This window comes from Salvelinus namaycush, chromosome 26 (genome assembly GCF_016432855.1).
Source record: "Salvelinus namaycush isolate Seneca chromosome 26, SaNama_1.0, whole genome shotgun sequence".
Taxonomy (NCBI): domain Eukaryota; kingdom Metazoa; phylum Chordata; class Actinopteri; order Salmoniformes; family Salmonidae; genus Salvelinus; species Salvelinus namaycush.
In genome coordinates this window covers 18,419,543-18,491,631 of record NC_052332.1, presented here as the reverse complement: position 1 = coordinate 18,491,631, position 72,089 = coordinate 18,419,543, and the positions used below count along the sequence as shown (strand labels likewise).

At 42.9% G+C, this 72,089-nt stretch overlaps 1 protein-coding gene and 1 pseudogene across 1 annotated transcript; both read right to left on the bottom strand.

Moving 5' to 3' along the window:
• Positions 1-17,590: 17,590 nt before the first annotated feature.
• si:dkey-1d7.3 (transmembrane protein 132D) lies at positions 17,591-61,055 on the bottom strand. The gene is made up of 10 exons (XM_038964647.1): positions 61,031-61,055; positions 60,540-60,737; positions 54,597-55,479; positions 35,910-36,053; positions 30,339-30,519; positions 28,782-28,925; positions 24,672-24,880; positions 23,390-23,687; positions 20,211-20,402; positions 17,591-19,048 (listed from the first exon to the last, which is right to left on the bottom strand). The coding sequence occupies exons 1-10, from the start codon at positions 61,053-61,055 to the stop codon at positions 17,591-17,593; spliced, it is 3,732 nt and encodes a 1,243-aa protein (XP_038820575.1).
• A 484-nt stretch (positions 61,056-61,539) lies between these two features.
• Positions 61,540-66,742, bottom strand: LOC120020974 (annotated as a pseudogene).
• Between the last annotated feature and the right edge of the window lie 5,347 nt (positions 66,743-72,089).

Sequence of the window (72,089 nt, the reverse complement as noted above, 5' to 3'; positions counted from 1 at the left end):
GGCAGAGAGACAAGCTAGCTGCAATCAGGTATCAGGTCAGTGTGGGACAAGTGGGTGGACCGCCTTTCCCTGTTGTTTAACCCTGGGCCCAACGCTACTGTTGATTAGCGGCTTATGCCATTTAAGGGACGCTGCCCGTTCAGGCAGTACATACCATCTAAACCCGCAAAATAATCAAGATCTGGGCTGCCTGTGATGCTGCTTCATCATATACGTGGAACTTGCAAGTGTATACGGGGAAGCCAGATGGAGGAGCCCCTGAGAAGAACCAAGGGATGCGGGTTGTCCTGGACTTGACACAGGGACTACGTGGCCACAACATCACATGCAATAACTTTTTTACTTTGCACAAGCTGGGACAGGAGCTCCTCAAGAGGAAGCTGACGATGGTAGGAACAGTACGAAAATACAAGCCAGAGGTCCCACCTCAGCTGTTGAATACACATAACAGGCCTATCAATTCCTCTATGTTTGTGTTCAAGGCCGACGCGTCCCTAGTGTCCTACGTGCCAAAGAAAGGCAAAAATGTGGTACTCATGAGTACTCTGCATAGAGATAGGAAAATCTTTGGCCAGAAACATCAAAAACCAAAAATCATAATGGATTACAATGCCACAAAAGGAGGGATGGATAATTTAGAGAAGCTGGTGACTGGCTACAGCTGCAAAAGAAGAACCCTACACTGGCCACTTGTGATATTCTTCAACATCTTGGACATCACGGCGTACAATGCGATTGTCATCTGGATGGAGTTGAAACCAGATTGGAACAGAGGGAAGCTCCAGATGAGACGGATATTTCTCGAGGAGCTGTGCAAGGCATTGGTAAGACCTCCAGTTAGGAGGAGGTAACATATCCCAAGGACCCCAGCTTCTGCAGCCTGCATCTGTCTATTGGAGCTGGTCAGTATGTTTAGGTAAATCGTGTCTAATGCGGCTTCAAATTTTTTTATTGCGTAGTAAAACTACATAAACCTAATGTCAAGTTAAAGTGTACTGTTGGCTAGCTAACGTTAGCTGACTGGCTCGCAAGCTAACGTTCTGTGTATGCTCTCCACTTTTTGGAGGCCCGAATTTTGAAATCAGTGGAATTCGAGTATTATAGCTAAGGAAATGGAGAAAACACCAGTCTGGATTACATCGTCAAACTAAGGTATCAGACAGGAGACGCGTCCAACCATTATGTATACTGGTAAGATTTTCAGATATTACACGTTTCTAGTTTTGACAGAAAGTGGTTTCATTTCAATTGTACTGTTAGCTAGCTAATGTTAGCTGGCTGGGTCGCTAGCTAATGTTATGTGTATGATCTTATTCTTTGTATCTCAGACACATTTGCTTGACTAGTTATAGCCATAGAACCTGGTTGGTTAGCTACCTGCAGATTCATGCAGGGTAGTAACGTCATGAGTTGTTATTATGGTCCATTGTTTTGGTAGCTAGCTACATGTCTTAACAAAAGACTCCACTCTAATTTTGACAAAGTATTTTCATTTCAAGTTAAAGTGTACTGTTAGCTATCTAGCTAATGTTAGCTGGCTGGCTCGCTAACTAATGTTACGTCATGCGTTGGGATTCACTGTTTACCTAGCTAGTTATCTAGCTACATTTCTCAACAAAAGCCTATCGTCTTAGTGTGGCAGAGCGCAGAATAACTTTTGCATTTTTGAACACTCAACACCCGTTGAATATGTCCGGTGTCAGTAAATGTCAGCAACAATTCAATTGTTGCGAGGAGCACAGGTACAGTCACCAACACTCTGGATAACATGAAAAAAGCCCAACCAGCTCAGCAAGGGCGAGTAAAATGATCAGAGTGGTGTGTTCTCTCATCATGTGTCTGGAAGTAGCTAGCCAATGTTAGCCAGTTAGCTTGGGTTCTTGACTGTAGTTGTGAGGTCAGAGCTTTCGGAACCCTACTTATTGGCCTGAGGTCCAGTGTGTGCTCTGAACGCGAAACCACAGATAGGGCAATAGGGCGAGTAATGTTCAGTGAGCTCTCTCTCTCCTAGATGTCTGGAAGTAGCTGGCTAGTTAGTACAGAATGATTGGATCAGCCCTTAAAGAGATGGGTGGGGCTAAGGCTTAAGAGGGTGTGAACAATGCTGAATGGGTGTAGACAAAGAAGTGCTCTCCAATAGTAGTACCAAAACATTGAAAGACAGTTTTCTCAAAAGTGAGTTTACAAGTTGATCAACTTTCAAAACAGAATTACTTTCTCATTGTTTCCTCAAATGCCGTTTATGGTATACCATTTTGTAGCTCTGAGTCTCTACTTTTATCCAATGTTTATCCTATTATTTTTTTATTTTTTTATGTATTGTTTTTTAAATGTATTGTTAGTGTTGTGTTGTGTGGTGGCTTTGCTGGCGTGCATTCCAACATTTGTGGGGGACTTTGCCCCACCAAGATGTACATATGTCACTCCTTATAGGGGAGGTGTTGCTGTATGTATTTAGAGCCATATCCCTGTAATGCTTAGAGAAGATCTTATGTCAACTGTTATTGAAGCCTTCTGGTTGCAGGTTCACTTGGCACATCTAAAGCCTTTTCTTTTGGGGTGTTGCTATAGGCCACCAAGTGCTAAGAGTCAGTATGTAAATAATATGTTTGAAATGCTTGATAGTGTATGTGATGTAAACAGAGAGGTCTACTTTCTTGGGGAGCTGAATATTGACTGTCCCGGTTTAGGGACACCGATCTCGTAGAGGTTTAAAAAACGGACTGTTAGAACTGTTAAGGCTCCATGGATTGATTAGGAATTGAAAAACTGTATGGTTGAAAGAGATGGGGTAGAAGGAGTGGCTAATACGTCTGGCTGCATATCTGATTGGCTGACTTAATGTAAATTGAGAAATTATGTGACTGAACTCGTCAAAAAAAGACTGCGTGGCCAGGCACGACTCCAACACCATCATTAAATCTGCCGATCAGTGGTAAGCCTGATCACCGACAACAACGAGACAGCCTATATGGAGGAGGTCAGAGACCTAGCCGTGTGGTGCCAGGACAACAACCTCTCCCTCAATGTGATCAAGACAATGGAGATGATTGTGGACTACAGGAAAAAGAGGATTATTTTGTCATTGACGGAGCTACAATGAGCAGGTTGAGAGCTTCAAGTTCCTTGGTGTCCACATCACCAACAAACTAACATGATCCAAGCACACCAAGACAGTCTTGAAGAGGGCACGACAAAACCTATTCCCCCTCAGGAGACTGAAAAGATTTGGCATGTGTCCTCAGAGCCTCAAAAGGTTCTACAGCTGCACCATCGAGAGCATCCTGGCTGGTTGCAACACTGCCTGGTATGGCAACTGCTCAGCCTCCGAACGCGAGGCGCTACAGAGGGTATTGCGAATGGCCCAGTCCATCACTGGGGCCAAGCTGCCTGCCATCCAGGACTTCTGTACCAGAGGAAGGACCTAAAAATTGTCAAAGACTCCAGCCACCCAGGTCATAGACTGTTCCCTCTGCTGCCGCACGGCAAGCGGTACCGGAGCGCCATGTCAAGGTCCAAGAGGCTTCTAAACAGCTTCTATCCCCAAGCCGTAAGACCACTGAACATCTAGTCAAATGACTACCCAGACTATTTGCATTGCCCCCCCCCCCCCCCCCTCTTTTCACCACTGCTACTCTCTGTTGCCATCTATGCATTGTGACTTTAATAACTCTACCTACATGTACATACTACCTCAACTAACCAGTGCCCCCACACATTGACTCTGTATCGGTACCCCCCTGTATATAGTCTCGCTATTGTTATTTTACTGCTGCTCTTTAAGTACTTGTTACTTTTATCTCTTATTCTTATCCGCATTTATTTGAAACTGCATTGTTGGTTAGGGGCTTGTAAGTAAGCATTTCACTGTAAGGTCTACACCTGTTGTATTCGGCGCATGTGACTAATAACATTCGATTTGAAGAAACTGTATTATGAAGCCAAGATCAAAGATATAAAGAATGATATAAAAAAAACTTTGGAGTACTTTAAATTAAATTATGGGCAGAAAGTCAAATTCAACTCCATCTGTCATCGAATCAGATGGCTTATTCATCAAAAAACAATTTGACGTTGCCAATTATTTTAATAATTATTTCATTGGCAAAGTGGGAAAACTTAGCCATCGTATTCAGGCATAAAAAAACTAATAATGAAAGAAAAGCATTGCAAGTTTGAATTTTGTAAAGTGTGGGAGAGGTGGACATTTTTTAATCGATCAATAATGACAAACCTCCTGGCATTGACACCTTAGATGGAAAGCTACTGAGAATGTTAGCTGACTATATAGCTAGTCCTGTCTGTCAATTCTAATCTGAGCCTAGAAGAAAGTCTTTGTCCTCGGTCCTGGAGGGAAGCCAAAGTAATTCCGCTACCCAAGAGTGGTAAAGCTGCCTTTACTGGTTCTAACAGCAAACCTATCAGCTTGCTGCCAGCTCTTAGCAAACTGTTGGAAAAAATGGTGTTTGACCAAATAAATGTTTTTTTCTCAGTAAACAAATTAACAACAGACTTTAAGCATGCTTATAGAGAAGGGCACTCAACATGTACTGCACTGACACAAATGACTGCTGATTGGTTGAAAAACATTGATAATAAGAAGATTATGGGGGCTGTACTGTTAGATTTCAGTGCAGCCTTAGATATTATTGACCATGACCTGTTGTTGAAAAAACATATATGTTATGGCTTTTCAAACTCTGCCATATCGTGGATTCAGAGCTATCTATCTAATAGAACTCAGAGGGTTTTCTTTAATGGATGCTTCTCTAATGTCAAACATGTAAAGTGTGGTGTAACACAGGGCAGCTCGCTAGGCCTTCCAATCTTTTCTATTTTTACCAATGACCTGGCATGTGTGTCCATGTATGCTGATGATTCAACCATATACGTATCAGCAACCACAGCTAATGAAGTCACTGAAACCCTTAACAAAGAGTTGCAGTCAGTTTTGGAATGGGTGGCGTGTAATAAACTGGTCCTCAACATCTCTAAAACTAAGAGCATTGTATTTAGTGCAAATCATTCCCTAAGTTTTAGACCTCAGCTGAATATGGTAAGGAATGGTGTTGCTGTTGAACAAGTTGAGGGGAGAACATTATTAAGACATGGTTTTACCTTATATTTTAAACTGTCTTGGTTGAAACATATATGTGACTCACCACCTGGATTTCGTCTTATGTAGCAACATTTGAATTTCATTATATTTTTTTAACATTTGATAAAAGTAGAGCCTCAGAGCTACATAATGGTATATCATACACTGCATTTGAGGAAACAATGGGAAAGTCATTCTGCTTTGAAAGTTGATCAACTTGTAAACTCACTTCTGCGAAAACCGTCTTTCAATGTTTTGTTACTACTATTGGGCTACTATTGGAGAGCCCTTCTTTGTCTACACCCATTCAGCATTGTTCACACCCTCTTAACTAAGCCTTAGCCCAACCTATCTATTTAAAGGTTGATCCAAACGTTCTTTACTATCTTGCCAGCTACTTCCAGACACATAACGAGAGAACACCCCACTCTGACCATTTTACTCACCCTATCAAGGCTGGTTAGGCTTTTTTCACGTTATACAGAGCGTTGGTGTCTCTACCTGACACCGGACTGGCACAGTAAGACGAGTCTTTTGTTAAGAAATGTAGCTTGATAGCTAGCTAGGTATACAAGGAATCCCAACGCATGACGTAATGCTAGTTAGCGAGCCAGCCAGCTAACGTTAGCTAGCTAGTTAAACTTGAAATGAAAATACGTGTCAAAATTAGAGTGGAGTCTTTTATTAAGACATGTGACTTGTCAAGCAAATGTGTCTGAGACACGAAGAATATGATCATACACATAATGTTAGCTAGCGACCCAGCCAGCTAACGTTAGCTTGAATGTTAGCACTTGAAATTAAAACATTTTCTGCCAAAATTAGAAATGTATAATATCTGAATTTTACCAGTATACATCATGGTTGGACACGTCTCCTGTCTGATGCCATGCATGGTTGCCTTAGTTTGATGATGTATTCCAGACTGGTGTTTTCGCCATCTCCTTAGCTATCATACTTGAATTCCACTGATTTCAAAACTCGGTCCTCCAGAAAGTGGAGAGCATACACATAATGTTAGCTAGCGAGCCAGCCAGCTAACATTAGCTAGCTAACTGTTCACTTTAACTTGACATTAGATTTATGTAGTTTTACTACACAACACGTTTTTTTTAAAGCCGCGTTTGACGCGTTTACCTACACATACTGACCAGCTCCAATAGACAGATACATGCTATATGTTAGACCAATCCAAACTCATCTCTCGACATGTCCAGCCCACTCATTGTCTCGGCCAATCATGGCTAGCGGGAAGGTTGCTCCCTTTTTCTGTGGCTAAACCACCTCGGCTCGTAATTTAACCATTTTCGTATTTACAGATGGTATACAAGTTTGATATTAAGGCACAAAAAAAACGCATTTTGTTAAAATAATATTTTACGTTCAAACAGCTCTCCTGTGAAGTCGTGGCTTGCGACATATGCCTCGTTTCCTGAATCGGGTCACATATATTCAATGTTTGTAAAATGGGGAGAGGTCTGTCTGTAATAAAGAGATGCTCTGCTTTTTTGACACCACACTCCAAAAAGCAAGTCCTGCAGGCTCTAGTTTTGTCTTATCTTGATTATTGTCCAGTCGAGTGCTGCGAGGAAAGACCTAGTTAAGCTGCAGCTGGACCAGAAGAGAGCGGCACGTCTTGCTCTTCATTGCAATCAGAGGGCTGATATAAATACTATACATGCCAGTCTCCCTTGGCTAAGAGTTGAGGAGAGACTGACTGTATCACTTCTTCTATTTGTAAGAAACAGTGTGTTGAAAATTCCAAATTGTCTACATAGTCAACTTACCCACAGCTCTGACACACACACACTTACCCCACCAGACAAGCCACCAGTGTTTTTTTCATAGTCCTCAAATGCAGAACAAATTCAAGAAAGTGTACAGTGTTATATAGAGCCATTATTACTTCGAACTTCAATCTCATGTTGCTCAAATGAACAGCAAACCTGGTTTAAACCCCCCCCAGATAAAACAACACCTTATGGCACAACTCCTCTCCCCTATTTGACCTACATAGTGTGTGTGTATGTATTGATATGTAGGCTACGTGTGCCTTTACATTTTTATTGGTGTAGTTATGTCCTTGAGCTGTACTTGTCTTAATGTTCTGTATTATGTCATGTTTTGTGTGGACCCCAGGAAGATTAGCTGCTGTTTTTGCAACAGCTAATGGGGATCCTAATAAAACACCAAATTGAACACTAACTGAATGCTTCGATGCCTGTCTGCCTGCTTTTTTATAGCAAGCCACGGACACATGACTCACTGTCTGTGGGAGCGAACCATGTTTGTGAACGGGGTGGTGTACCTAATAAACTGAGTGTACAGTCAAGATGATTCATCAAAAAGTAACTCTGCACTGGTATACAGTAGAGTAAATTCATCCTACAGGTTTATCAATAGAGGATCTAGAATGTACCCCCTCTACTAATATACAGTGCCTTCAGAAAGTATACCCCTTGACTTTTTCCACATTTCGTTGTATTACAGCCTGAAACCAAAATGGATAAAATTTTAAAACATGTTTTTAGACATTTTTGCACATTTATTGAAAATTAAATACAGAAATATCTAATTTACATAAGTATTTACACCCCTGAGTTAATACATGCTAGAATCACATTTTTGCAGCGATTACAACTGTGAGTCTTGGATTGCACATCTGGATTGCACAATAGTTGCACATTATTAATTAAAAAATGTTTTAAACTGTCAAGTTGGTTGTTGATCATTGCTAGACAGCCATTTCCAAATCTTGCCATAGATTTTCAAAGCCGATTCAAGTCAAAACTGTGACTAGGCCACTCAAGAACATTCAATGCCGTCAAATTGAATGGACTTCGGGACAATATATTTGATCAGCCAAATGGTGGAAATAATGATGGATGGAATATGAAAATGTATATCTATTTTATGATGTTATTAAAAATTAAATGAGGGCATTAGAAGGAAAACATTGTAACGAAGAGTTTTCATCATGTGTATATGATGTTTACATCCTTTACGTTGTGTAGAAAATATCCAGATTAAAGAGCATGTTTTTGTAAAGATAAACTGTGATTTTAGTTGTCTAACAAGATCATAGTAAATTCTAATACCTTGCCTTGTAACGAGCTACACTCCAGGGAACCCAGAGAGCGTGTCATAAAGACAGAAACGCCCCCCTTTGACCCGAGGGTATAAAGCATGTGAGTTAAGAATTATTATACAAGACTAAGTTGACCACACGCTGCAGCCAAGGTCTACGAATAGTTGTGGCCCCAAAATGCAACACGAGGTTGTTGAAGAGGACAAAGGAACCTCTTAACAATCAATTTTACGTTTGAGTACTGTATCTAAGAAGGTGAATTCAAGCAGGACCACCCGGTTATTCTTTTCAAGTCACCGGTTGTCTACACAGTCCTCCTACCCATGCTGGGAGCGTCGACACAGCTGATTAGCCTCCTCCGTTGCCCACTTTCACAGAACGTGTGCAAGGAAACAGACAACTAAGAGGAAGGACATTGTGACATCTTATGGACAATCAGAGACTTACACCCGGCCATCCGAAGAACAAGACCCACTAAGAAGAACACAGCCCACGAAGGCCTGAGCCTATCAGAGATACACGAAGAGATACCCAACAGCCACCTTTAATACATAAATACAGGCATTACAATTCTTACCCATAAGAGCGGCAGTTCGGGGCAAGGTGTTAGGGTTAAAACTAAGCATAGTTTACAAATGTATCCAAGTGTTGCTTCTCTCTCTCTCTCTCTCTCTCTCTCTCTCTCTCTCTCTCTCTCTCTCTCTCTCTCTCTCTCTCTCTCTCTCTCTCTCTCTCTCTCGCTTTAAATCTACATCTGTGTAACATGTGTCATATTGTGTTGGTCCGCTAGGGACCTGTTGTTACAGTATTAAGTTCTAACCAATAACCCAGACTGTTTGTGTATATGTATATAATGTTATCATTTAGCTTGTTAGTAAATAAATATTCAGCTCAATTTGTGTGGTACGGAATGACTAGTGAGACCCGGGTTTGTGCAGATTTACAAATTATGAGATGTTCAGAATGAGACTGATGAGGAAATTCATTAATTAGTGACTGCTATGAAATCGATATATTCTGATATTCTTTGAGTTAATTCGGGAAATGGTAATTCCTTAAAGAAACTTTCCTTTCGTGCCCCAGGTTACTGACTTAATTGTTACATGACTCGTTGAATCACGTAATAATAAACATAGTTAATTATTCAATAAATGGTATGTCATCACATTAACGATAGCAACGTCACGACAGGTTTTAGGTTATTGTCCTTCTGAATTGTCATGCTGTCCTGGGGAATTTGTCTCTCTGTGTCTTTTGGAAAGCAGACTAAACCAGGTTTTCTTCTATAGGATTTTGCCTGTGCTTAGCTCTATTCCATTTATTTTCTATCCTAAATATCTCCCTATTCCTTGCCGATGACAAGCATACCCATAACAAGATGCAGCCACCACCATGCTTGAAAATATGAAGAGTGGTACTCAGTAATGTGTTGTGTTGGATTTGCCCCAAACACAACACTTTGTATTCAGGACATAAAGTTAATTTCTTTGCCACATGTTTTGCAGTTCTACTTTAGTGCCTTATTGCAAACAGGATGCATGTTTTGGAATATTTTTTATTTTGTACAGGCTTCCTTCTTTTCACTCTGTCATTTAGGTTAGTATTGTGGAGTAACTACAATGTTGTTGGGCCATCCTCAGTTTTCTCCTATCACAGCTGTTACATTGTAACTGTTGGCTTCATGGTGAAATCCCTGAGCGGTTTCCTTCTTCTCCGGCAACTGAGGTTAGGAATGACTCCTGTATCTTTGTGGTGACTGGGTTTATTGCTACACCATCTAAAGTGTAAGTTATAACTTCACCATGCTCAAAGGGATATGTCTGCGTATTTTTATTTATTTTTTCTACCAATAACTGCACTTCTTTGTGAGGCATTGGAATACCTCCCTGGTCTTTGTGGCTGAATCTCTGTTTGAAATTCACTGCTTGACCGAGGGACCTTACAGACAATTGTATGTGTGGGGTACAGAGATGAGAGAGTCATTCAAAAATAATGTTAAAAACTATTATTGCACACAAAGTCCATGCAACCTATTTTGTGACTAATTTATTTAGTCTTGAATACTTATTGACTCAATATATTTCTGAAGTGTAAAAACATAATTCTACTTTGACGTTATGGGTTGTTGTATGTAGGCCAGTGACAGAAAATCTCAATTTAATCAATTTAAAATTCAGACTGTAACATAAAATGTGGAAACAGTCAAGGGGTGTGAATACTTTCTGAAGAGACTGTAATCATGGAGTGATAATCTTATAGATTTAGACTGCTGAAGACATTTATGGTACAAAAAATATGTACTGTTTCTGCCAGCAGTTTAAATCTTCTTTCTCAGAAACGATCTATACACGTTGTAAGTGAGAGCTCTCACTCTCCCTAAAAACATTTTCAGTCACATTCCAGCCCTTCAGGCTAGGGTATTGATTGGCCGGTTCGGGTTCCGCAGAGAGAGGAAAAATGGATGTCCTTGTTTGTTCTGCTCCAGCTGCCCCCTGACCTGAGAGTGTCTGTCCCAGGGGCCCTTGGGGCATTGACTGTGTGGTCCCACTCAGGTCCTCATCACAGGCTTGACTGACTACCTCATTATACACAGGCTGTTGTGGGCTTAATGGTCTCGTTTTATTGTGTCCTCTCTCTCCATATCTAACCTCTCTCTCTTGCTCCCAACTTCTCCCTCTCTCTCTCTGTCTCTCTCTCTCTCTTCCTTCCTCTGTTTTCCAGATGTCTGTTGACTTGGCTGCTATGCTCTACTGGCCTGGTTTATTTTCTTCTGCCACTGTTTCATTAGTGTTCATCCTCATCGTGCTCCATAGTTAACCTGCCCTGCTTTACAGAATGACATTATCGTTGCGTATCAATGAGTGAAATGGGAGACTGTTGATCAGTGAGATCTGCGAGATGTGTTACGGCAAGTGCACCAGGGAGATCTGTTGATGCCTGCCTTTTGTGAGTTAATGAAGCACCAGGCAGAACTGCCATTGCACAATGCGTCACTTCACTGTTAGTGATTTCGCTTATTCATCTGAAGACTTAAACAGCATCTGGGGCAATATCCTTTCTATTAAACACCACTCACATCTAAACTTCCTTCAACAGTAGCATATCAGAGGATTCAATAAGGAAATACTGTAGCCTACATGAAAGAACAAGCATACGGTTAGAGGCACTGTATATCATTAGTAGAAAAGACAACATTAGAAAAACATTCCATCTATTATGGCAAATCAGAAGCAGAGTCACGTTCAAAACGAGACGGAACCATCCAAACCTGTCCAGTACACGAGCGCTCCTACTCGATTTCAGTTTGACAGCATTTGCCCCATTGAGCGTGATGAATATGACCCAGGGTAGTGTTGTTAACATAGCAACAAGTAAGCAACCTTGTCGTCTCTGGCCAACATTAAAGGGCATAGAGAGGGTCCACTAATGCACACTAATCCTAGCCCAACATAACGACCCCAATCCCTTCAATCTGACAATAGGGAAGCTGATGCTCCAGATTAAAGGGCCACTGTAATGATACTGCGGATGTAGGGAGATTGTCCTTCCTCCCTGTTGTTCATGAATAACAAACAGGAAACGGAAAGTGCTTGTCAAACCCAAATCTTTTTTATTTAGACAAATGTCTCAACTACCTTTCCTTTTTATACATTGGGGTACATTTGAAAATGCCTATCCGATTTGGGAAAATAAAATGTCAAGTATAAAGTACACTATTCAGTATGAGTCAAAACTCTTTATTTTTTACTATTTTATACATTGTAGAACAATAGTGAAGGCATCACAACTATGAAATAACACATGGAATCATGTAGTAACCCAAAAAGTTAAAAAAAAATATATATATATTTTATATTTGAGATTCTTCAAAGTAGCCAACCTTTGCCTTGATGACAGCGTTGCACACTCTTGGCATGCTCTCAACCAGCTTCGTTAGGAATGCTTTTCCAACAGTCTTGAAGGATTTCCCACATATGCTGAGCACTTACTGGCTGCTTTTCATTCACTCTGCGGTCCAACTCATCCCAAACCATCTCAATTGGGTTGAGGTCAGGTAATTGTGGACCATCACTCTCCTTCTTGGTGTGTTTTGGTGTGTTTTGGGTCATTGTCCTGTTGAAAAACAAATGATAGACCCACTAAGCCCAAACCAGATCGGATGGCGTATCGCTGCAGAATGCTGTGGTAGCCATGATAGTTAAGTGTGCCTTGAATTCTAAATAAATCACAGACAGTGTCACCAGCAAAGCACCCCCACACCATCACACCTCCATACTCCATGCTTCACGATGGGAACCACACATGCTGAGATCATCCATTCACCTTCTCTGCGTCTTACAAACACACGGCGGTTGGAACCAAAAATCGCAAATTAGGACTAGTCAGACCAAAGGACAGATTTCCACCGGTCTAATGTCCATTGCTCGTGTTTCTTGGCCCAAGCAAGTCTCTTCTTATTGGTGTCCTTTAGTAGTGATTTCTTTGCAGCAATTCAACCATGAAATCCTGATTCACGCAGTCTCCTCTGAACAGTTGATGTTGAGAGGTGTCTGTTACTTGAACTGTGAAGCATTTGTTTGGGCTGCAGTTTCTGAGGCTGGTAACTCTAATGAACTTATCCTCTGCAGTAGAGGTAACTCTGGGTCTTCCTTTCCTGTGGCGGTGTTCATGAGAGCCAGTTTCATCATAGCACTAGATGGTTTTCACGACTGCACTTGAAGAAACGTAAAAAGTTATTGATGTAATGATGGAGTGTTGTTTCTCTTTGCTTATTTTAGCTGTTCTTGCCATTATATGGACTGTCTTTTACCAAATAGTGCTATCCTCTGTATACCACCCTACCTTGTCACAACACAACTGATTGGCTCAAATGCAGTAAGAATGAAAGAAATTCCACAAATTAACTTTTAACAAGGTAACCTTGTTAATATAAATACATTCCAGGTGACTACCTCATGAAGCTGGTTGTGAGAATGCAAAGAGTGTGCAAAGCTGTCATCAAGGCAAAGGGTGGCTGATTTGAAGAATATATTTAGATTTGTTTAACACTTTTTTAGTGACTAAATGATTCCATAGAGTTGAAGTCGGAAGTTTACATACACTTAGTTTTGAGTCATTAAAACTCGTTTTTCAACCACTCCACAAATTTCTTGTTAACAAACTATAGTTTTGGCAAGTCGGTTAGGACATCTATTTTGTGCATGACACACTAATTTTTTCCAACAATTGTTTACAGACAGATTATTTCACTTGAAGGCCTACCTTCAAACTCAGTGCCTCTTTGCTTGACATCATGGAAAAATCAAAAGAAGTCAGCCAAGACCACAGAAAAGAAATTGCAGACCTCCACAAGTCTGGTTCATCCTTGGGAACAAATTCGAAACGCCTGAAGGTACCACGTTCATCTGTACAAACAATAGTACAAGTATAAACACCATGGGACCACGCAGCCGTCATACCGCTCAGGAAGGAGACACGTTCTGTCTCCTAGAGATTAACGTACTTTGGTGCGAAAAGTGCAAATCAATCCCAGAACAACAGCAAAGAACCTTGTGAAGATGCTGGGGAAACAGGTACAAAAGTATCTATATCCACAGTAAAACGAGGCCGCTTAGCAAGGAAGAAGCCACTGCTCCAAAACCGCCATAAAAAAGCCAGACTACGGTTTGTAACTGCACATGGGGACAAAGATTGTACTTTTTGGAGAAATGTCCTCTGGTCTGATGAAACAGAAATAGAACTGTTTGGCCATAATGACCATCGTTATGTTTGGAGGTAAAAAGGGGGATGCTTGCAAGCCGAAAAACACCATCCCAATCATGAATAGATGGCACCATGAGGCAGGAACATTATGTGGATATATTGAAGCAACATCTCAAGACATCAGTCAGGAAGTTAAAACTTGGTCGCAAATGGGTCTTCCAAATGGACAATGACCCCAAGCATACTCCCAAAGTTGTGGCAAAATGGCTTAAGGACAACAAAGTCAAGGTATTGGAGTGACCATCACAAAGCCCTGACCTCAATCCTGTAGAAAATGTGTGGGCAGAACTGAAAAAGCGTGTGCGAGCAAGGAGGCCTGCAAACCTGACTCAGTTACACCAGCTCTGTCAGGAGGAATGGGCTAAAATTCACCCAACTTATTGTGGGAAGCTTGTGGAAGGCTACCCAAAATGTTTGACCCAAGTTAAACAATTTAAAGGCAATGCTACCAAATACTAATTGAGTGTATGTAAACTTTTGACACACTGGGAATGTGATGAAAGAATTTAAAGCTGAAATAAATAATTATCTCTAAACTGTATGTGTTATTTCATAGTTCTTCACTATTACTCTACAATGTAGAAAATAGTACAAATAAAGAAAAACCTATGAATGAGTAGGTGTGTCCTAACTTTTGACTGGTACTGTATATATATACACTACCGTTTCACTTAGAAATGTACTTGTTTTTGGGAGAAAAGCAGTGTAGACATTGTTAATTTTGTTAATGACTATTTTAGCTGGAAATAGCTTGTTTAAAAAAGATATATCTACATAGGCATACAGAGGCCCATTATCAGCAACCATCACTCCTGTATCCCAATGGCACATTGTGTTAGAAATGAAGGCTATTCCATGTGAGAAATTGGCAAGAAACTGAAGATCTCGTACAACGCTGTGTACTACTCCCTTAACAGAACAGCGCAAACTGGCTCTAACCAGTCTTGTCTTGTCTTGTTTGAGAAACAGACGCCTCACAATTCCTCAACTGGCAGCTTCATTAAATAGTACCCGCAAAACACCAGTCTTAACATCAGCAGTGAAAAGGCAACTCCGGGATACTGGCCTTCTAGGCAGAGTTCCTCTGTCCACTGTCTGTGTTCTTTTGCCCATCTTAATCTTCTCTTTTTATTAGCCAGTCTGAGATATGGCCTTTTTTTTGCAACTCTGCCTAGAAGGCCAGCATCCTGGTGTCACCTCTTCACTGGAGTTGCCTCTTCACTGTTGACATTGAGACTGGTGTTTTGCAGGTACTATTTCATGAACAATAATAGAATGACGAGTTTCAGAAGAAAGTTATTTGTTTTTGGCCATTTTGAGCCTGTAATCGAACACACAAGTGCTGATGCTCCAGATACTCAACTAGTCTAAAGAAGGCCAGTTTTATTGCTTCTTTAATCATCACAACAGTTTTCAGCTGTGCTAACATAATTGCAAAAGGGTTTTCTAATGATCAATTAGCCTTTTATAATGATAAACTTGGATTAGCTGTCTACACTGTATATCTGATCAATTTGATGTTATTTTAATGGACAGCATTTGATATTTTCTTTCGATAACAAGGACATTTCTAAGTGACCCCAAACTTTTGAACGGTAGTGTATTTAAAACAATATATATGGTCGATTAGAAATGATGCAGACAATCACATTGATGGTAGCTACAATCTATCTGCAATAGCTGATCTACATATATAAAATTGATATACAGTATAATTTTAATATTTGCCTTTACACATTAATGCCAGTTGATGTAATCTCTATTATTACAGTAATTTTGTGGTCAGAAACACTGCAGAGATTCACGGGAACTGTCGCAGGTGAAAGTGTATTTAACTCTCCAGCTCCTGTATGAAAGATAAACTGTCTGATGGGGAGAGAGTCTACCCACATAGCTAGAAAACATGCTGGATGTGTAAAGGGAGAGAATTTTGGGAACATTTATTAAATAGCCTTTATCAACACTTCAAATCCGTCCCCCTCTACAGCAGAAGGAAATGACACATGCTGTCAAATCCTCTGCTGTCAGTTTGAGGTTCAGCGCATCAGCACATCAGATTATCTGGGTTAGTTTAAGCTTGTACAGGTTTTTTTACTGTTGAAATGTAATTTAGAGATGTGTTGCCACGGTTACACCATAGAGAGGGAGCCAGGGAGTTATCACTTGTGTACCTCGGCAGAAGATAACAAACAGCATTTCCTCAGGAGTGTGTTGGCGCTATCGCAATAAGCAAAAGGGAGATCTCTCTCTTGCTGTCTTTCTCTCTCACTCACTCACTCATTCACTCTCTCTCCCTTACTCCTATCACTCAAAATGGACCTCATTCAGTGGGTGACTTCAGTTAACGGGAAACACTTTTTACGCCACTTCAATACCAAAGTGACTTTTTCGTAACAGGTTAGGAGAACTTACGCAGCAGGTTAGGATAGTTCATGTAGCAGGTTTGGAGATCAGGTTAAGGTTAGGAAAAGGGTTAGCGAAAATGCCCACCTAACCTGCTATGAAAATCACTTTGTATCAAAGTGGAGTGAAAAGTTCCTTCATTTCACAGGCCACATAGAGGAGGGGACCTCTGCAGCAAGACTTACTCTTGTGATGCCACTGACATATTGTACTGTATGCCACATGACATACAGAGACAAACCAAAGCTCAGGGAATCTCACAATTTCCATTGGCTTTTATAGTAATAAACAAAGTATATTTTGGACAATTTCATTATTATGTGTTTTGAATATAAAAATAATCACATTATTTTAAATAAAAAGGAATAATGGTGGAAGACAATACTGATGAAATGATGCTCCCAAACCATCCATTTGGTCCTTCATTCAGTAATTTATTGGTTAATCTCATAGGAATTGAACATCAAAACAGCATTGCACAGACAGAGCACTATTCATCTTCATTTACACATGAAATAATCCTCTCTTTTAAAATGCATTGCTCTGTGTTGAGGACAAGATTATACTTTTTTTCTCTTTTTTCTTTTTTTCAAATGGAAGAACTTGTAGCAGAGGTATTTTCATTGTTTGGTTGGTGCCAATATTAAATTCAAACTCTACATGAACATGAACGGTGTTTGCATAGCACATACAATTTGAATAAATGTCCATTCAAAAGGGTGGTCTGTATAAAATCATTTTCCAATAATATTCATAAATATTGCATTTTCTCTGACCAATTGTACAAACTCTTAAACTATTCTGTTGAGGAATCATACAAATATACAAAGGCTGGAAAGTATATAACCAACTACAAATAATGTCTTTCATATTGCAATTACCCTAACAACTGGTACAAAGTGAAATCTGAAGCTATTTTGTGGAGGAGTCATACAAATATATAAAAGCGAAAGGAAATTAAACATTATTAAACTGCATTTAAACAGTGTAAACAATAATCTGTAGAAATATACATTTTTTACCATCCCATATTAATGAAGTCTGGTCATTCATTTGGTAATTTGGTCATGTGTGTAATTTGTTCATGTGTGTGACATAATATGTGTGACATAATGGAATGACAGTGTCCATACACAATTATTATTTGTATACTCTACTTACACAGTTTATACACTTAAACAGGTTCAGAACACACAAATGCATGCACACACACGCACGCACACAATCCATGTGGAATCTCACTTTGGCTCGCCCAGGGGTCTGACTACAGGCCATGGCATGTCAGGTAGGGGCCCCTGAGGCTCCCCAGCTCCCCCAGCCTGACTGGGCCAGTTAAAGTCCACTTCGTTCCTCTTCAGGGCAGCCAGGTGCTTAATGTCCAGCGTGGTGAAGGTGGTGAACTGGACCTGGTTCCTCTTGCTGGTGGGGGAGTGGAGGGGATCGCTGCAGGTGGGCTTGGCTAGGAGGGTGGCTGAACGCTGGGCAGTGGGGTCCAGGGCGGGAACCTGCTGGGAGCTGGTCCTCCTGCCCAGGGTGGCTGTCCTCTCTGGGATAGCACTCATACTCAGACTGCTCTCCAGGGCCCGGTGGGTATCTATGGAGCTGTGACTTTGCAGGCTGCAGTTGGACTCCATTGAGCGGTGGTTCTCACGCTTGAGGGTGGAGACTTGGGGACCTGTTGTGGTCCCCAGTGACACCCAGTCATTCCTGTGCTCCTTAGGGCTGTTGGGATCTGGGTTGCCCTGGATGGGGGTCTTGTGGCCCCGGAAGCAGAGGTTATAGGAGGTGCAGTTTAGCAGGAAGGCCAGGATGGCCACCACAGAGACCCCCACCAGGGCGAAGATACCGATCTCTAGGTCTGACATGGCTCTAAATGTCCTCACCAGGTCACTCTCCACCACCAGCGGTGGCTTGGGCTGCTCTTTCTGGGGTGGTGCCTCTGCTTTGGGCATCTTTTTCTTCTGGTTGGGGTTTTCCACCAGGTTTCCCCAGTCTCTCCTCAGCCCCTGTCCTCTTCCCAGGGTTCTATCCCTGCCAGGTCTGCCAGTCACCAGAGGTTTGTCAGTGCCAGGTTTGCCCATGGTGGTGGTACTACTGTCAGTGTTGGTGGTAGTGGTGCTGATGGTAGAGATGCCACCTCCAGCCACTTCCTGAGCCCTGCTAGATGATGTGGTGACGTCAGTCATGATGGTCTCCTGGAGGTCTGGCACAGTGCTCCTGAACGAGCGTCTGTCTCCGCCCCCCTCAGTTAGAATCTGTGGTGAGGTCACAACGCGCTCAGGCTCTCGTTGGGATGCCACGACTGCTGTGGGCTCCCATGGTAATGTCACAACAGGCTTAGGCTCTCCCTCTGACTCTGAACCATCATTGCCATACTCAGCAACACCCCCACCAGTGTCCCCTCCGTCGGGCCTGCTGCCCATCTGGAAAGTGACCCTGAGAAGCCCGTTGCCCACCACCAGCTTGCTCTTTCTCTTGGACTTCTGGCACTCCTCACAAATCCTCAGCTCTGCCTTCACCAGCGCCCCCTGACCCTCGCCCTCCGCCACCATAAACGCTGACTGGGGGGTCCGGCGCACAGTCGCTACTCTCTCGTCCCATGAAGTCACAGTCAGGGAGTAGACGCTGCGGTCAAAGAGGTCCAGAGGGGTCACTGAGCCATCACTGAACTGGACCCAGCAGCTGACCAGTGCCTCCTAAGGAGAGACAACACAGAGACTGGATCAGGAGAGGACAACGGAAATCCTAAAGTAGGACAAAATGCAACAATGAAATCAATATTCTCCCCAAGTTTTGTTCATCAATTTATTTCCAAATATTCCCTCTCATAAATAGATCTTGTGATAATGCATAATAGTAGGTGGTAAATCAGGAGCTGATCTGATTCGGTATCTTTCCAAAGGATCTTCAAGCAACCCAATGGTTCACAATTCTACAGTTATTTAATTTCCTGCCTCAGTGTTTTGTCGGTTGGGTTGCCATTTTAGATAATCCCTCCTTTTGTTGGTATCTAAGAACTGCCTCTGTTAATCTCTTTATAATTAGCTCAGAGGCTATTGTACCACACACCACAGTCCCATCAAATCATGCTTTGAAACTCAATTTAACCACAGGGGATCAATATCAATATACAGTAGATGCATAATAAACACTGTTAACAATAGCCACCAGAGGGCGCAATGTGGGTAATTACCCCCACCACAAGTCAGTCCAGTTACCATAGAACCAGAGAGCTGTTAGCTGATATGAACGATTAGAGCAAGAGGCCTGGCCTATATTCTGAGGGGAAATACATTATGCATAGCCCAGAATTTTACATTAACACAGCCCATCACAGAAACAAATGGGCATGTGCGCTAGCTCCATTCTAATAGCTTGAGTATTGACTGGGTCAAGCTAGCGGTTCACCAGGCCCCAAGGCAGCACAGGGCTGTCATAATGCTGGCTATGAAGTATGGACAACTGCCTAATGGTTTCCCCGCTCACAGTTTGGGAAGTGTTTTTGAATGGGCATGCTGCCCGGCTAATGTGTGAGCTGTTAAACTGTGTGCGTCCTCCCTGCCTGACTCACAGCGTGGCCACTGTACTACAGGCCTGAGCTGTGGACACCATTCAATCACACACACAGAAATCACAGGGACAAAACATATGCTACTAGACCACCAGGTTACGCTGTGAAATTGATAATTTTCTTGCCTAATATCTGTGAAGGGCTTTGAGGGTACAGTTTTCTAGCAGTGGCCCAGCTTCTGAATGGCACAATGTGTTGGGGCTTGTTCTTTGGAAAAAGTATTACATTGGAAGTTCTATATTTTTGCATAATACGTTTAATACAGGTTTTATTTTACAGCTAGTTACCTGTTTGGGTTTCTGCATGACTTCCTGTGTGGTAGCCATGGCGACAATGGCCCTGTTGCTCCCTGAGCTGAGCTGGAGGGACAGAGAGAGGCCAGACACCAGCTGCACTCCCAGCTCTGTCACGCTCACTTTCTCATCCAGAACCCTGACCATCCGCTCAGCCAGGATCGAGTCAGACAGAGGAGACATCACCTGCAACATCATACACACACATTAGTATATACACAGACACACACAGTGCCTTCAGAAAGTATTCAAAACTTTGACTTTTTTTCCCACATTTTGTTGAATTACAAATTGCGATTCAATTAGGCCACTGAGAAACATTCAATGTTGTCTTGGTAAGCAACGGCAGTGTATATTTGGCCTCATGTTTTAGGTTATTGTCCTGCTGAAAGGTGAATTTGTCTCCCAGTGTCTGTTGGAAAGCAGACTGAAACAGGTTTCCTCTAGGGTTTGGCTTGTGCTTAGCTCTATTACGTTTCTTTTTATGATAAAAACTCCCTAGTTCTTGCCGATGACAAGCATTCCCATAACATGATGCAGTCACCACCCTGAAGAGTGGTACTCAGTGATGTGATGTGTTTGCCCCAAACAAAACACGTTGTATTCAGGACATAAAGTTGCCACATTTTTTGAAGTTTTACTTTGGTGCCTTATTGCAAACAGTATGCATGTTTTGGAATATGTTTTTTCTATACAGGCTTCCTTAGTTTCACTCTGTCATTTAGGTTAGTATTGTGGAGTAACTACAATGTTGTTGATCCATCCATCACTATTGGCCTCTCCTGCAACTGAGTTAGGAAGGACGTCTCTATTTTTGTAGTGACTGGGTGTATTTATACACCATCCAAAGTGTAATGAATAACTTCACCATTGAGGGACCTTATAGATAATTGTATGTGTTGGGCGCAGAGATGAGGTAGTCATTCAAAAATCAAGTTAATAGGATCAGACCCTTTTTTTCAATTTTCGCCTAAAATGACATACCCAAATCTAATTGACTGTAGCTCAGGACCTGAAGCAAGGATATGCATATTCTTGATACCATTTGAAAGGAAATACTTTGAAGTTTGTGGAAATGTGAAATTAATGTTGGAGAATATAATACATTAGATCTGGTAAAAGATAATACAAAGAATTTTAAAAATATTTTTTCTTATCATCTTTTAAATGCAAGAGAAAGGCCTCAATGTATTATTCCAGCTTTGGCGCAATTTAGATTTTGGCCACTAGATGTGGCCAGTGTATGTGCAACGTGTTAGACTGATCCAATGCACCATTGTATTTCTGTTCAAAATGTTGTATCATGTCTGGCCAAATGTGCCTAATTGGTTTATTAATACATTTTCAAGTTCATAACTGTTCACTCTCATCAATAGGAAGCTATTCTTTCACTGTAATAGCTACTGTAAACTAGACAGTGCAGTAAGATTAACAATAATTTAAGCTTTCTGCCCATATCAGATATGTCTATGTCCTGGGAAATGTTCTTGTTACTTACAATTCAAATCAAATCAAATTGTATAAGCCACATGCGCCAAATACAACAGGTGTAGACCTTACAGTGAAATGCTTACTTACGAGCCCCTAACCAACAATGCAGTTTAAAAAAATACATAAAGGAATAAGAAATAAAAGTAACATGTAATTAATGAGCAGCAGTAAAATAACAATAGTGAGACTATATACAGGGGGGTATTGGTACAGAGTCAATGAGAGGGGGCACCGGTTAGTTGAGGTAATATGTACACGTAGGTAGAGTTATAGAAGTGTTGAAAATAAAGGAGAGCCGCACACTCTAGGAGCTCAGATGCAAAAATTGAATGTCCAACATTTCGACAGCCAAGCTGTCTTCATCAGGGTGTAATCAAACACTGCGGGATGACTCGTTTATGTAGTGTCAAAAGACACAGGTGTCTGTAATCATGGCCAAGTGTGGCCTAATATCATTGGCTAATTATCAAATATTAAAATGGCATACAAAGAACAGCATACAAAAAAACAAATGGATAGCATACGATCATAGATTTATTTTAGACTACACAAGCTTACAAACAATTACAATGGCAAAGTCACAATAATCACAAGAATGGCTTCAGATCAAAGTCTACGTTGAGACCGAAGGGAGCAAGGGTCTTTAAATTAAAGATCCAGGCAGCCTCTCGTTTTAACAATAATTTATCAAGGTCACCCCCTCTCCTAGCGAGGGTGACATCTTCTATGAGTTATAAAAGTGACTATGCATAGATGATGACAACAGAGAGTAGCAGTAGTATAAAAGAGGGGGGCAATGCAAATAGTCTGGGTAGCCATTTGATTAGATGTTCAGGAGTTTTATGGCTTGGGGGTAAAAGCTGTTAAGAAGCTTCTTGGACCTAGACATGGTGCTCCGGTACCACTTGCCGTGTGGTAGCAGAGAGAACAGTCTATGACTAGGGTGGCTGGAGTCTTTGACAATTTCTAGTGCCTTACTCTGACACCAAGGTCCTGGATGGCAGGAAGCTTGGCCCCAGTGATGTACTGGGCCATTCGCACTACCCTCTGTAGTGCCTTGCGGTCGGAGGCCGAGCAGTTGCCATACCAGGCAGTGATGCAACCAGTCAGGATTCTCTCGATGGTGCAGCTGTAGAAACCTTTGAGGCTTTGAGAACCCATACCAAATCGTTTCAGTCTCTTGAGGGGGAACAGGTTTTGTCGTGCCCTCTTCACAACCTCATGCTAATGACATTAGCGCACGTTAGTTCAACCGTCCCGTGGGGTGGGGGGGGGAACTGATCCTGTATAGGTTAAACACTATTATTGCACACATTGTCCATGCAACTTATTATGTGACTTGTTAAGCACATTTTTACTCCTGAACTTATTTAGGCTTACCATAACAAAGGGTTTGAATTGACTTATTGACTCAAGACATTTCAGCTTTTCATTTTAATAAAATGTATAATCATTTAAAAAAAAACATAATTCCACTCCGACATTATGGGGTATTATGTGTAGGCCAGTGACACAAAATCTCAATTGAATCCATTTTAAAGGCAGGCTGTAACACACCAAAATGTGGACAAAATCAAGGGTGTGAATACCTTCTGAAGGCATTGTATGTACACACGTATACACACATGCACACACGGATACACGCACGCACACACACATACAAACACACACACACACATTACCTGTAGAGTCGTGGTCCCTGCAGCGCGTCCCTGCAGTACAGTCCCAGCCTGTAGTGTGGCTATAGCTGGGTCTCTCACCCTGAAAGAGTAACGCACCAGCCTGGTGACATCCACCTGCCAGTCTGTCCCCAGGAAACTCTCCAGAGCCCCCCCCACTTTCCCTGCCATGGGGTCTGGAGCTGGGTCCGACGGCTCGGCTACAAAGGGTGTGAGCACCCTAACCACAGTGTGTTGGTACTGTAGCATGCAGCCCCTGCCCTTCCTCATCTCCTCCTCTTCCTCACTGTCCCAGCTGGTCCTGAGACACACAGAGACACACAGAGACACACAGAGACACAGGGGATTGATGGCTATGACCAGAGTAATGCAAGACAAAACATAGTTTTATAAATTGTGTAAACCGGGTAGTTTTGATACTGGGTGCTAATTGGCTCAACCCAACCACCCACCCATTTAACACCCACCCGAGACGATATTGGCCATATACCACACCCCCTAGGGCCTTATTGCGTATACTTAAACCAAGAACTGACAGACGTCTGCAAAAATAAGTGATTGTTAAATGGATTTGGGTAGCTGGCTCTGACACCACCTATAACCATGTTAAGATATCTCCAGAGAAAAACAACAACACCCTACACAATCCATCCATCCACGTCAGTGTATTGAGTGAGAACCAGGCAGCGGTACGAAACTCAGTATTGAGAGAGACCCTACTGACCTGTTTCCTGAGAGCAAGTCTATACAGTCCCATCTACAGGGCATAACACACTTATGTAACTAACAGTGATGTGATTATAGTTGATTATTATAGAGTCTCTCTGTAATATGCATTAGGCAAGGCTGGTAAGCTGGGGGATTTCCATTCCGTACCCTCTCTGTCATAGTACTTACTGTACTGCTTGCATTTATGAATTCATCTATCTGTCTGAACAGCACAGCTCTAGTTTATGAGGCTGGTAAACAAACACTATTTTGTGGTTTAGGGGTTTAGGATTCTGGGTATAGCTCTGTGAAATCCTACTTACATTTAATGTTCTTTGATTTCATCCTTTGTCACTATGCAGTGGGTCACTACCAGTAGATCTTGTGATGATTTGTTATGACGTTTGTGCAACTCACAATTTATCAAATCCTTCCTTAAAATGTAATGAATGCCAAACTCCAGCAGGTCATGGCATCAGCTCTCCCATTCTGTACTATGGCTTTAAAATAGCATTGACCGAGACGAAAGCTCTGCCAACATCGATATGTGGAGAGTTGTAAACAAACAAAACCATACCTCTTGTTGCCAGCGGCCACCGGGACCCTCCAGCCCTTGATCTGGCTGAGCTCGGGGTCAGCCACATCGATGACCAGGGGGAGGCGGGGCATCCACACACTCATCTCCAGCTGGGCGCTCAGGTAGCTGTAGGTGAAGTTGAGCACCATCCTCATCATCCCCCTCGTCTCCTTCCCATTCACAAACACATAGTCACAACGATCCGACACCTGGGGGGGCAGGGGGAGGTTGAGTTAAAAAACACAACCTCTCCATGTGGAGTAATTTAAGTGGTTAGCAAGGGTTCAATCAAACGTGAGGTCCCTGTGCCCATAGTCACATACTGTAGGCTTATCCATCTAAGTGCCGAGAGAGAGAAGACAGAAAGAGCATGCTGTGGAACTATCTTACTGTATCTGTGTTTATGTGTATGGAAATGTATCCATGCTCGGGGATCATCCTTTACCCTGACCCAGTGAGGTGCTTTACTCTAAGAGGGGTCACTGATCGGGAAGAGAGAGTGATATGAAAGAAACTGGATAAAGTTCCAGGGCTAACCTTGAAAAGACCTGCCCGGGCTCTCTCTCTCTCTCTCTCTTTGCATGCTGGGAGTGTTTGGTGCATGCTGGGAATTGTGTGAGTGAGTGTGAGTGTTGTGTAGAGTTAGATATCTTGGTTTTTCTTTTACGTTTCTTTTCTTCCTATGCATGATTAAGGTTATCATTATTTTTATTTAGTTATTGTGGTAGAATTAAGTATATTGTTTTTAGTGTCGAAATTACCCTGGTTTTGGCGGGGATGGCGACCCACATGGGGACGCCGTCCCTGTCACTTCGACACAGCTTTAGGTGTGTTACTGAAGCTACTGTCACGGTGGAGGAGTTTCTGGTTGCCGTAGGAGAGAAGGTAGGATATGAGAATGTTGCTTATGCGTCACGGATGAATAAAGCGGTGGTGGTTTTTCTTAAAGAAGAGCGCCTTGTTGATCGTATGGTTGAGCAGGGCGTACTTCTTAAAGGAATGTTTATTCAAGTTACGCCGCTTTTTTCTCAGTCAACAAGGGTAACGATTTCGAATGTACCGCCGTTTATTCCCAATGAGCTATTGGAGCGCGAGTTATTGCGGTTTGGGAAGTTTGCAAGTTCAATTAAGATTGTCCCATTGAGTTGCAAACAACCAGCTTTGAAACAGGTTATGTCGTTTCGGCGACAGGTGTTTATGTTTTTGGACTCACCGGAGCAGACTTTGGAGTTATCGTTTAAAGTCAAGTATGACAACAGATTGTATATGGCTTATGCTAGTACGGGTAGTCAACGGTGTTTTGAGTGTGGTGATGTTGGTCATAAGCGACATGCTCGCCCGAAAAGGGAGAAGGCAGAGGGAGGGGCGCAGGTGGCCCTCGTAACGCCTGGGCCCACTGATGTAGGGAGAGGTGAGGGCACGGAGTTGCAACTTGTAACAGAGGAAAATGTTATGCAGCAGAAAAATATTGTTGTAGAAGGTAAGGATGGATCTGATGAGCCATTTCCTCACACTGGTGAGGAGGTGCCCAGTACGAGTGCTGGGGTACAGGAGGGGGTTCATGTGGAGCTAATCTACCAGGTAGTGGAGGAGATGCCCACTATGAGTATTGGGGTACAGGAGGGGGTGCAGGTGGGGCTAGTCTCCCAGGTAGTGGAGGAGATGCCTGGTACGAGTGATTGGGTGCAAGTGGGGAGTACTGAGAGGGATGTGGTAGAAGGGAGTCAGTGGTCTGTGGCCTCAGTTGAGGAGGATCAGGATAAGGATATGGATATCTCTATTGATAAGATAGCAGCTGGTGATGACTCAATTTACAATCTAGAGGAGGTAAATGGGTTCCTGGATCAGACTTTTAGGAAATCTGTCAAATTGGCATATTTTTTTGATATTGATACATTTGTGAGGTCAGCTGTGATGTTACAGAAGACGGTGGGGTTAGACCAGTTGAGTGAGAAGAAGCAATTTCGCTTGAGGAAATTTGTTACTGCTGTCACAGCAGCAAAAGGTAGTGGGAAACGTGGTCAGGTTTTTAAAATTAAAACAATGATGATGATCATGCCTCATAGGGTGTCTTTTTTCTCTTTGGTTTCTTCTGCTTTTCCTTTCTCTTTTCTATATGGAGGTACTAAGGGTAGGTTCTCTCAATATTAATGGGGGAAGGGACAGGAATAAGAGTGCTTGGGTATTAGAAGTATTAAAACAGAAAAGGCTTAATGTAGTTTTTCTACAGGAGACACATAGTGATGAGGCTAATGAGGTTGAATGGGGTATGTGGTTGGAGGGGCAGCATGTACTCAGTCATGGTACTAATTTCAGTGCTGGGATGGCAATTTTGTTTTCCTCAGGCTTAGGGGTGACTGTGGTATCTACAACAGAGATTGTCAAGGGACAGGTTTTATTGGTCAGGTTGGATGTTATGGGTTTTTTATTTGTTTTTTTGAATGTTTATGCTCCTAATGAGGGTACAGAGCGTATTGCTGTATTTGATCAAATAAAGGAAACCTTAAGACAGTGTGACCAAGAGGGGTGCATGGTTTTAGGGGAGGACTGGAATTGTACAGTAGATTTTACTGTTGACCGCACTGCTGAAGAACCTCATCTGCGGTCAGCTACCTGCCTGTCTGGTCTATTACCTGAGTTTGAGCTTTCTGATGTGTGGAGAGAAAGGAATGCAAAAGTTAGGCAGTACACATGGCTAAAAGTTAATGAAGGTGGTGTCAGTGCAGCAAGGTTAGAATGGTTATATGTATCTGATCACTACTGTAGTAGGGTTGGAAGGTTAGACAGGTTGGTATGTATCTGATCACTACTGTAGTAGGGTTGGAAGGTGTGACAGGTTGTATGTATCTGAGCACTACTGTAGTAGGGTTGGAAGGTGTGATATTACTCCTGTGGGTTTCTCTGATCACCACATTGTTGCTGTTGATATTCACTTGTCCACGAAGGTCATCACCTTACTGGTATTTTAATGTTAAGTTGTTACATGATGTTATGTTTTGGGAGGGTGTAGTGGAGAAAGTGTGTGCCAGACTGTCACGGTGGAAATGGTTGCTACCCCAGCTGTCTTATAGGGGAAGGGTACTGTTAGCTAATAATCTTGCTGCCTCTACCCTGTGGCACAGACTAATGATTTTACAGCCACCGGGGGGTCTGATACAAGAGCTTCAGAGGACCCTTCTGGTCTGGACAACACTGGACAACACTGCAGCCCTGTACCTGTCACTGCACGAGGGAGGGCAAGGCCTGGTGGACATTTCTTCCAGGATCATGGCTTTCCGGCTTCAAGCAGCCCAGAGACTGTTGTACAGTGACGGTTCTAGCTGGGTCGACACAGCCTACACATTGATGAGGAGAGTGGGCTGTTTGGGCTTAGACAAGCACATTTTCCTCTTAAAGCTGGAGGGGGGGTGATTTGTCTGGCCTGACTCCATTCTATGAGTCTGTTATGCAGGCTTGGAGAGTTCTTGTCAAGTCCCGTAAGGCCGGCACGCCACCAGGGATGTGGCTTTTTGAAGAGCCTCTTTTTCACAAACTGCCTACTGAAAAGAGGACAGCTGACCTCCAATGGAGGATAATACATGGAGCCATAGCCACCAATATGCATCTGGTACACCTGGATCCGACAGTTGGGGAAGGGTGTCCATTCTGTGCTGAGTCTGAAACTCTGGCACATCTGTTCTTACAGTGTCCCAGATTGGTCGGGATGATTGACCTGATCACTAATTGGTTCTCAGCTTTGGGAGAGGTTTTCTCTTCCCAACTGTTTATATTTGGGCTAAAGTACAGGTTTAGTCGAAGGGGTGTAGTTATTTTGCTTAATTTTGTGTTAGGGGCAGCTATAATTAGCAATATGGAAGACCCGAAAGAACAGTATTCGGGTACAGCCTATCACAAACTGGTTAACAATATTGATCTGTTTATGAGTATATGGGGTATTCAGAGTCTGTTGTGTTTAGTTACTGTGGAGGAGGATTTGGTGTTGTGTTTTTAATTGATGTGTAACTATGGTTTTGTATGAGTTTTTATTGTGTTGTGGGTTCCCAGACCCAACTTGTAATCTTGCAACATAGGGAAACAGTGAATATTGAAAAAGGGGTTCCAATGCTGTACCTTCAGCACGTTTTCATCAGTGGACCTGCAGTTGGTGTAGTTGGTGACATCAGTGACGGAGCCGTCAGCCTCCACAGCCAGAGTCCTGACTGGGACAGACACCTTCTTAGCAGTCAGAACAGCTGTGTTCAGCACGTCACTGTCCTACAGGGGGCAAGACAGGACAGAGCGACCGTGTGAGGCAGGCAGGCAGATTATCATACAAATACATACACAAATTGGCATGTACTGTACATACACATGCATGCACCAATGCATGCCCACACACAATCACATGCACACACATTTCCTTGTACTGTTTATTGTGTTTAACTGCTAGGTATAACTTCTCAACATGAATAGACAAGTCAACGTTGATCCACGGCTGATGAAATCTTTCTTATAGCTCCATAACCTCTCTTTGAACATTGATTCAAAACAGTTTTCTTGACGTGATGCTCTCTAATAAAATGTCTTCCTAATCTAGGAGTTGTAGGGGTGGATACAGTGGCTGATGACTGTATGCCCTGGCCTGGTGTAGATTTAACTGAAGCACTCGCCAGATGTTGCAGGGCAGCCTGTCAGCCGTTCTAAACTCAGCAGCACAGCACAACAGCTGCTGACCGCGATTCAGAAAGGACAAGCTCTAGTTCTGCCTCTGAAAGTCACCCAAACCTAACTGACTATTTGTACAAACCTACTGTACTGAAGCAATTCCTATGGGATTTGTGGCACAAACACTGCTGTGAATGTGTAAAGTACTCACAAACGTAATGGAAGTGTGCTTGATTTCTGTCACAAGTATGCAGGTGGTATTAGCGTCTTCTGACAATCCAGATCTGTACTTAGTACATACTTAGGGAGACTTATAATTACTTAGGGATTTTATAAATCAATATGCATTGTGGCTTCATTAAAAAGATGGTTCATTCCTACCTATGGTGAGCCGTTTGATCCTCTCAATGAACGTCGACTTCATTAACACTGACTGAGGGAGAGTGTGACCTGGGACAGAATTGATCAAAGCTAGAGGCCAAGGGAGCTGGCACTCAGCCGACACCCCCCTGACATCCCCTCTCCAGGGCTCTCCCAATCATTTACACACACGCTTTATTGTTCCTTTATCGCTTCCATAAAACATCAAACCCGATGAGAGAACAATAGAGGTAAAATTATGGTACACCCAGCCTACACTTAATTGCACATCCAGGGGAGTTTAATTCAACTCACAGTTAAGCTGCAGGGAGAATACAGTGGTGGTGTTACTGTTAATGCAGCTGCTGCTGTGCCATACAAACTGGCATACACAAAGATGTGCATGCACACATAGTAATAAAATGCCACACATGCACACACGCACTCGAGCACACACATGAGCACGCACACCCACACATTACACCTGTTGCATTCAGCGCATGTGACAAATAAAATTTGATTTGACACACACACACACACACACACACACACACACACACACACACACACACACACACACACACACACACACACACACACACACACACACACACACACACACACACACACACACACACACACACACACACACACACTCCTCACCATGACCAGTGGTGCCAGACCCACGTAGTCTCTCTGAGATGTATAGATCCTCATGACGCCGACATCCTTGATGTTTCCTGTCTCAAAACGCCATGTGATCATCTGGCTCTCTGATTGTTGATCAGTCAACTCCTTGGTCTCAAAGTCAAGCTGCAATACCTCCAACAGACCCCTGGCAATCCTGGAATAGAGATACATTCCCATTCTGCATTCTAATGATTTTCACAAAAGCATTCAATACAATGTTTCACAGCTCATGAATGGACATGAATGCTGCAATCAACAAGATCTAACATGCACATTCAAAGTCCCAGTGTTATTATAAAACGATGCTGTTTTAATCTACACTTTGGTTATACTGTAGTGTAGGTAAGTGTTGACAGTCATAGTTTGGGTATCATAGTTGTTCATGTTCCTCCAACCTAGCAGATATCAACATCACTTCAATGGTCATACCATTTAGCTATTTGATTTAGAATTTTAGGACCCCTGTATGAATAGAATAATAATTAGAAAAAAAGATACAAATATGTAATTTTGCCTTTACTACTATAGCCCATAGAAACACATTGAATAACACATTCACAAATGGCAAAATAGGGTTTGAAGTGTCTGTCCTATATCTAGGAGATATAAGAAAGCTCAGGAAATATATTTTATTTGGGACACATATTTATCCCCTTTTTTTTGTTGGTATAAAACTCCTTCCATACTTCCGGTACCGGGTTACCTTCAGACGAGTCCCGGAGAATAGCATCGTGTTCGTGAGAGTCTCATCTTTCCATAGAGTGATCATGTTAGCCTTAAGGCAAAACCATTCAGACGCTACAGATGTTTTTGTGAGAAGACCGATTTTCGGGACGTCTCCTGGTCTGACAAACAGCGGCGTATCTGAAGGCGGATGCGGTGGATTGAGACGCAGCCCATAAAAACCCCCTGATATCTCTATCTTAAACGGATGGATTTTGATGGCCGCACAGGTAACTCAATCGACTCCTAGGGATTTTTAAATCAGTCAGAGCCTTGACAGCATCTCTAACGCTCAGATAGGGCCTTTAGATAGCTTTGCTCTACATTCACTTCTTTCTCAATAAAAGTGATTGGACAGGATTCTTGGTGGTTCATTGGGACCATTTTCACCATGATTCCACTCAATTACTACTAGACAGGAATGGAGGAGAAAAAAGTGTACATTTTCCCTCTGAGGGCTTTGGTGGTCACAGCCTGTAAAGCTTCCTATCATCAGTTCCAGAGTGGGTGCATGGGGGGGTGGAAACCTCTGTCCACCCGCCTGGGTGTTCACTGGTTATTCACTAGTTAATACCGCTGCTGGGACTTGGAATATCTGGGCTCCTAATCTTCCCTGGAGCACGCCAGCCAGTGCTTAAGCCCGGATAACGCACTGATGATTACTGATGATTACAGATAAGTGGGTCGGACGGGCGGCACGCTGAGCCGGGTTGGAGTGTGTGTGTGTTTGTCTGAGGGGGAGAGCAAGTGCTGGGAGGTTGCTGGGCAGAGGTCTGTTTTGCCATCTGGATCAGGTAGTGCTGTGATAGCAGCACACAATGTTCCATGTTGACGGTACATTTTTGATAATGTGACACGTGATGCTGTGTGATGCTGTGTGATGCTGTCCTCTAAAGCCAACATGTCCAGTCCATCAATAAATACTGTAGATGTGCATCTGTAAAGCATCACGTTACCTGGCCTGTTACAATTCTTCATGTGTCCATGAGAAAAAATGAAGTGTCATATACAGTATGGTGCCAACTTCTCAGAATGTTTTCAATTAAATACATACATGAATAATATAGCAACTCAAATCTATTGGCAGCAGTGACTTGTGTACATCACTTGAGTACATAGATCAAATGCCTTTAATGACAAAATAACAATTGACAAATGGACATGAGTTGTCACTAACAAGATGTGTCTGATATAAAGATGGGGGATTACAAGATCACATCATGAAGAAATATTCTAAACCAGGGGTATTCAACTCCTACCCAACGAGAGTGGTTCCCAAACGTTTTATAGTCCTGTACCCCTTCAAACATTCAACCTCCAGCTGTGCACTCTCAAATGTTTGTTTTTTTGCCATCATTTAAACCCTGCCACACACACACACTATTCGATGTTGCTCTTTATTTAGCCATTACATATACATATACAACCTTATTTGTTCATCAAAAATTGTGAATAACTCACCACAGGTTAATGAGAAGGGTGTGCTTTAAAGGATGCACATAACTCTGCAATGTTGGGTTGTATTGGAGAGAGTCTCAGTCTTAAATCATTTTCCACACACAGTCTGTGCCTGTATTTAGTTGTCATGCTAGTGAGGGCCGAGAATCCACTCTCAAATAGGTATGTGGTTGCAAAGGGCATCAGTGTCATTTGCCAAGGCAAGAAACTCTGAGTGCAGCCCTATCCAGAAATCTGGCATTGGCTTCTGATTAAATTCAATTTTTACAGAACTGCTTGTTGCAATTTCAATGAGGATATCTTGTTCAGATATCGGTAAGTGTAGGCAGGGCATGAAAGGGATAACGAATCCAGTATTTTGTGTCGTCCGTTTCGGGAAAATACCTGCGTAATTGCGTACTCAGCTCACTCAGGTGCTTCGCTATATCACATTTGACATTGTCCGTAAGCTTGAGTTCATTTGCACACTAAAAATCATACAAGGATGGAAAGACTTGTGTGTTGTCCTAGTTCATGCAGACAGAAAAGAGCTCCAACTTCTTAATCATAGCTTCATTGTTGTCCTGCACAGTGAATGTAGTTGTGGAGCGTCCCTGTAATCCTAGATTCAGATCATGCAGGTGAAAAAACATCACCCAGATAGGACAGTCGTGTGAGAGAAAACATCACCCAGATAGGCTAGTCGTGTGAGAGAAAACATCACCCAGATAGGACAGTCGTGTGAGAGAAAACATCACCCAGATAGGACAGTCGTGTGAGAGAAAACATCACCCAGATAGGACAGTCGTGTGAGAGAAAACATCACCCAGATAGGACAGTCGTGTGAGAGAAAACATCACCCAGATAGGACAGTCGTGTGAGAAACTCGTCAACATGCAAGCGGTCAGACAAGTGAAAATGATGATCAGTAAAGAAAACTTTAAGCTCGTCTCTCAATTAAAAATAACTTCTTTGACACTTGATAACCAGTATGTTGTAAAAGCGTTACATGGTCGCTGCCCATATCATTGCATAATGCAGAAAATACATGAGAGTTCAGGGGCCTTGCTTAAACAAAGATAACAATTTTCACTGTAGTGTCTTTCAAGCTGTCAGGCATTCCCTTGGCAGCAAGAACCTCTCGGTGGATGCTGCAGTGTACCCAAGTGGCGTCGGGAGCAACTGCTTGCACGAGCGTTACTACTATACTATGTCTCCCTGTCATGGCTTTTGCGCCATCAGTACAGATACCAACACATCTTGACCACCAAAGTCCATTTGATGTCAAAAAGCTGTCCAGTACTAAAAATATCCTCTCATGTTGTCCTCCTTAATTGACCCCCCATAAACATAACGGACATATACCAGGAGCTGTGCCAGGCCCGCCACATCTATTGACTCATCCAACTATAACACATATAATTCACCGGCATGTACTCGAAGCAGTAATTGTTTCAAAACATATCCTGCCATGTCACTGATGCGTCGTGAAACAGTGTTGTTTGATGAAGTAATTGTCTGTATAGTTTTTTTGGACTTTTCCCCCAGCATTGTCCCAGCCATATTCCTGGCAGCAGGAAGAATTAAGTCCTCCACAATAGTATGGTGCTTGCCTGTCCTTTCCACTCGGTAGCTCACCATATAAGACGCTTCTAGCCCTTTCTTATTAATGGTATCTGTTGCTTTTATATGTCTTACTACTCAAAAGTTGTCTTTATTCTCGCTCAAAAAACTCCTGTCGCTTATTTTTCCAATTGTCATGTTTAGTTTCTAAATGTCTGCGCAAGAGTGAAGGTTTATCGTGAGAGAGTAACGGTTAATATGATTGGATGTTAATTATTTGACGAGGCTACCTGTATTTGACATTGTGTTGCTATTTCCCTAAACATTAGATGGTTACATTTTATTTTTGGCAGTGAAACTAGGCTAATCAGTCGAGAGAAAAAAACACACAAATGTATAGCCCCGTTGGAAAATATAAATGTACTGTTTGAAAATGTGAAGAGAAAAATAAATCACATTTTTTAAATGTATTTAAAAAAAAAACGTGAATCACATTTTTATTTGGCGTACACCCGACAGCATTGCGCGTACCCCTGGTAATACCTGCCCTACGAGGTCTGAAGCCTGCTAGTTTTGTGTTCTATCTGATAATGAATTGCACCTATCTGGTATCCCAGATCTAAAGAAGGCCCCGATTAGAGGAGAACAATGAAAAAATGCAGTGCAACAGGCTTCGAGGTCCAGAGTTGAGTTTGAGGGTTTTATAGTGTTCATATTAACCCAGTTGATCCGTCCCCCACTGTGGTAGACAGCAGGAATACTAACGTTCTTACTGATGTCATCATCATCTCAGAGTATTACAAACAACTGATTTGCATTGTCAACTACTGTATGTTATTCCTTGTAGTTATAGGGCTGGTTTCCCAGGTCAAAGATTAGTCGTATAGTCTATTTCAATGAATATTGTTCATGGGGGAATGCTTTTTTAGTCAGCACTAGGCTTGATCTCTGTCCGGGAAACCGGTGCATATTGCATAAGATTATAACTAGGGCCCAGAGTTTTGTCCTGACCACATGATCTCACCTGACCAGGGAAATCACCGGGTCCCATAATATATCTAATGTAAATCAGGGGAATTACTGCCTAAAGCAAATAACTATGTCACATATACTGTATCTGTGAAAATAGTTCCCTAATGAGGTATTTGAATAGTCCCTTCAGTCTATTTACAATGAGAGTGATTCATCACAATGTAATATAGACCTGCTTCATACAATAACAGGCTGTCGCAAAAATGCCATGAACACACCAACAAGGCAACTGATGAAATTCAATAGTTTTATTCCTCAAACAAAATTCTAGATTTGCAATTTGTTCCTTCTTCCTATTTTAACAGATGGGGTGGCAGATAGCCTAGTGGTTAGAGCGTTGAGCCAGTAACTGAAGGTTTGTGGATCGAATCCCCAAGCTGACAGATACAAATCTATCGTTCTGCCCCTGAACAAGGCAGTTAACCCACTGTTCCTAGGCTGTCATTGTAAATAAGAATTTGTTCTTAACTGACTTGCCTAGTTAAATAAAGGTAAATAAATCATAATGTTTTATCAAGGAGAATTCTCAGAAATCTATAACAAAAATGTTTGTTTCTTCTACCTTTGTCTTTGACACGTGCTGTGCATCAACAATCGTACACTACTTATATCAGTCAGTGGTAACAGGACAGAGGATGGCCATTTAAGAAAGCAGAACATTTAGAGCTTTTAGAAATTTGGCGATCACTCAGTTTTGTAAGGAATAAGATGTTCAGAAACATTTGTTGTTTCATTCTTTTGAATTCAATAGAGGTTGGTTAGGAACCTATCTCATTCTTGAACACCCACCTTTTCCCGATGGTGGTGGTTTTCCTCTGACACACTGCAGAGATGGTGTTTGCGCCCCCTCTGCCAGACTCCAGGGCGATGTCCCATAAGGCTGAGTCACTGGGCCTCGCTGTACTGAATGACATGCCCTTCCTCACTGTGGCTCTGGAACACACAGACACACAGTTACTGTAATACACACAGGTCAGTTGGCATACACACATACTGTACAAAAACAGGCTACTTGAGTTGTATCAACAGAATCTCCACCTATCTGTTTGAGTATTAGTGACGCATGAGTATCTGCTGCAGGGGAGGTGGGTCACCTGAGAACGTCAGATAATGATAGAAGCCTGATGTACACTACATGACCAAAAGTATGTGGACACCTGCTCGTCGAACATCTCATTCCAAAATCATGGGCATTAATATGGAGTTGGTCCCCCCTTCGCTGCTGTAATAGAGACTACTCGTCTGGGAAGGCTTTCCACTAGATGTTTGAAAATTGCTGCGGGGACTTGCTTCCATTCAGCCACAAGAGCATTAGTGAGGTCGGGCACTGATGTTGGACGACATTTGGCATTGCGCATGGTGATCTTAGGCTTGTTTGCTCAGCCATTGAAACCCATTTCATAAAGCTCCTGACGTACAGTTCTTGTGCTGACATTGCTTCCAGAGGTAGTTTGGAACTTGGTAGTGAGTGTTGGAACCGATGACAGGCGATTTTAACGTGCTATGTGCATCAGCACTTGGCGGTCCTGTTCTGTAATCTTGTGGCCTACCACTTTGCGGCTGAGCCGTTGTTGCTCCTAGACGTTTCCACTTCACAATAACAACACTTACAGTTGACCGGGGAAGCTCTAGAAGGGCAGACATTTGACGAACTGACTTTTAGGAGAGGTGGCATCCTATGATGGTGCCAAGTTAAAAGTCACTCTTCATTACGGTTCATTCTAATGCCAATGTTTGTCTATGGAGGTTGCACTGCTCTGCGCTCAGCATCTAAAGCTGCCTGGTTGGTGAAAGTTCAATTTGAAAGAAGATCAACATGTTATTACCACTGTTTGGCTGGTCTCAGTGTGTGTGTGTGTGTGTGTGTGTGTGTGTGTGTGTGTGTGTGTGTGCGTGCGTGCGTGCGTGCGTGCGTGCGTGCGTGCGTGCGTGCGTGCGTGCGTGCGTGCGTGCGTGTTTTAATGAGGTGTGCTGAAAGACATCGGAGAAGTGATGTTTACCTCCCTGCCTGCAAACCGAGAATCAGCAGGCACATCTTATTCCCATCAGCACTAGTTGGTTGCTGGGGAACCACTGATCATTTAATCTGCTGTGTGAATCATCCCGTCTATCTCTCCAGTCAACAGCAGTGCAGGAGCCCTCATTACACGCCTCTAAGGGTGGGAGGACCAGGCAGGGTGGCAGTACGAGGCCCTCATACAAACTCCCTAGGACGGGGTGACCCAGTGTGGGTAAAGAATGCTCTCTATGTCCTGACCATGGAGATCTTGTCATCAGACTTCCTGGGATGATTGAATAAGCAGGTACAGTGCTGTGAAACAATATTTGCACCTTTCTAATTCTCTCTACTTTTGCATATTTTTGATACTGAATGTTATCAGATCTTCAACCAAAACCTAATATTTGATAGAGGGAACCTAAGTGAACAATGGCATACTTATTTCATAAACAAAGTTATGCAACACCCAATGTCCCTGTGTGAAAAACCAATTGCCCCCTTACACTCAATAACTGGTTGAGCCATCTTAAACTGCAATGACTCCAATAAAACACTTATTGTAGTTGTTGATCAGTCTCTCACATTGCTGTGGAGGAATTTTGGCCCACTCTTCCATGCCGAACAGAGATTTGTGGGTTTTCAAGCATGAACTGCTCGTTTAAAGTCATGCCACAACATCTCAATTGGGATTAAGTCTGGATTTTCACTAGGCCATTTCAAAACTTTCGATGTGTTTCTTTTTAGCCATTTTCATGTTGACTTGACTGTGTGTTTTGGATGATTGTCTTGCTGCATGACCCAGCTGCGCTTCAGCTTCAGCTCAAAGATGGATGGCCTGATATTCTCCTGTAGCACTCACATCGGTAGCCATGAAGTGCTTTGAAAGGCTGGTCATGGCTCATATCAACACCATCATCCCAAAAACCCTAGACCCACTCCAATTTGCATATCGCCCCAACAAACCCACAGATGTCACAATCTCAATCGTATTCCACACTGCCCTATCCCACCTGGAAAAAAGGAACACCTATGTGAGAATTCTGTTCATTGACTACAGCTCAGCGTTCAATACTTAGTGATGAATGGTCCCTGGACACTTAAGGGACAGTTATGACGAGTGTGTTTCATTTGGTGATCTCATGAAGGACAGGAAACACACATAACGGTATCTCTTAAAGTGTATATTTCCCAGCTGTCAGGTTTACATCTAAATATTGTGAAAAGTATGTGAATAAACATGAAACTATTTGTGAAAAGATGTAATGTGATATTTACCTTCTAAACGAGAGTATGGATTTTCATATATACTGAAACGTGTAAAACCAACACACGCAAACCCCGGTAAGCTAAGGTTGCAAATGGTTGAATTTCTAAGACCAAAACATGCCGGGTGACCCTGATGTGTGAAGTGGTTTTAAAACTACAAGGTGCCAAAGAGACACACGGTAAGCCGGATGTCTCGAATGGTTAAGACCTCTAGAAACTATAAGACTAGAAAACCATCCCACGTGGAGCATATGCTACACAGCTGGATATGGTTAAACTCTGAGACTATCGATTCACTACTGAATAAGTGAGAAACTCTAGACGACACAAATTACTAGTCTGAAGTTCGAAATTACGTAAATCTGGGACAAGAACACAGTCAACTGCCGAAACACAGTACTCTGAAGTACCCATTCTAACATCCACAAAATACTTTGATCTTCGGGGAAACGCAACCAGAGACTTTTCTGTCGACTCTCTCCAGCAGACGGACCGGATTCCAACAGAGAAGACAACAACGACATACATGCTGTAATATAAATTGCAATTTCTTTTCGAATGAGCTGTCGTTCATGTAAAGTGTTAGCAATTTCTATGAGTGTCGTAATCCTCTATGAGTTTCCTGCTCTTGAACTGCACACCCCTTTTCTTTTGTCTACCAAGCCATCATATCGGTTTTGTCCGCTAGGGACTTTTTCTTTGTATCATGTAGCAACCCAATGTACAATATCTGCTGTGTATTTCCATGTATGTCTGTGATTTGATTAGTTAGTAAATCAATTATTAATCCAATTTGCACATCGCTGATTCATAATTTATATTAGCGTTCGAGCAGATATCCAAGAATTTTATGACTTTCAGATGAGACTGATAGAAGGTAAAGAATAATTCATGATTGACTGCTATTGATATAAAAGATCTTCAGATCTTTAAGAGTGGATTCGGGACATAGCCCTCTCTATAAACGAATGATTCCGTGGTGCCCCGGATTCCTAATGAGTTAGTTATTGCCTGATTAATTTAATCAAATAATTCAACGTTAGGTAATCCATTTGAAAATAGCATGTCATCACAAATAGTAAAGACATGACAACTTATTGATGAAGCCGATGACTGAGGTGTTATACTCCTCAATGCCATTGGATGAATCCCAGAACATATTCCAGTCTGTGCTAGCAAAACAGTCCTGTAGTGTAGCATCCGCCTCGTCTGACCACTTCCGTATTGAGCGAGTCACTGGTATTTCCTGCTTTAGTTTTTGCTTGTAAGCAGGAATCAGGAGGATAGAATTATGGTCAGATTTGCCAGATGTACATCACTGGGGCCAAACTTCCTGCCATCCAGGACCTATATACTAGGCGTCGTCAGAGGAAAGCCCATAAACGTGTCAGAGACTCCAGTCACCCAAGTCATAGACTGTTTTCTCGCTACCGCACGGCAAGTGGTACCAGAGCGCCAAGTACAAAAGGCTCCGTAACAGCTTCTACCCTCAAGTCATAAGACTGCTGAACAATTAATCAAATGGCCACCGGACTATTACTTTGACCCACACCCTCCATTTCTTTGTACACTGCTACTACTCGCTGTTTATTATCTATGCATAGTCACTTCACCCCTACCTACATGTACAAATGACCTCAACTAACCTGTACCCCCGCACACTGACTCGGTAGCTGTACCACCTGTATATAGCCTCGTTATTGCTATGTTATTGTGTTATTTTTATTATTATTGTTATTATTATATATTTTTTTACTTTATTTGGTAAATATTTTCTTAACTCTTCTTGAACTGCAATGTTGGTTAAAGGCTTGTAAGTAAGCATTTCACAGTAAGGTCTACACTTGTATTCGCCGCATGTCACAAATAAAGTTTATATTGATTTGATTTGAAAGCTCATCACCAAGCTAAGGGCCCTGGGATTAAACACCTCCCTCTGCAACTAGATCATGGACTTCCTGACGGACCGCCCCCAGGTGGTATGGGTAGGCAACAACACATCTGGCACGCTGATCCTCAACACGGGGGCCCCTCAGGTGTGTATGCTTAGTCCCCTCCTGTACTCCCTGTTCACCCACGACTGCGTGGCCAAGCACGACTCCAAAACCATCATTAAGTTAGCTGACGACACAACAGTGGTAGGCCTGATCACCGACAACGATGAGACAGCCTATAGGGAGGTCCGAGACCTGGCAGTGTGGTGCCATGACAACAACCTCTCCCTCAACTAGAGGAAGACAATTGAGCTGATTGTGGACTACAGGAAAAGGAGGGCCGAACATGCCCCCATTCACATCGACGGGGCTGTAGTGGAGCGGGTCACGAGTTTCAAGTTCCTTGGTGTCCACATCACCAACAAACTATCATGGTCCAAACACACCAAGACAGTCGTGAAGAGGGCACGACAACACCTTTTCCCCCTCAGGAGACTGAAAAGATTTGGCATGGGTCCCTAGATCCTCAAAAGGATCTTTTTACAGCTGCACCATCGAGGGCATCCTGAGCGATTGCATTACCGCCTAATATGGCAACTGCTCGGCATCCGACGGTAAGGTGCTACAGAGGGTATTGCCTACCTCCCAGTACATCACTGGGGCCAATCTTCCTGCCATCCAGGACCTATATACTAGGAGGTGTCAGAGGAAGGTCCCAAAAATTGTCAAAAACTCCAGTCACCCAAGTCATAGACTGTTCTCTCTGCTACAGCACGGCAAGCGGTACCGGAGCACCAAGTCTAGGTCCCCCCCCCACCACCACATAGTTTTTACACTGCTGTTACACGCTGTTTATTATCTATGCATAGTCACTTTATCCCTACCTACATGTACAAATTACCTCGACTAACCTGTACCCCCACACATTGACGGCAGGTAGACTATTGGTTAGAGCATTGGGCCAGTAACCGAAAGGTTGCTAGATTGAATCCCCGAGACGACAAGGTAAAAATCTGTCGTTCTGCCCCTGAACAAGGCAGTTAACACACTGTTCCTAGGCCATAATTGTAAATAAGAATTTGTTCTTAATTGACTTGCCTAGTTAAAAAAAGGTTAAATAAAATAAAAAATGTACTCTGTACCCAGAACCCCCTGTATATAGCCTCGTTATTGTTATTTTATTGTGACTTTTATTTTTTACTTTAATTTATTTAGTAAATATTTTCTTAACTCTGTGTCTTGAACTGCATTGCTGCTTAAGGGCATGTAAGTTAGCATTTCACGGTAAGGTCTACTACACCTGTTGTATTCGGCGCATGTGACAAATCAAATTTCATTTGATTTGATTTGATAATTCTCTGATACAGAGCAGAAATCATGGTTCCCTCTATTACGGCAAGTCGTCCAGGTCCTGAGGCAGCAAAGCATCCCCAAACCATCACACTACCACCACCACCATGCTTGACAATTGGTATAAGGTTCTTACTGTGGAATACATTATTTGGTTTTTGCCAGGAATAATGGTACCCATGTCTTCCAAAAAGTTATACTTTGGACTCATCTGTCCATAAAACATTCTTCCAAGAGTCTTGATGATCATCCAGGTGCTTTCTGGTGCTTTTTGGCAAACTTCAGTCAACTTTTTGGATGAGATGTATCCCATTATGTCTGGTGAAAACCAAACACTGCATTCCACAGTAAGAACCTAGGGGAGGTTCAGGACCTGGACGTCGGCACTGTATGTGGGGGTGGGTACAAGGAGTACAAGGAGTCAAAGTAAGTCTTTAATCTTGTGTATGCGTGTGAGATATACCCGATATAACCTAAATGTATGTCAATCTGTCCACTACAGTATATACATTTGCAATATATGTTTAATGTGATGCAATACATATAGTAATCTGTGTGTTTCTCTTTGCGTGAAAACATACAAGCTTATTTATATGGAGTGATTCTGTCCTGGCCGAGTCTGGGCTGACTGAGTTTGTATCCCAAATGGCACCCTATTCCCTATGTAGTGCAGTACTTTTGACCAGGCCCATTTGTCTCCGTCATTGTGTGTGTGTGTATCTAAATGGTCATTGTGTGTGTGTGTGTGTGTGTGTGTGTGTGTGTGTGTGTGTGTGTGTGTGTGTGTGTGTGTGTGTGTGTGTGTGTGTGTGTGTGTGTGTGTGTGTGTGTGTGTGTGTGTGTGTGTGTGTGTATCTAAATGGAGAAGTGCCTGTAACATTGTTTCTTAATCAGGCCCGTTGATTGTGTGGCCTAAGGAAGCACTAATCTCCTCTCCTTTTGGGTTTCTTCCAGCTGTGCAACATGGCCCTGGAGCTCTCTCCGCTCTGCCTTAAGCTTTTTTCGACTCAATCCATAGGCCCGACAGCTTGTCTGTTCCTCCCAGCGAACATAAAGGCTTAGAGAGGGGACAGAACAGAGCAGGGACACACGAGACTTCAAGGCGTGGGAGGAGACCTAGTGATAGATTTTGAAGGCCGACCAGGGGCTGCCTGGAAGTTGAATTTAGTCAAAACCACCATAGCAATGTTTACGCAGTCAGTGCCTTTTTTACAAATCCCTACTTGTACATATTTATTACACTGAGAACTGGAGGCCAATACATGTGAGAGCAGTCTAGTTAATATAATACTTGTCTAAATCAAGTAAAGTAATATGGAGTGGCACATCTTGCATCAGCGAGATAAAGGTCACTGATCTATCGCTCTCATCTATCTCAACAGAAATAAAATACCTTTCCAAGAAAAGATGATTAAATCATGATTATTTGTCAGAACCCATCAGGATTAAAAGGTGACAGGCAAAGATGTCCCTGTTTTTCCAAACCTTTCTACAACAATACAACAGCTAAATACATCATAAAATGATCTGCAATAATATTTTGGTCAGGGTAGATTCTGTATCCTTGATATAACACTAAAATAGGTATGGCTACCTGTCAACTTGCTCTATTGAAATTCTTGGAAAATGTTAAAAGTTGTCTGATTTTAGTGCACAATTTCACACATTTCTGAGCTCACATGCTCAATATTGTACTGTTGAACAATCAGAACTCTATTTTACATTTGATCCAGCTATTTCAAAGTAGTTTTCATTTTTCACTTGTGTTGCACTAGCTAGGTTTCGATCCAATTGGCGACAGATTTTCATGCGAATACTCTAGAATATAAAATATGCACATTTTCCCACCAGTGGTGTGTCCACCAAATTGACTTTTAGTGGATGAAAAGCAGTGCATGGCGACGTAGTGCACACAAAATGTACTTAAGTTTTCATGTGCCGAATAAAAATCTAAAGTTTAATATGTTTCCATTTCATTTTCAACTCTACTTACAGTTTTGTCACAAAAACTGTTGCGTTAAAAAGCAAATGTGCGCACCATGGTCTTGGCTAGTGTGCTCTAGACAACAGCTCGCAGATATAATGAGGTTAGGCTGTGCGGGTAGGCTAGTCTACATAATGAGATTATTGTGGATAAGAGCAAGAATATTTGTATTTGTCAAAAGGCTGTGAAGCTTCGATCATCATGTCACCAGAAGACCCTCGATATTTATTGGAAAGGAGCATCTAGATCACAGTTCACTTTCACCACCCTGTGATGTTCATCGTAACTTATTTAAATTGCATTGTTTCTCAAGTCGCAGCGGGAGGACACACCATCACCGCGTTAATCCAAGTTAATTTTGAGATGATGGCTATTATATCAATATTTGCACATATAGGACTGTTATTATATCACTATTTGCGCATAAAGGAGTTTTCACTGCCATTTCCCGCATAATTCATTTTACCGACACAAAAAGATTCCACCATGTCTAAATGATTGTACCGAAACGTCCTGTTTCCATCACAGCTGTCGTGATATTTTTTTAAATGTTATGACTTTACTCACATAAAAACTGTTGATGGAAACTTGGTTAGTGTGACAGTTGGTGGTCGGTCAGATTTATGCTGCAGAATGAGAAGACACGATGCTGTTCTTCTTCTAGCTAACTATAATAAATCACTTGAAACGACAGTACTATTGAAGTGATCTTTAATTATGTACAGCTCAAAGTGGTAAGAGTATTTGTGATTGAGAAGATGCTTATCAAAGCAGTTTTACCAGGAGAGATCATGATCATGGATGTTCTTGGTTAGCTAAGCCACACTTGGTCTAGCTAATGTTTGCTAGCTAGCTATCCAGCTAGCTAACCTTGTGTTCACAGTACAATTGTCAGAAAGGGTCTAGCTAGCTATATATGGTAACATTTGACCAGTAATAGCAACAATATTTTAATGTGGTAGTTAGCCACATTTTGATTAGACTGCTTGCTGGCTGCAGCAAAAATGGCTAGCTAGATAGCAGAAATATTGTTTCCCAAGAAGTAAACTAAGTGTATTAGCTAGGTAACAAGCTAGCTAACATGCATTATACTGTACATGTGTTGTATCATCCAACAAGTATTATCAACTAAAACATTTAACTAATCTTAGCTGTATGAATGGGAGCCTCATCAAATTGATTGGGAATACACTGTCTGGCTATAGCTAGCTAACTAACTAGCTAGATCATACTGGATCTCATTATCTCTACTTGCTTTCACAGTCTCATGTCATAATTAGATGTTCCTTCATGTTTCGCAAACTTCAAATTTCGAAGTTGTTCCAAACATCAAATTTCTAAGTGTTTAAGATTAAGTTTAGGCATTATTTGAATATTTTTTAGGTAGGGTTAAGTTTAGGCATTAACCCCGGAAATCTTAAGGTTGGGCATTAACTCCGAATGGTCAAGGTAAGGGTTAAGGTTTGGGATAGGCTTAAAACAAAAATCTCAAAAACAACTTTCTATCGCTGGATTCGAACATGCTTACACCCATCCGCCATCCCTGTCTACAATGCCCTAGCAAAACCAAAATCTACTTCAAGGTAACAGTGCTCACTGTTGTCCCTAGTGTCTGGTTTCCACGTCATCAGACATGGATGAACGTTGAACACTGACTTATATCACGGGTGACCTGGCTGCAGTATCTGCATATTGTCACGATCGTCTTCGTGAGAGAGAGAGGACCAAGGCGCAGCGTGTGAAAAATACATCTTCTTTAATGAAGGGAAAAACAACCACTTACAAAATGAACAAAACAAACGATCGTGAAGCTAAACAGAACTAAGTGCACAACTGCAACATAGAACATAGACATAGACAACACCCCACAAAAGCCTACTGCCTATGGCTGCCTTAAATATGGCTCCCAATCAGAGTCAATGAATGACAGCTGTCTCTGATTGAGAACCAATCTAGGCAGCCATAGACATAACTAGACAACACTACTCTACTCTGCCCCATACACATGCAACACCCCTAGACATTACAAAACACATACCTTCCCCATGTCACACCCTGACCTAACTAAAAAACATAAAGAAAACAAAGAATACTAAGGCCAGGGCGTGACAGTACCCCCCCCCCAAAGGTGCGGACTCCGACCGCACAACCTGAAATAGAAAGGGGAGGGTACGGGGTGGGCCCCATCATGGCGGCGGCTCGGGTGCGGGACGTGGCCCCCACTCCACCATTGTCAATACCCGCCTTGGTAGCCTCCTCCAAATGGCCACCCTCCAAATTAACCCCACCGGACTAAGGGGCAGCACCGGACTAAGGGGCAGCACCGGACTAAGGGGCAGCACCGGACTGAGGGGCAGCACCGGACTGAGGGGCAACACCAGAATGAGGGGCAACACCAGAATGAGGGGCAACACCAGAATGAGGGGCAACTCCGAAGTGAAGTGCAGCTCCGGACTGAGGGGCAGCACCGGACTGAGGGGCAGCACCGGACTGGATGGCGGATCCTGGCTGGCTGGCTCTGGCGGATACTGGCTGGCTGGCGGCTCTGGCGGATCCTGGCTGGCTGGCGGATCCTGGCTGGCTGGCGGCTCTGGCGGATCCTGGCTGGCTGGCGGCTCTGGCGGATCCTGGCTGGCTGGCTCTGACGGATCCTGGCTGGATGACGGCTCTGGCTGGTCCTGGCTGGATGACGGCTCTGGCTGGTCCTGGCTGGATGACGGCTCTGGCTGGTCATGGCTGGATGACGGCTCTGGCTGGTCATGGCTGGATGACGGCTCTGGCTGGTCATGGCTGGATGACGGCTCTGGCTGGTCATGGCTGGATGACGGCTCTGGCTGGTCATGGCTGGATGACGGCTCTGGCTGGTCATGGCTCGCTGACGGCTCTGGCTGGTCCTGGCTCGCTGACGGCTCTGGCTGATCCTGTCTGGCGGAAGGCTCTGGCTGATCCTGTCTGGCGGAAGGCTCTGGCTGATCCTGTCTGGCGGAAGGCTCTGGCTGATCCTGTCTGGCGGAAGGCTCTAGCGGCTCCTGTCTGGCGGACGGCTCTAGCGGCTCCTGTCTGGCGGACGGCTCTAGCGGCTCCTGTCTGGCGGACGGCTCTGAAGGCTCATGGCAGACGGGCGGCTTTGCAGGCTCATGGCAGACGGGCGGCTTTGAAGGCTCAGTACAAACGGGCAGTTCATGCGGCGCTTGGCAGACGGACAGTTCAGACGGCGTTGGGCAGACGGGCAGTTCAGGCGCCGTTGGGCAGACAGGCAGTTCAGGCGCCGTTGGGCAGACGGGCAGTTCAGACGGCGTTGGGCAGACGGGCAGTTCAGGCGCCGTTGGGCAGACGGCAGACTCTGGCCGGCTGAGACGCACTGTAGGCCTGGTGCGTGGTACCGGAACTGGAGGTACCGGGCTAAAGACACGCACCTTCAGGCTAGTGCGGGGAGTAGCAACAGGGCACACTGGACTCTCAAGGCGTACTATAGGCCTGGTGCGTGGTACCGGCACTGGTGGTACCGGGCTGAGGGCACGCATATCAGGGCGAGTACGGGGAGAAGGAACAGTGCGTACAGGGCTCTGGAGACGCACATGGGGCTTGGTGCGTGGTGCCGGAACTGGTGGTACCGGACTGGAGACACGCACCTCAAGGCTAGTGCGGGGAGCAGGAACAGGGCACACTGAGTTCTCAAGGCGCACTATAGGACTAGTGCGTGGTACCGGGACTGGTGGTACCGGGCTGAGGGCACGCACCTCAGGACGAGTGCGGGGAGAAAGATCAGTGCGTACAGGGCTCTGGAGACGCATATGAGGCTTGGTGCGTGGTGCCGGAACTGGAGGCACTGGGCTGGATACACGCACCACAGGGAGAGTGCGTGGAGAAGGAACAGGGCTCTGGAGAGGCACAGGAGGCTTAGTGCGTGGTGTCAGCACTGGTGGTACTGGGCTGGGGACACGCACCACAGGGCTATTGTGAGGAGCAGTAACAGGACGCACAGGACTCTGGAGACGCACAGGAGGCTTTGTGCGTGCTGTAGGCACTGTCTTAACCAGACGGCTAGCACGCACCTCAGGACGAGTATGAAGAGCTGTTCCCAGTGACATTAACTCACCAACACGTTCATTCGGACGGATGCCGTGCCTCATGCACCAAACCAGTACATCCCTCATAACTCTCTCCTCCAATTTCTCCATTAACTCCTTTACTGTCTCTGCGTCACTCACCTCCAAATCCGCCCTCACCGGCTCCTTACGATAAGCAGGAGGAGTTGGCTCACGTCTCCCGACTGACCCAACTAAACTACCCGAGAGCCCCCCCCAAGAAATTTTTGGGTTTGACTTACGGGCTTCCAGCCTTGTTTCCTTGCTGCCTCCTCATATCGCCGCCTCTCTGCTTTCGCTGCCTCCAGCTCAGCTTTGGGCTGGCGATATTCTCCTGGTTGAGCCCAGGGTCCCTTTCCGTCCAATATTTCCTCCCAAGTCCACGAGTCCTGGTTCCTCTCACGCTGCTTGATCCATGGTTGGTGGGGTGTTCTGTCACGATCGTCTTCGTGAGAGAGAGAGGACCAAGGCGCAGCGTGTGAAAAATACATCTTCTTTAATGAAGGGAAAAACAACCACTTACAAAATGAACAAAACAAACGATCGTGAAGCTAAACAGAACTAAGTGCACAACTGCAACATAGAACATAGACATAGACAACACCCCACAAAAGCCTACTGCCTATGGCTGCCTTAAATATGGCTCCCAATCAGAGTCAATGAATGACAGCTGTCTCTGATTGAGAACCAATCTAGGCAGCCATAGACATAACTAGACAACACTACTCTACTCTGCCCCATACACATACAACACCCCTAGACATTACAAAACACATACCTTCCCCATGTCACACCCTGACCTAACTAAAAAACATAAAGAAAACAAAGAATACTAAGGCCAGGGCGTGACACATATGAGTATAATCATTATTGACATACATGTTTATTTCCCAGATCATGTCAGTATCATTTGTTTCATTTCTGATCCAGAAATTTACTCATAAAAGCCTTGTCTGTAGCTTGTGTTCCTTGCAGTGAGCAATTGTTATTTTCCTTTTGCCCTCAAATTATGTCATCCTTGAATTCTATGGACAGAAAATGGGATTCACCAAAAAGTAGAAATGACAGCTAAAATGTAGTCATATTTTTTGGGTGTGTGGAGGCTTATTTAATGAAGCCTACATGAGCATTATTATTAAGTGTTATAGTTTTGTGGAGACCTTTGCCTGTCACCTTTAAACACACATGTGATAGGAATCACTGATGCTCTTTATGTGGCATTAAAGGAAAATGTGACTGGCATATGATGCAGCTGTGGATCATAATATCAGATAGCGCCCATCAGTGGTGTGTGTGTGTGTGTGTGTGTGTGTGTGTGTGTGTGTGTGTGTGTGTGTGTGTGTGTGTGTGTGTGTGTGTGTGTGTGTGTGTGTGTGTGTGTGTGTGTGTGTGTGTGTGTGTGTCTGTGTGTGTGTGTGTGTGTGTGTGTGTGTGTGTGCGTGTCAGACAGAAAATTATTTGCTTTCATAGGTAGGTATTTGAATTGGCGATTGGAATACTAATTGCTTAGCAGGGTGTTGTCTTATAAGGTACTAACATCTCATTATTCTTTCAACTGAGCTGACTGTTTGAAACAGCACAAACAGGATCAAAGACAGAAATACTTCTCCATTAGGTCTATTACAGCAATTGTATTAGAGGGGAAATATTCAGATAATGGGGAGGACATCAGATTAGTGTGGTCATGAAGTGGCTTAAAGTCACACGCTGCCAGACATACAACTCCTAATCTCCACAAACACAAACACACTGGCAAGGCAACTTCATAAAATATGATAACAGGGGTTAGACACACACACACACACCTTCCCCCTGTCCCGTCCACCTGGAGAGGTGTGTTAGTCAGTCAAACATACAAAGACTGGTGCTCTGTGACAGCTGATATTCTGATCAATACTAACCCAGGCAGGGCCGCGGCATGGGTCAGGAGCCAGACTAATCAACTCTCAGCTAGGTTTGTTGAGGCAAGGCCAGCATCACAGCCAAACAATCTACCAACCAAACATATCATTACTCCTGGGAGAAATTCAGTCAAAAACGGCAGAAACACAACCTGCTTGAAAGTCCTACATCTTCTAAACTTGACTGCTGACATGCAAACATTTTGTGGACTATATTTACAGTGGACTAATGAAAAAAATACTAAAAGATAGTTGTCTTGTTGAATATGAATATTACAATAGTTTGAGTGGATTTTTCCATTAAGATAAATTAGGACATTTTGTTTTACATATATAACTCAATCTAGTTGGCCAGTACCAGGAACCAGCAGGAATTCAGACCAACAGGGGCAAAGCCGGATGACAACAGTCTATTTTCAGCCTGGCTGGATCAGTAAACAGTCTAAGTATGAGATCAGGATGGTAAAGGAAACGAGAGTCAATGAGGAGGTTGATTAAATAAATCCTTTGCCTGAGATCATGTAGAAAAGGGGGGAAATGAAGGGAGACTTGATAGAGCTGTCTGTGTGACTTCCTCAAAGTCAACTCACCATCATCTCATGTGTGATGTTTTACAGCTCCACTCTTCATCTACTACCTTCACATATCCCACATTTACAATCTATTTAGTGTGGAACAGCCAACAGGCTATCAGCTAAATAGACTGCTGCCGGAGACTTCCTGAACCTCCCTTAAAGCACAGCACAAACTCATCACTAAAATAGCACTTTTCAAAATACACAATGTTAGCATCCCATGGCCTGAATTTGACAAAGTATTAATTCCTTTGGACTAAGCAATCAAATTGTTTTGCAGATAAAAAAATAAGGCTGCCTGAAATGTCCTTAGGTTACCCACAATTCTACGGGGCAAAGTAAATTACTTGTGGAAAATGAACTGCCATGCAACCGTCATTTCCACCGAGCTAATTTTCCCAGCCAACCATGCAGCAGGAGGACAAACAGAGTGGGCTCATTTTCATAGATTACAGTAGGTGTCTGTGGATTTGGTATTCCGAGTTCACTTCATATCTAATGTAAACACTCGCTAAGACTCTCTACCCTCATATTAGCTTCTGACATTTTAATTTCAGATTTTTTGATTTTGATGATTCTAACAGTCTTAAGAGCTTAGGCTAGAAAAGTGAGCTTGGTTTAATGTATGTTTTTTTTCTTCTTTCAAATGAAATACACAGTGTTTATAAAGAAACTGATATGGGAAGAACTCAATTCGGTCACCAAAAATATTGAAATTAATTCCACAAGTAACTCTCTAAGGCTTTGTAGAGAATATCAAATAAGTTAAAGTTTAATATACATTGTAGCGTACGATCTCTTTATATGCTGATATTGTACTGTGGGATTTTTCATAGAGGGAAAGAGCAAAAGGGATAGCCACTTTGGACAGACTGGGAATGGATGGTCTCCAGTGGCGTAAAGTACTTAGGTAAAAATACTTTAAAGTACTACTTAAGTAGTTTTTTGGGGTATCTGTACTTTACTTGACTATTTATATAAAATATTGTATGTTTTACTCCAAACATTTTCCTTGACACCCAAAAGTAATCGTTACATTTGGAATGCTTAGCAGGACAGGAAAATAGTCAAATTCAACTGAACATCCCTGGTCATCCCTACTGCCTCTGATCTGAAGGACTTACTAAACGCACATGCTTAGTTTGTAAATTATCCAATCTGAATGTTGGAGTGTGCCCATGGATTTCCGTAATTTAAAAAACAAGAACATTGTGCCATCTGTTTTGCTTAATATAAGGAATTTCAAATGATTTATACTTTTACTTTTGATACGTAAGTATATTTTAACACCAAATACTTTTAGACTTTTACTCAAGTAGAATTTTACTGGGTGACTTTTACGTTTACTTGAGTCAATTTCTATTAAGGTATATTTACTTTTCCTCAAATATGACAGTTCGTACTTTTTCCTGATGGTCTCTGAGTACTGGCTATGAGGTAGAGCAGGAAATATGCTTACTGTAATTGAGAGCCTTGTTCCAATGACTGTGGGACTGGAACTACCAACAAACACAAATGCACACACTCACACATATTCCGACCGCACACACACACACATGTCCAGGAGGCAGTAATGGAACGGTGGTCAGATCATCTCCACCCAAAGGGTTAACCTCTCGAATCGTTTTCAATCAGAACAGGGATTATCTGCCATAACCCTTGGGGTTTGGACTCAATCTTGGGCCTGGAGGAGTGAAGAGGAGCAGGGATTTCCCCAAGGAAGAATCACTCATCTCTGAGCCAAGCCAATCCAGAACTGGTTTCACATGGCCTTAAAACACTCGGCTCAGTCCCTTCACTCGTCTCCCCTCTCTAAATCCTGGTATGGGGCTATGAAGAGCAATGGGACTCAAGCACAGAGGCCTAACAGCATCTGCAGTGGGTCAATGGATCTGGGAAGTTCAGGTGGCAAACAGATTGATCTCTCAAATAAATATTGTGACCAGAGAGGGTAGGCATCTCTCACTCAACTCTCCTCAATCCCCACCGACGCAATGCAACAAATCCAGGTCAGTTTCAGGTTCAGAGATGATTAAACTTGTAACATTTTTGGCAGCCAGTCACAGATCCCATTTCGGCAATAACTAATCTAGTGGAGGTTTCATCTTTTGTTATCTGTACTGAATATCCCTCCCTGTGCCTTTTAGTCATATAATAGGATATGAACTGTGGATTAACACAAGGTCAGGGTATGCTTTGGGATATCACTGTATCAGAAGATAGAGTATGTTCTGCTGTTTTTCAGTATACTCATCTAAAACATTCCAATAAAAGCAATATTATTCTGCTCTGTGATATGCATCCGAGGCAGTGAGTAGAGCTGTTGCAAAACAGATTGAATTGTGTGTTTTGGCGCGATAGAGCTGCCTGCGTAATAAGTTAATTTCTGCCCAAAGGAGTCAGGCAGCTGTTAGTTATTTGTTTTCTTGCTCCATTAAATTGATGCATTATTTATGAACTAAAATATCCAGAAATCCCTGTTCAAACATTAATGGATGTTAAGATATGAAGGCTGCCGAATAATTTCCCAATTATTTTCCCATCTATGGAAGAGCGACTTGTGAACCTTTTTCAGTCAGGAGTGAAGTAGACGGGGACTAGCATACAACAAGTCTGTAATCTGTGTAGGGAGCGGAACTGCAAGACGACTCCCAGCCACACCAGCATTCAACCATCCCACAGCATGGCCTTGGAGACACGCCCTGGCGCCAATCAAGTGGCCTTAAGTTACCATTTAAATGCATGGAACTTATCCTTCATGAAGTGCCTCTCCCATACATCATGGTGATACATTTTTCCCACAAGGCCTAAAATGACACAACTTATTTATTTATTTCTGCTAACTTCCTCCAACATACACTACATGACCAAAAGTATGTGGACACCTGCTAGTCAAACATCTCATTCCAGAATCATGGTCATTAATATGGAGTTGGTCCCCCCTTTGCTGCTATAACAGCCTCCACTATTCTGGGAATACTTTCCCCTAGATATTGGAACATTGCTGCAGGGACTTGCTTCCATTCAGCCACAAGAGAATTAGTGAGGTCGGGCACTGATGTTAGGCGTTTAGCCCGGGCTCGCAGTTTGCATTCCAATTCATCCCAAAGGTGTTCAATGGGGTTGAGATCAGGGCTCTGTGCAGGCTAGTCAAGTTCTTCCACACCGATCGTAACAAACCATTTCTGATTGGATCTCGCTTTATGCAAGGGAGCATTGTCATGCAGAAATAAGAAAGGGTCTTCCTCAAACTCTTGCCACAGAATCATCTAGAATGTCATTGTATGATGTAGAGTTAAGATTTCCCTTCAGTGGAACTAAGGAGCCTACTGTAGCCCAAGCCATGAAAGACAGCCCCAGACCATTATTCCTCCTCCACCAAACTTTATAGTTGGCACTATGCATTGGGGTAGGTAGCATTCTGTGTGCGGCTGCTCGGCCATGGAAACCCATTTCATGAAGCTCTGACGAACAGTTCTTGAAAGTTATTGTGCTGACGTTTCAAACTGCCTCTGGAAGTAACTTGGTAGTGAGTGTTGCAACCGAGGACAGATGATTTTTACGCGCTACGCGCTTCAGCAGTCGGTGGTCCCGATCTGTGAGTTTGTGTAGCCTACCACTTTGCGGCTGAGCCGTTGTTGCTCTTAGGTATTTCCACTTCAAAATAACAGTACTTACAGTTGACCGGGGCAGCTCTAGCAGGGCAGAACTTTGACAAACTGACTTGTTGGAAAGGTGGCACCCTATGACAGTGCCACATTGAAAGTCACTGAGCTCTTCATGGCTGTGTGCTCAATTTTATACACCTGTCAGCAACAGGTGTGGCTGAAATAGCCCAATCCACTAATTTGAAGCGGTGTCCATATACTTTTTTATATATAGTGTATTTTGTACTCATAAAATCCGCTTAACATAAAAGGTTAACATTTCTGTGTTCTTTGAATGTTATCATAATCCAATCAAAAAAATCATATTTATACATTTAATGTTACATATGGATTTATGTTCTGAGCCAGGGGACAGCACATCATGGTAGTATGCATCATATTAACAGAGGGGACGCAGTAACACATTAGTATTAGTAGTATATTAGTAGTATTAGTAAACCCACATTAAACAAATAGGATGTAGAATTTATCCTCAATAGTCATCAAAAGCCATCAGTGTTTGAGAGTGCATCAGTGTATACAGAATATGTTCTGCACGCAAAGCAGTACAATACAATATATAGACAGTAAAGTCATGTCAACAACATTATGTACGTAGTACGTACAACATTCATAGCTAATTTATCAGACTATCTGATTGTGACCTGGATATTCTAGCTATGCAATGAGAGAGACGCACAGACAAACATTATATCCAAGCAGTGTTCTTACCTAAGAGTGAAGCTCTCCACAGCAGACACATTGGACAGGAACACATAGAAAGTGGCAAAGTCGGTGGTTCTCAGTGGTTTGGAGGAGGTCTGGACTACCAAGGCTCCCCCTAGTCTCAGACGCAGAAATGTAGGGTTCCCAGGTGAGGCCTTTAGGAGGTTGACACTCCCTACCCTCCTCATTGGTATACCAGACCCCACTGGGCCTCCCCTCCCCACCCCCACACGCTGCAGGCTGTCCTGGGGCACACACTGGCCCGTCCGGTCCCGTCGGCTTTGGAAGTAGATCTCTACGGGGTTCCCCTGCACCTCTCCCAGTCTTTCCCTGGGGCTGAACCAGGCTGGCTCAGGCTTCAACTGGGCCACACAGAATCCCCCTGGGGACAGCAGGCATGCCCCCCGCACCTCCCGTGTCTCCCAGAAGGCATACGCCGTCACACAATGCGCCCCCTCCTCCGCCGCACCCTTCCTCCCACCACTACCCCTGTCTTCTTTTTCCCCTCCCTTCATCCCAGCGTCACCTCCACTGGCCAAATCGGGCATGTGGAAGAGGATTCTGACAATGGGCGTGGAGGAGCGGACCTGGCGGGCCAGGATAACAGGAAGGATCCTACGGCCACTGAGGAGCAGCTCTCGGCCGATAGGCCTCGCCACAGACAGGGGGCCGTACGTGGCGTTGACGGCCGGCCGCAGGAGGCCCGCCCCGGGGTTGGTGATGAGGAAGGCCTGCCTCTGGGCCTGCAGGCCGGAGTTCCCCAGCAGCTCTTGGCTATTCTCTCTCAGCAGTAGGTGGTCTGCATTGAGGATCTGGTAGCCAACTGAGGGGTAGACAGGGAAGGGAGCTTGGTTCTTGGTGTCTTCTGACATCTCCTGGCAGTGGACACCTAGAGAATGAGAATTCAAATACAGCTGTTAGCATAGCGCCAAAAATCACAGAGTAAATGTGTGTCTATTCAAAGTAGCAGCATTATTATGGTTTCTCCCAAAAAATGAGTTTAAATGTTGAATAATGGTGGTGGATAAAATAAAAGCTGACACCATTCTCATGCACAGTGACCATGGTTATTCAGTGGATTCAGTGGAAGTCTAGAAGAGATGACCCCACTTTTCAGGGTACGGTTGCTGAAATCCAATATACTGTACATCAAACACTCATCACAAGGAATGCCCTAGCTAGCCCACTGTCCTCCTGCCCCACTATACAGCCCATCCTGATATCCAGCACAATCCCTTTCAATTTAAACACGACCTAGAACAGCTAAATAGCTTTACAGCTGAGAGTAGTTGGAATGATACAGTAACAAGGCAAAGTATGAGTCAACTTTATCTAGGCAGTCTTTTTCTACCACAACTTCAAGGTCCGTATGTGTTGAATCCTGTTGTCAAATACACTGAGTGAACAGCCTACATTTTTCGGAGCATGGACTACAAGGTGTCGAAAGTTTTTCACAGGGATGCTCGCCCATGTTGACTCCAATACAGTTGTGTCAAGTTGGCTGGATGTCCTTTGGGTGGTGGACCATTCTTGGTACACACAGGAAACCATTGATCATGAAACCCCTAGAAGCGTTGCAGTTCTTGACACACTCAAACCAGTGTGCCTGGCACCTACTACCATTCCCCATTCAAAGGCACTTAAATATTTTGTCTTGCCCATTCACCCTCTGAATGGCATACATACACAATCCGTGTCATTTATCTCAAGGCTTAAAAATCCTTCTTTAACCGGTCTCCTCCCCTTCATCTGCACTGATTTAAATGTACTTAACATGTGACATCAATAAGGGATCATAGCCTTCACCTGGAATCAGCTGGTCAGTATGTCATGGAATGAGTAGGTTTTCCTAATGTTTTGTACAGTCAGTACCTTCAGAAAGTATTCAAACCCCATGACTTTTTCCACATTTTGTTGTGTTACAGCCTGAATTAAAAAAATATTAAATGGATATTTTGTGTGACTGGCCTACACACAATACCCCATAATGTCAAAGTGTAATTATGTTAGAATTTTTTTTAACCCGTTTTTCTCACCAATTTCATGATATCCAATTGAGATCCAATTATGATCTTGTCTCATTGGGAGAGGCGAAGGTCAAGTCATGCATCCTGCCCACTTAACCCAGCTTCTTAACACCTGCCCACTTAACCCAGCTTCTTAACACCTGCCCACTTAACCCGGAAGCCAGCTGCACCAATGTGTCAGTGGAAACACTGTTCAACTGACAATCGAAGTCAGCCTGCAGGCCCACCACAAGGAGTCACTAGAGCACGATGAGCCAAGTAAAGCCCCCCCCGGCCAAACCATTCATAGGGGTTGGGTTAAATGCGGAAGACACATTTCAGTTGAAGGCATTTAGTTGTACAACTGACTAGGTATTCCCCTTGCCTTTCCTAATAAGTTGCACAATAGTGTTTAACCCCCAGAGTCGATTGACACACCGGTTACATAATAGAAAAATTCCCACCAATATCAGTTTTTTTTGCATTGGATGCATCTCAATCCACCTCATCCGTCAGTGTTGCACTTCAACAAATCAAATATATTTTATATTTGAGATTCTTATGAGTAGACACCCTTCGCTTTGATGACAGCTATGCACACTCTTGGCATTCTCTCAACCAGTTTCATGAGTTAGTCACCTGGAATGCATTTCAATTAACAGGTGTGCCTTATTAAAAGTTAATTTGTGGAATTTCTTTCCTTCTTAATGCGTTTGAGCCAATCAGTTGTGTTGTGACAAGGTAGGGGCGGTATACAGAAGATAGCCCTATTTGGTAAAATACCAAGTCCATATTATGGCAAGAACAGCTCAAATAAGCAAAGAGAAACGACAGTTCATCATTACTTTAAGACATGAAGGTCAGTCAATCTGGAAAAAGTGCAGTCGCAAAAACCATCAAGCGCTATGATGAAACTGGCTCTCATGAGGACCGCCACAGGAAAGGAAGACCCAGAGTTACCTCTGCAAAGGATAAGTTCATTAGAGTTAACTGCACCTCAGATTGCAGCCCAAATAAAAGTAACAGACACATCTCAAGGTCAACTGTTCAGAGGAGACTACGTGAATCAGGCCTTCATGGTCAAATTGCTACAAAGTAACCACTACTAAAGAACACCAATAAGAAGAAGAGACTTGCTTGGGCAATGGACATTAGACCAGTGGAAATCTGTCCTTTGGTCTGATGAGTCCAAATGTGCGATTTTTGGTTCCAACTGCCGTGTCTTTGTGAGACGCAGAGTAGGTGAACGGCTGATCTCCGCATGTGTGGTTCCCACCGTGAAGCATGGTGGAGGTGTGATGATGTGGGGGGTGCTTTGCTGGTGACACTGTCTGTGATTTATTTAGAATTCAAGGCACTCTTAACCAGCATGGCTACCACAGCATTCTGCAGCGATACGCCATCCCATCTGGTTGCGCTAAGTGGGACTATCATTTTGTTTTCAACAGGACAATGACCCAAAACACACCTCCAGACTGTGTAAGGTCTATTTGACCAAGGAGAGTGATGGAGTGCTGCATCAGATGACCTGGCCTCCATAACCACCCGACCTCTACCCAATTGAGATGGTTTGGGATGAGTTGGACCATAGAGTGAAGAAAAGCAGCCAACATGCCCTCAGCATATGTCGGAACTCCTTCAAGACTGTTGGAAAAGCATTCCTCATGAAGCTGGTTGAGAGAATGACAAGAGTGTGTAAAGCTAAATCAAATAGCTTAATGATCCATAGTATGACCATCTTAAAACAATTCCATATGTTAGCTTCTCATGTAATCATTTGTAGCATCTGAACGGTTTCACCTAAAAAACCATTATGACCACTCTGTGGAAAGGGGAGACTTTCACATGATGGTGTTCACCGTTTTGCTCTACAACCCACACAAGTGTCACAGGACTCGTCTAAAGGTAACGGTTTTAAAAAATGAATTGAAGTATGATGGTAGTTTCGTGCCTATGCCAAAAAAAGAGGTTAAATTCGTGTAAAAAATTATACTAAATATTTCCTGAGTTTTTTTTAAATATCGCCTACATTTAGGACAGCCACTTCAAAATCTTGTTTCTTATGATTTATTTTTTGACCTTGATGAATGTGTTATTCAATGCGTGTCTATGGGCTTTATAGTAGAAAAGGCCAAAATAAATGCCTAGCAAAGAAGGGCACCTTTTGGTAGATGGGTAAAAAAAGAAGCTGACATTGAATATCCCCTTGAGTTATTAATTACACTTTGGATGGTGTATCAACACACCCAGTTACTACAAAGATATTAGAGTCATTCCTAACCCAGTTGCCGGAGTGGAAGGAACCTGCTTAGCGATTTCACCATGAAAAAAAGCTGCCAATCACCGATCACACATGCAAAATATTAACGAACACATTGAAAAATCATTAGAATTTTGTTAGAGGAGAGTAAGCAGTCTCTGGCCAATTATTGTTGGGAAATGGAAGGGTTGTGCTGCCCTTCATGGCTCAACCTATGTGACCTTTCTCTTACGAATGAGGGTCAATCAAAATCACATTTTAATTTCCAAGGATAAACTGGGGTTGTAGAGGGTCATGAGGTGAAATTGTGCACAAAGTAAATATGAATACTGCCTGACGTTTTCATCTTTCTACAGGCTAGACCTGTGTTTAGGCACAGCTTAGATATCTTAATGAGTGCACAGCAATGGAAGATAATAAATGCATGCATATTCATGTCCAAGCAGGGAGGACATCAAAAGACTGAGCTCTATCATTTTAATACAAACGTGAAGAGCACAGTGGCACAGCAAGGCCCCCCCCCCCCCCCCCCCCCCCCCCCCCCCCACACACACACACACACACACACACACACACACACACACACACACACACACACACACACACACACACACACACACACACACACACACACACCAGTCTGAAATCTTTATCAACAGAAGACAAACAGCTTGGCTTGATTTTCACTCTGGCACCTCATCCTCTGGCCAAACAGACCCCAAAACACACACGCCTAGTGAACAAATCATGTCTACAAAAACCTAAACCACCATCACCACCACGTGTGATTGCACCACTCTATAATGATTAAACTTGGACCTGTGGTTGGAAGAGTGGTACTGTTCACACAAGGGGGTTCAAGCATACTGCATCCAATGTGTGGTTGAGGGTTTAGTGCAATGTACATCATTCATCTACTCCAGGGGTATCAAACATATGGCCAGCGGGCCAGAGGGGGTCCAATCAAATCGAAACTGTGTAGAAATAATAATGTACCTACAATCATACAGTGCAAAATTAGTTTGACAGTCCTGATGCACTCTATGGTACAGTATTTGAGACTGTTGATCCATCTTTCCTTGAGTGCTTTTCATCAGTAGATAGAGGGAGATCTCAACATTTTAGTTCCTCATGCATACTGAAAATGAAGTTTACTAGCATCCTAGCTAGCACATAACGTTCTGAGAACCACATGTTTCTTAGAGCTTGGTGAGAGCATGGTTGTCCTATGGTTATATTGCATACAACCTTCCCACAACTTTCTGGTAATGGTGCAGGATAGTTGCTTGGCTTTGAAACATTCTCAGCACATTTAAGGAACTTGACAAAAATTTCTTGGTATTTCATTATTTTTACACAATGTTTCCTAAAATTTCAAAACAAAGTTATATTTAATTACATGTTTGGTAATGTTCTAGGAATGTTCTCCAACTGTTTGACATTGGAATGTTCTCAAATAGTTCAGAAACAATGTTCTTCTGTGGTAATTTCAGTACTTCAGTGTAACGTTTCCTACAGTTTTCCTCATGTTCTATATTTAAAGCCATGTTCTCTTTTTGAAAAATACATCTTGCGATGCACTTGGACACATGATCAGTGATGCCTCTGTGCTGGTCTTGACGGCCTTTCTCCTGTTGGGCCCTGTGATACCCAGTAGGCTATAGGCCCTGTATAGGGATTGACCTGCGAACCCTCTGCAGCCCACTTCAACAGGCTCACATCTTGCTCTCCACCCCTGCCTGCGGCACTGCTCCACCAGGTCCTCGTACTTCACCCTCCTTCTGTCATTGACCTCCTCAATGCGGTCCTCCAAAGGGACAGTGAGCTCCAGTAAGATAACCTGCTTGGAGGTCTCGTCTGAGCTGCTTTCCCAGTCTGGAGCTGTTGAAAGAAGAGGTTCTGGTAGATGGCTTTTACCCACCTCAAATACAATTGCCTGCTTCGTTGATCAGAGGCGCTTGCAGTAGCTGATTCCACTGCAGATAGTATCCGCTAAGACTTTGAGCACCTGGTTGTGGCACCAGCAGTAGCAACCCTCACCTAAGGCTTTTGAGCAGCAGCTGAGGATGTGCTCAAGGATTTTTCTCTTCAGGCACAGAGGACATGATGGTGAATCAACATTGCTCCAGCAGAACAGAAGATTTTCGGTCATTTGGCTGCCTGTATTGCAGCACCTCCCTTGTAAAGGTCACCATGCATTCCTAATTTAGGCTGCTGATTTCATTTAAACCCTTATTTTACCAGGTATGTTGACTGAGAACACATTCTCATTTACAGCAACAACCTGGGGAATAGTTACAGGGGAGAGGGAGCCAATTGTAAGCTGGGGATGGTATGAGGGCAAGATTGGGAATTTAGCCAGGACACCAGGGTTAACACCCCTACTCTTACAATAAGTTCCATGGGCTGTTTAGTGACTACAAAGAGTCAGGACACCGGTTTAACATCCCATCAGAAAGGCAACACCCTACACAAGGCAATGTCCCAAATCACTGGCCTGGGGCATTGGGATATTTATTTTTTGACCAGAGAAATTACTGCCTCCTACTGGCTCTCCATCACCACTTCCAGCAGCATCTGGTCTCCCTTCCAGGGATCGACTAGGACCAACCCTGCTTAGCCTCAGAAGTAAGCCAGCAGTGGGATGCAGGGTGGTATGCTGATGATGGGTAACTACAGTTTTTTAGATGTCAAACATCTTACCGAGACTGTTCACTGGTTTCTCTGTGACGGATGAGATATGTGTGTCTTGAATGGCAAAGCGGAACCTGTCCACTGTCTTCCCTCTCTTCACAACCAGGGATCTAGACTTTGCTGGCTTAAAGATCATCCGTGCCCAGGTGACAAGATTCTGCAACCCCTTCAGATTCCACCTACTACATGGGACAGATGTTGTTGTCACAGACCGGTCATCCATGAAGGCTCTGATAGGAGGCTGTCGCATGGCAGACTTGGTCAGCGGGCCTCTACATTCCACCTCTGCTGATTTCACCAGCATGATCATGGCAAGGGCAAACAGGATCACTGAAATGGTGCAGCCAGTGATGATTCCTTTCTCAAGCCTGTGCCATTCCGATGCTGTGGACTCAGAGGTGACTCTCAAACTGAAACTGTTGTAGTAGTCCAGCCTGGGATGTGGTGCCGAACTAGAGCCACTTCAAACAGCTTGTGGGGTATGGCGCTATAAGCATTTGTGAGGTTCAGCCACAGTACAGCAATGTCTCCTCTGTTCTCCCGGGCTTCTCTGATTAGCTGCGTGACCATGCTTGTGTGCTCCAGGCACCCTGACACCTTCGGAATCCCTCCTTTCTGGACTGATGTGTCGATGTAGGAGTTTTTCAGGAAGTAGTCTGTCAGATGCCTGGACACAATTCTGAAGAATATCTTTCATTCAACACTTAGCAGCAAGATGGTTCTGAACCGGTTTATGTTCCTTGAGTTCTCCTCCTTAGGAATCCATACTCCGTCTGCACATCTACACAGTTGAGCGACTTTGTCCCTTCTCCAGAAGACCTTCAGGATTCTCTAGAGCTGGTGTAGTAGCTGTGGGCAATGTTTGTAGAACTTGTAGGGCACACCACTCAGTCCAGGGGCTGAGCTAGCTCTTGCCCTCTTGACAACCTCCTATACCTCCTTCCAACTGGGCTTCTCGTTGAACTCTGTGGTTGGTACTGGTGGAACTATCAAGGCTTTGCAGTGCTCCAGATCTTGCTCTCTAATAGCGTCACTGTACGTGCTGCGGAGATTGTTGTTAATCTCATCTTTGGAGCAGGTAAGGTGACCACTGCGCTTCTGCCCTAGTGGTGTAACTGTAATGGGTTACAGAGTTAATGTTTACAGTTATTACATTGAGAGTTATTTACAGTGCCTTCAGAAAGTGTTTATACCCCTTGACTTATTCCACATTTTGTTGTGTTACACTCTGAATTCAAAATGGATTCAAAATATTATGCCCCATAATGACGAAGTGAAAACATGTTTTTAGAAACTTTAGGAAATCTTTTGAAAATGAAATACAGAAATATCTAATTTACTGTACATAAGTATTCACACCCCTGAGTCAATACTTTGTAGAAGCACCTTTGGCAGTGATTACAGCTGTGAGTCATTTTGAGTAAATCTTAATGAGAGCTTTCCACACCTGGATTGTGCAACATTTGCCCATTATTCTTTTCAAAAGTCTTCCAGCTCTGTCAAATTGGTTGTTGATCACTGCCAGACAACCATTTTCAGGACTCGCAATAGATTTCCAAGCAGATTTAAGTCAAAACTGTAACTCGGCCACTCAGGAATATTTACTGTCATCTTCGTAAGCAACTCCAGCGTAGATTTGGCCTTGTGTTTTAAGTTATTATCCTGCTGAAAGGTGAATTCATCTCAGTGTCTGGTGGAAAGCAGACTGAACCAAGTTTTCCTCTGCCTGTCCATTTCTTTTTTTATTCTGAAAAACATGCCAATCCTTAACGATTCCACGCATACCCATAACATGATGCAGCCACCACTATGCTTGAAAATATGAAGTGTGGTACTCAGTAATGTGCTGCATTGGATTTGCTCCGAGCATAACACATTGTATTTAGAACAAAACCTTAATTGCTTTGCCACATTTTTCCAGTATTACTTTAGTGCCTTTTTGCAATCAGGATGCATGTTTTGGAATATTTTTATTATGTACAGGCTTCCTTCTTTTCACTCTGTCAATTAGGTTAGTATTATGGTCATAAGTAGTGCACTATATAGGGCAGGGGTAATTAACTCTTACCCTACGAGGTCCGGAGCGTGCTGGTTTTCTGTTCTACCTGATAATTAAGTACCTACAATGTTGTTTATCTATCCTCAGTTTTCTCCTATCACAACCATGAAAGTCTGTAACTGTTTTAAAGTCACCGTTGGCCTCATGGTGAAATCCCTAAGCGGTTTCTTTACTCTCTGGCAGCTGAGTTAGGAAGGATGCCAGTATCATTGTAGTGATACACCTTTCAAAGTGTAATTAATAACTTCACCATGCTCAAAGGGATATTCAATGTCTGCTTTTATATTTTGACCCATCTACCAATAGGTGCCCTTCATTGCAAGGTATTGGAAACCCTCCCTGTTCTTTGTGGTTGAATCTGTGTTTGAAATTCACTGCTCGACTGAGGGACCTTAAGGATACAGTGCATTCGGAAATTATTCAGACCCCTTCCCTTTTTTCACATTTTGTTACATTACAGCCTTATTCCAAAATGTATTAAATTCGTTTTTCCCCCTCATCAATCTACACACAATACCCCATATGCCTAAGCGAAAACAGGTTTGTAGAAAGTTTAGCAAATGTATTAAAAATGAAAAACAGAAATGCTTGTTTCCTTTGTAATGGGGTCTATTTGAATAGACTAAAATTAACCGTTTTTTTATTTTTTTTTATTTTAAACATGTCATGCTAGCTCCATCCTGGTGATTATAGGTTTGAATCTCACTGATGCCGTGTCACAATGAAAGAGACAATAAAATAATGTGTTTGCATGATTAATACCTAAGGAAATACATTTCCATGTGTCCTTTCTGTGAACGTTTTAAGGAAGTTATTAAAAAAATCTCCAAATAACCTATATTTTCCGTTCTCAGAGCATTAATAAAACCTCAGAGGAAAACTTTCAAGGAACCAGAGTAAGACGTTCTCAGAACCTCCCTGCAACCTAAGAACAGGATACATTTTCACTTCTATTCTCAGAACATTTTTTTTTTTTAATGTTTTACCAGTGAGAAAACGTATGGCTTCGTCCCCACAAACAATGTTAAACCAAAAACATACATTCCCACAACTTCCATGGAACCAAATGTGCTAGCTGGGCTCTCAGTGAAGCAAGGGAAATTAAGCAACTTAGTCAAAGTTAATAAACAGTAGTCATGCCAGACTACTTTCTAGCAAACATTGGCCTATGGCAGAGTTTCTGCCCTAGCACTACACAGTTGATTAAAATCATCAAAGCTTGATGATGATTTAGTCTTTTGAATCAGCTGTGTAGTGCTAGGGCAAAAAACAAAACGTACACCCAGAGGGGGCCGCAGAACCGACTTTGGGAAACCCTGGCCTAATGGTATCTCAAAGCATCATAGAATACATGTTATTTTCAGGATTATCATCACATGTAAGTGCAAACAAAAAAATTGAGATATCATGGTTCCTGTCTCTTTAAAAAGTTGTATCCTCTTTTTCATTGTGTGTGTAAATAGGAACTGTTGTTTTAAATGAATGAGTGCATCTACATCAAAGTATGGGGCTAATGTTATAAAATAAGCTTTTCATTCAAATGTGTTTCCAACTGTCGAGAGGACACTACATCCATTTTTGATCTGTTGATTAATTGTTTACTTTTAACAAAACATTTGTCAGGACCAGTGAAGTAGCCTACAGTAAAGTACATATGGGTGACAATTAAAATGAAAAAGATAATGTACAAACAGATTATTATTTATTTATTTATTGAAAACTATTTAATAACCACCATCCATCAACGTAAAGTGCAAGTCTTACCTGTCAGAAGTGTGAAAATGAACACTATGGCAATTGGCAACATCACACGGAGAGGAAAGTAGAGTGTCTTGGCAAATTGGAAAGTCCTGATAATCTAGAGGAGCGCTCTAACACCGCACCGACGGAAGAGCTTCTGTCTTTCTCCTGTCAATTGACACACATCTCTGGTAATTTACATTTCTTCAGTTCCCAACAAAGTAAAGGGCTCTGATGGAAAGATATGACTCTATATTAATAACAGATGCAACAGTACATTCCTATTCCAAATAATAACTCAGTGTTATTTACGTCCACCTGCTTTGGTATCCACATTACGCAAATGTTTGTATGTTGCCTCCATCTGATTTTTCTGCGTCAAATTCACTTTCGCTTGTTGTTCGCCAATTTGTAGGTTAGAACAAAATGTTCAAGTTGAGGGTTGTTGCTTCTTACAGTAAATCCACCGTTTAATGTTAACGCAATTAATTGCACACTCCAGAGAGTAGACAGTGAACAGTGGCTAGTTTATATCCTGTTCAGTCCTGCATACACAATGAGCAAACATCAAGGCAGGCTATGCCATAGATCGGCTGTTCCCATCTTCCGTCCGATTAACGACTCTCGTGCGTAATCGCCGTGGGGGAAAGGGGCTGCGAGGAAATGAACTGCATGAGTAGTCAATAGAATCTAGTGATTTCTCAATGAATTATGGACTATCCCATCTGGAATATGTTGTATAAATACTATACACAATTCATAACAGGCCTAGATATAGACCTACTTTGCAGGCTATATGCCTATATATTTTATTTAACTGCATTTAAAAAAAAATATCAGTTATATTGTCCTCTGTTTTTGTAGCCTTGAATAAATATCCCATCATAAAGTTAGAGTTGAGACTAACATGCCTACAGTAATAAATGATTTATGTAAAGAAGACTTGCATATAATGTGATGTCCGGACGTTCAAACGCCTCAAATCTGGACAAACAAGATTCATTTAGCTTACATAGGACTAAACGTATCCAAAAATATATATGAAATTCCTAAACTTTGCGTACTAATGTAACTAACGTAATTACATAAAATCAACGAATAAGGCACCACCAATTTATTGCAAGGCGAAGATGATGCCCATTTGAAGACACCGTTGTGGGCCTGCATGGCAGACACTTTTCAGCCAGTGGCATGCATACAGTACCAGCGGTATCTACTGACCGCTGTTCACGTTCTTCAGCAGAACAACAAGCAGAAATGGGACACGTTTCAAACCAAATCATTAGCCCCCATGACAAGACATTTCGGTAATTCTCTATAGTAGATCTGAAAGAACTGGATGCAAATTGAAACCCCGACCTGACCTACCAGAGGGCTTGGTGGAGATATGCATGATGTCACTGAACTCTGTCCCATCCTCTCAGAACATTTACTGTATGATTGCTACATTCCTTTGCCTAGCAAGCACGTCTCAAATACTATAGAAATTCCATAAAATGCACAGTGTCTGTGCTGCATTTAATTTTAACCCAGTCTTGATCTAAAATATCAGGCCCTCACTCGATGTAGTAGTACACTAAACATCATGGTGTGTAAGATATGAATTAAAATGCCATGCAGCTTCCTATGATGATGATGTCACCCTGCTGGGGCAGTGGACAGATGATGAGATGGACACTTTAAGGGCCGAGTGGAGGTGAGGATATGTCTCATCAACGCTGTGTCATCCCCTCTGGATCCATACCAAGGCTGTGACTGCCTGGCTGGCTGGCTGAGAGAACATTAACTTACAGTAAACCTACAGGGTTTAATCAGCCAATAATACTGTCAGACATGTCATGTACTCCTCTCATCTCTTTTGACTCCCTTTCTGTTTGGGCTGAGTGGCAGAGGGTGTCCCAGACTCCCAGTGTCCTGTGGGTTGATAGCCGCGTGTTGTTTGTCTGTGCAAGGACACGTGTCAACACTCCTTTATGCTTAAAATAAATCAGTTAGCCAGGAAACATGGCTGCCAACCCGACGCGACCCTCCACCCTCTGCTTCAGCAGAGCGTCCTGCTTTTTAATGGGGGTGCCACTGCCAAGGTAGCAGCTTTATGCAGGGACAGACGAATAAAAATAAATAAACATCCCATCCCTGACAGCGCCAGCAGCTTAGCATAAATATGTGTCTTAGAGAAATTAAAGTGCCTCTAAACAGCTATAAAGAAGGGGAACCAATGGAGCACAACTGTTTCAGGCAAAAGAACCAGAGGAAGTCTGCTGCAATCCATCCTGGACCCCCTAGTGTGTGATATGTTTAACATTGTCAAAAGACCCTCTACCACAAGCCAAACAGGGCCTGGTAGTTTTAAATCAGCATTAATGTGGCAGTTTGGCATTTCTTGGGATGACTCATGTGCTGGGGTAGCTGCGCAGAGTGATCACTAGCTGGCACAGCCACAAAGAAATACATTCTGTTTTTAAACCTAACACTAACCTTAACCCTAACCACACTGCTAAAAACTCTAATGCCTAAACCTTAAATTAGGACCAAAAAGCTCATTATGTTTTTCATGAATTTTTATAATATTGCCAATTTTGAGTTTGCAGCTGGCCCATCTAGCGGAAATCACTCAGTTCTGTCTCCAAGCCAAGATTCATGACAAACGTCGACCTGCATTAATTTGTGAATGAGATTTGTATCTCTCTCCGCTTATTAAAGCTTCTGCAATGCGAGTGTTTGTGATGGCAACCGTTGGGTCTGGACCGTTGGGTCTGGACCGTTGGGTTCCAGATCTTAGCTTTGCAGCTCTAGACATGCAAAAAAAAATGTGGATGGAACTGAGGTGGTCTGATCACTGCTGTTGGTCTTATAAACTAGTCAGGTGGCCAAAAGGTTGAATGGTAATCTAGAGTGGGTCAACCCTGTTCAACCCTGATTACTGTCAGGAAGCTGGATGGATGTCCAGCTGTTCAGACAGATGAGCAGAGAAGAATGAATCCCTCATGGTAATTGGTAGGAGGAGCTTAGTGGGGATGAAAGAGAGGCTGAACGAATTTGTGTAAGAAAAAACAGCAAATGATGTGTTTGGGGCTGTGGCTAATGACGTATGGTATATTATCTCTGGATTACTGATGCTATGTATTGGCCAATAAAAGGCTTTAATTTTTTATTTGTATGTTTAGGTCACATATAATTATTAAGTATGCACTGAGGTGACTGTAATAGAATAAACATGGCAAAAACAAATGTAAAAATGTAATTAAATGCGTTTTTATAGCTTCCAAAATATTTGGTGAGAGTGCTAAAATGGAGGCCTGGTGGCTTCAAAACAAGCGCCCCTGTTGGTCATCTAGTGTATATTTAAATCATTGGCTGTGACTCACCCTGTGAGCTTTCCTTATTCATTCCCCTCTGTTCTGGTTCTGAAATTAGAATACATAATTTTCTAGTCGGACCAAAAAAAAGTATACTTTTACATCAATGGTTCAGGAAACCTGTCCAAAGACAAATCCTAAGGTATAGTACAATATGTGTAATATTATATTGTATATAACAGTATACTTACAATTAACCCTACGATTGCCCCTCACTCATAAAACTTTAGTATCCTTTTCCTGATTTGCAGCCCTGCCCCTGCCAATCCCAATCGAGATGAAACATGAGAAGAATGTCCATGAATTATCTGTAAGGACCCAGGTCACTGGATGATTGGTGTCTCTGTTAACCTTTGCTGACATTAATCCTGTACAGAGATTGACATTGAGCTGCTGTCCCTTAATCTGTCATCAACCTCTCCATTACTCTCCATTAGCTGAATGATGATGAGATGGACTTCATTGTGTCCTTCAAACCTGAGCGGAGAGATTACTGTAAATCAAATATGCCCGCTCAGTATTGGTACAGTGCTGTAGGCTATTGGGAATCTCATGATTGGTCATTAGCTCATCAAGTTGAGGTATTTTTTTATATCACTTAAGACAATATGATTTGTGAAATAATTTATGAAGACCTATGCGTTGTTGTTATCATGGCCACACAACCTCTAGACAGCCTCTAGACAACCTCTAGACAACCTCTAGACAACCTCTAGACAAATCTGCACCATGTTGTGTTGTCATAAAGGGGTTCAGTCCAGCAGTTAAGTCAGTCCATATACAGTAGGTAGCTCTGGGAGCTCTCAAGACTCGGGTGAGGGGAGGCGATGCCTCGTGGCTAGCCCACTGTGAACGGCCCAGACGAAGATGAATGGCTGGGACTAGGCTGAGCCGCCTGCTTCTGGTGTCAATGGCATTACAGTGTGGGATGAAGAATGAATGTGGCTCTCAGAGTGTGGCCACCATACACATCACTCCTCTGCCCCGCGGGAGACCAGGATGAGTTACAGGCCAAGCGGATGGTCCTCCCACCGGCACCTGCTCTCACACACCAATGACATGCAGGTCAGAGTCTTGCCTTTAGCTACATCCTGGGAAGGAAACCTAATGGGTTGAAGTGGCAGAAGGGTATTCAATGTGATCAAACTTTTTTATTTGACTATCTATCACTTGTGCTGACTTAGGGATATGTCTTTTTTTATATGGCATCATTAGTTATGGCATTAACTCATGCACAAACACACACATGCACGCACACACAAACAAATGCATGCACGCATGCACACACAGACACACAATAGATGTTGGAAAAGCTATTTTAAACATTAGCACATTCTCAAGCCAAAAGTTAGCAGTTAAAAGAACTATGAGGGATTTAAACACACACCTGGCACCAGAAGGTCACCTGACACAATACACTACCTAATCTTTATCATCTTTCTCCTTGTAGAGATCCAAGCTGTCTGTTGTGGTTTCCGGGAGGGTAATGGGGATGTGATGGTGGGGTTTTACACAGCACTATTATGCCCTGTAAAATATTCATCAGAAAAGGCCACCAGAAGATGGATGACTGGTCCCGCCCCTCTGGTGGAGTGCTAGGTAGAATGGGTGGCAGAGATGGAGAGGTCACAGCCGGTGAGCATTTTAAACATCCGATGGCCTCAGAGCCCCTGGGAGCTAACAGCTCACTCAGGATCCGGAGGGAGGCACAGGAGCCAGGATGCAGTGATATATGAGTGTAATCTCCACTGTCTTTTTCTCTTTCTTGCTTTTTTTTAGAACGTACGCAGAGCCCCTGTGCCAAGTGTTTGAAGCTTCGCTGCTTTCCACTCTATCAATAACTCTTTACTAGCTTCTGTACTGTATTGAAAAATACTTGTATGAATGAAGGCTTTGATATTTTTTGGGGCATTTGCAGCCAGTATTTAGAAATAATAATGTTGATGCTTAGAAGGTTTATCTGTGCTGTTAGACAGTTGGCATCAGTGCATGGTGTATGCACAGTTAGTGTAATGAGTCTTCACTCAGCTTCGAAGAAAGCGGTCATGGCCAGCACTGTGAGGGAGCACTTGCTGCAAAGGCCTTTGCACTTTACTCATTCTGGAAATATTGCTATTATGGGTGAAGATCACTGCTGCCATCCTGAGGATGTAAAGTCTAACACAGTAGTATGCAGGCAGTTCCCTCTAATGAGCTACTACAGTACTATGCTGTAAAATTCCCTTTGATTTAGGTTGACTAGTGATTTAATTAATGCACTATGGCTCACAAAAAAACAACACCGAAATATATAAATCAAAATGTTTTCATACAATCAGATAATCCATCTGTAACATAAACTTTCTTAACTCTCTTAACACATTTCACATTTATTTTACTCTATATAATATCTAGGATCACATTTTACCAATGTGTACAAATGATTCACAAAGCAATGCATACAAATATATAAATACATGGAAGAAAACTAAAACTTGCTTTGGCAAACCCTCCGGCTTGAACTACTTCAAGCCAACTCAAAAACAAAACTCAACTAAGTCATCAATTTACAAAGCACTTTACTGAAACCTCTGTCATAAGGCCTACATAGCTAATACTGTCCTAACAGTGACATACAAGATGTCATAAACAGTTGTCATGACTGTTTAGGACATCTTGTCATCATTATGTAATCATTATGACAGAGGTGTATAGTACAGTGCCTCCTCTACATGCAGCGTCAGTAGGCTCTCCCAAAGTGCTAGTTGACTTTGGCCATGGCGATGAAGACTACCAGTTTGATGAGGAAGTACTGTCTCTGCTTTTCCAGCCACACCTACAATACTAAAGAATAAATACATTACTGTTATTATAGAGAAAAAAGGTACATCCACTTCCTGGTTGCTGCTCCCCATATGTGCTAAATTACTTAAGTTATGGGTGATATATACAGTACATATATGTTTTCACTGATATGGTGTCTAGTAAACCAACCCAACCTTGCCACGCAAAAATAAACAAAGAGGCCTCTTCATCTATCCTCTGATGCATGGGTCATATGAGGTTGGTTTACCTTGCCCTCTGGGTCATGTGGGGTTGGTTTACCTTGCCCTCTGGGTCATGTGAGGTTGGTTTACCTTGCCCTCTGGGTCATGTGGGGGTGGTTTACCTTGCCCTCTGGGTCATGTGAGATTGGTTTACCTTGCCCTCTGTCTCATGTGAGGTTGGTTTACCTTGCACTCTGGGTCATGTGGGGTTGGTTTACCTTGCCCTCTGGGTCATGTGGGGTTGGTTTACCTTGCCCTCTGGGTCATGTGAGGTTGGTTTACCTTGCCCTCTGTCTCATGTGAGGTTGGTTTACCTTGCCCTCTGGGTCATGTGGGGTTGGTTTACCTTGCCCTC

Excerpts from the sequence above, each read along its gene's own strand:
- si:dkey-1d7.3 (XM_038964647.1), bottom strand. The coding sequence starts at position 61,055 with ATGCATGGTGACCTTTACAAGGGAG. Across the intron at positions 28,926-30,338 it reads GTCTGGCACCACTGGTCATG|GACAGTGACGTGCTGAACAC; the intron begins GTGAGGAGTGTG and ends TGCCCCCTGTAG. Across the intron at positions 20,403-23,389 it reads CAGGGACCACGACTCTACAG|GTGATGTCTCCTCTGTCTGA; the intron begins GTAATGTGTGTG and ends ATGATGTTGCAG.